The 71,100-nt window shown below is 51.9% G+C and overlaps 3 protein-coding genes across 5 annotated transcripts in view; 2 read left to right on the top strand and 1 right to left on the bottom strand.

The window, feature by feature from the left end:
- Positions 1 to 25,131: 25,131 nt before the first annotated feature.
- LOC119112625 (uncharacterized) lies at positions 25,132 to 42,951 on the bottom strand. The gene is made up of 3 exons (XM_037236849.1): positions 42,772 to 42,951; positions 41,279 to 41,413; positions 25,132 to 25,817 (listed from the first exon to the last, which is right to left on the bottom strand). Exons 1-3 carry the CDS (start codon positions 42,800 to 42,802, stop codon positions 25,660 to 25,662), a joined length of 324 nt encoding a protein of 107 aa, XP_037092744.1. The 5' UTR covers positions 42,803 to 42,951; the 3' UTR covers positions 25,132 to 25,659.
- Positions 42,952 to 48,145: 5,194 nt separating this feature from the next.
- LOC119113139 (ADP-ribosylation factor-like protein 6) lies at positions 48,146 to 56,063 on the top strand. Of its 3 annotated transcripts, none has more exons than XM_037237489.1 (3): positions 48,146 to 48,285; positions 53,535 to 53,721; positions 54,716 to 56,063. In XM_037237489.1, exons 2-3 carry the CDS (start codon positions 53,544 to 53,546, stop codon positions 55,099 to 55,101), a joined length of 564 nt encoding a protein of 187 aa, XP_037093384.1. In that variant the 5' UTR covers positions 48,146 to 48,285; positions 53,535 to 53,543; the 3' UTR covers positions 55,102 to 56,063. The 3 variants fall into 3 exon arrangements, with proteins under 3 accessions (XP_037093384.1, XP_037093383.1, XP_037093382.1); XM_037237488.1 differs by having other exon boundaries at positions 53,532 to 53,721; XM_037237487.1 differs by having other exon boundaries at positions 53,528 to 53,721.
- A 541-nt stretch (positions 56,064 to 56,604) lies between these two features.
- Positions 56,605 to 71,100, top strand: part of LOC119111674 (TBC1 domain family member 12) — a 15,240-nt gene continuing 744 nt past the window's right edge. Inside the window, exons 1-10 of the mRNA XM_037235481.1 lie at positions 56,605 to 56,685; positions 58,420 to 58,943; positions 59,034 to 59,086; positions 59,696 to 59,822; positions 61,653 to 61,863; positions 64,659 to 64,774; positions 65,083 to 65,216; positions 67,143 to 67,275; positions 69,923 to 70,123; positions 70,780 to 70,993. Of these exons, the coding sequence (XP_037091376.1) occupies positions 58,422 to 58,943; positions 59,034 to 59,086; positions 59,696 to 59,822; positions 61,653 to 61,863; positions 64,659 to 64,774; positions 65,083 to 65,216; positions 67,143 to 67,275; positions 69,923 to 70,123; positions 70,780 to 70,993 (1,711 nt within the window). The 5' untranslated portion in view covers positions 56,605 to 56,685; positions 58,420 to 58,421. The remainder of the gene's footprint in view (positions 56,686 to 58,419; positions 58,944 to 59,033; positions 59,087 to 59,695; positions 59,823 to 61,652; positions 61,864 to 64,658; positions 64,775 to 65,082; positions 65,217 to 67,142; positions 67,276 to 69,922; positions 70,124 to 70,779; positions 70,994 to 71,100) is intronic.

Raw genomic sequence — 71,100 nt, 5'->3', positions numbered from 1 at the left:
ACTGCGTCTCATAGCCGGAGCCCTTTTCAAATAACTTTTACGTATCCCAACACATTACATGCGACACATGCACAACATGTGATACATTACGATAACGACAATGCTTTACACTAAACATTGGTCTCAAAACTAGATTGCTTTCGTGATTGGTGCTTTTGCCGGTGGAATGCTTATATCCTAAATAAACAACTATATAAATAAGTTACATCAGTACACACATACGACACGTGATTACAATTCACACGATGCAACAGACGGTTATGCTTCCCCCTTTTCCACATCCAGTTGTTGATGCCAGGAAGCGCAGAGGTGGCTGTATTTCTGAGTGCGAGGCAATGTAATTGTGCATGACGAGCCAGCCATTGGAAATCTCATTTTGAGCCTTATGCGCAGAGAAAAAGGTTGGCACGTTGGAATTATATGTGCTGTGCCACACTTTGCAAATAAGCAACAACAAGGCACGTTGTAAACTAGGTAATACGTTACCACCTTCCAATTGGGAAAGCAACTCAACTTGGCCAAAGCCGACCGGCCCAGACTGGTCAGATGTTCCCGATGCTCCAGCTCAGCAGCGTCGGCGAGGATTACCGGCCCTGCCCGTACAGGAGGCCCGCTGATTCAAGTTGTCAGGATAACCTAACCTGGCGTCATATGGCGTTCAAAGACGGTAGCCGATAGCCGCCGGTAGCCGAAAGTCGAGGAGAGGGTAGATTACGAGCATCGGAAAGTGGTTGACTTCGCCCGTGTGCACCGTCTCAGCAGGCAGCGCTAGAGGAGTGGGAGGGGGGGGGGGGGGGCTGTTCTGAGGGTCGGCGTCATGTTAGCATCCTGTCAGATAGCCATCAGCAACAGCGCATCCACGCTAAGGTAATTGAGAACCAGTAATAATCGGAAATGAATACCTTGCCAGTTGACCGGAAAGCAGCGACACTATTTTTGGCGGGCTAAAGCCGGAGTATTTTTGAGATTTCCTGTAAATGATCTTACCTTATGACGCGTGTCGGATGCATCAAATGGATAAGTATCCCTTTGTTAGACTGCAATGACGTAGCCATCCCGCTGATTCGCTGTTTTTCATAACGCGAACTGTTAAAGTGGGGTTGGAACGACCCATGCCTCTCCATTTAGAACTAATACTGATAGAGCAGTATAAATCTAGCTGAAGACATTAGTGGCTCGGCCTCAGCGATATGTTACGATTGGTATTAAGTTGTATGCTGCTGGGTCGATGATTTACCCGAATATGCCGGGCCAAAGGTTAAATATTTACCAACTTCCAATTTCTCAGCCCGGAATGCTAGTAAATACGAGACCATGTCCTGACACAGAAAAAGCACACAGGCGTGCTCGTTGTGTAATGATGAGTACAGCAGTGTGTGGTTAAGGTGTTTGGACCACTGATTTATGATATGAACGGCTGCTTTAATGTAACAACTGTCGGCTTGCCGCGGACGTTTTGCCGCGTTGCTGGTTGCCGCTCGCCGCCCGCGCAGGCCGTAGATCGCCGTGCAGCGCAATCGAAACCGCTGTTGCACCGAAACCAGAATTGTTAGAGAAACTTTTGTTGTGGGTGGAAACACGTGCAATGGACAGCCATTGACCTCTAAGAGATTTGGGGGCGATTACACGACATACTGGAGAGGTGTTCTTTAAAGTTCTTCGTTGCAGAGGTAGGGATGGGGAGGGGGGAGGGCCCGATCGGACGGCCCTGTCATGGCGAGGATTGATGATGTGAGGTTATTGACAGCCTTTTTGATGAGATAATTCCGTTATGCCTCTATAGCAGTCCTTATAACCGATGTCTTGCCTGTGGTACCCGCGTTAATTGAATTAACTTGATACGTTGAACGCAACCGTGATTTGTTGAACGGTCGCCGACCTCCTCCGCCCCGTCAGGCTTAAGGTGGACCGGTGGTGGTTAGACCAACGGCGGGGAGGACCAACGGCGGGAGGACCGGTGGTGGAGGACCAGCAGAGGGTCAACCGACAGCGAGAGGACTAGCGGACGGTGGGCTAGCGGCGGGAAGATCTGTTTTGCGGCGCTGACTCGGATCAGAAAACAACGGGGGAGGGGGGAAGAATGGGGGTAGTCTAAAACTGCTTTTAATGGCTGACATTTGCAATAAGCGTCAATAAGGACATGTCCGTAGGAGGAGGCAATTTGGGGGGGGGGGGGGAAATGCTTCCTCGAGAGGCGTCTTAAGCTCTTAGAGAATGCAGGTAGAAAATTGCTGCATTTGTTGAATGGCGTGCTTAACGAAAGGCTACATGCGCTCGATATGAGCGAGGCAGACTTTCAGCTCTTCTTTGTTATAGAGTATCACCGAATCAAAGCTGACACAGTTGACTTTAGACAGATAAAGCGACAGCTGGCTTGTGCCACCAACCACAGCTTTACAAGCTCCTCATCTTCCTCGCGATTGTCAAAAGAAGCATTTCGAACGAACTGGCCACGGCCGGAATCCGAAAACCTATATAGTTTTGTGGTAGAATCAGAGATTAGATTTAAGGTAAGATCGGCAATCAAAAAGCAGTGGTTTCAATGTCTATTGCTACGATGGTGCACGATCATATTACCGCACAATTGTAATGTGCAGTACTGTTGCGCTTTTGAGCGCTGCCTTTCGATTAGGAAATGACAAACGGTATCTTTATATCTCTTACCTAAAAACACACGGTCCGGTCCCTGAAGTTGTTGGGGAGGAATTTTAAGACATTGTAACGACGCGTCAATACGCGGTTGCCCACGTTTCCATTGGAATATGGAGAATGTGTCTGCGCGAGTGCTTTAGTGCGTTACATTGTTTGTATCAGGCAACACAGCAAAAAAGGTTTGGCTGAGGCAAAATGGCCAAGGCAACACAGAGTTCCTAACAGAGTTCTAAGTTTACAGTTAGCAAAACACAGTTCTTACCAAATTATTATCGTCCATATCTCAATATCTAGGTAAGCGTTAGAACCTTTAAATGACTCTTTTCCTTGGTCTCGGATGTTCATTAACATGGAGCGGCCATAATGATCAGGAGGATTATTCATTGGGCTAGTGGGGAATCCTAAAATAATGTTAATTCGTTGTAGTTGGCATTCAGTTCGGGCAAAACGTTCAATCGTTTACTGGTGACATCCCATTTATAATCGCATCAAAGAGAGATATTTAAGTATGAGTTATATTTGTCTTCGGGTTAAGAGTAGGTGCCATCTGGTTTTCGAACACCCGATTTGAGAATTTCTTCATGTAATGACTGCTCCTCTTGATCACTCATGCTCCTAATTGTTGAGACATCATCAACTGACTACCACGACATATCTTCGTCTAAACCAAGGAGTTGATCTCACCATTTAATCTCCCCTGCCTGCACCACATCTGTGATCGATTATTACAAATCCGCCCCAGGAAAAAGCAACCCCACAGCTCATAGTTTGTACTCCAGCGCGCCATCAAGACTGAACAGACTCAAACAGTTGCCAAAACGATTGCTCTTGTCTCCTCCATACAACGGCATTGGTTTGAGGTCGCTGCGACGCTGGACCCTCATAATCCAGGCCCGCTTTCGATCAATACTGTGCAGTACAAGACAGGTTATGCGGTGCAGTACAAAACATAATGCAGTGCGGTACATTACAAGCAAAGGTCAGCACTTATTAGATACAAAGTGCTGATGTTAAGACCATCACCGGATTTATTAGAGCAATGCAACCTGAAAATCTCTGCCCTGCTCTAACAGAACTCGCTAGGCTGCGGTTTCGCTAATGATACTCCTAATCATTCCATCATTTCCATAATCAAGCATGCTGGTAACTGGATTCCAACGTCAAACCCATCTAACCACCATCACCATTAGTATTCCTGGTCAAAGGAAAACATCAGGGTGTCTGGATTTAATGACGTCGAGGCTTACCTCTCACTGCTCCTTACTGACCGTCTATGCCCCCACGGTGGACCTGCAGACAATATGAGCCGGCGGGGAGGTGCGGGGGGGGGGGGACAACGACAAAGGGAAAAATTGGGTAGGGTCTTTTACCATATCCGGACCTCAACGATCACCTTGTCAGAAAGACGTATTGCCTTCAAACCCGTCCGTTTCGTCTATAGGTGGACGATAGGTGGACGAATTCGGGTTCCAGTATCACCAAAATGACATTTTGCATGCTGCTTTTGTTTTCAACATTTTTCAGATTGTCGTTGTGACCATTCACGACTATAAGTCTGGCAGTACTGCCCGCTGAAACGCTGCGAAGATCGCAAACATCCAATCTGCCTCACGGAAAAGTAACACCTTTCACTTACAAAGCCATGCGGAGCAAATTATATATGAGGGTAATATTGAGACGCTTACATTTGTTCTCCCAGCGATGATGATGTGCATGTGACTAACTGTGCCTAACTGAGCTTCCGTAGCAGTGCAACTAAAGTCAAGAACCATCCATATGACCGCGTTACTGTGCAAACATCGGCTGCGAGCAGCTTCAGCCCATCCCGCATACAAGCATACACCGTTCATGATCCCACCGAGCGTCTTTATCGCATGCGCGCAGCCCGTTTGACAGCTACAGATATCTAACGGCCGAGGACGGCCCAGCAAGCTGTATGCTATTGTCTGCGGAGATTCTAAAGTCTACGATGTTACCGAAGAATTTCAGGACTGACTGTGCGTGCTTGCGGCATTTTCACAGCCGGTGTACTAATCGGTCAATCTGTGCGGCAACGTGCTGCCATAGATCGGAAAATCACTCAAGGATCCCAAACACCTATAGACAGTGTTCCAGACATTGAAGGAATACCGAGCTGACTGCAAATTCAGTTCTAAAACCAGGCGGCAAAATAGGTACAGCTTACACGGCCTGCACAGGGCGCCACCGAGGCTGTTTTGAATGTGTCGCAAGGCGGCGTCAGGACCCGCTAATACCGCCACCACGAGATGAAATCTACGTTACAAATGGTGTCGCTCTCATAGGCCTACACAGCACTTGGATATCCCTGGCACCACAAGACTGCATGTATTTATTGATTTATCAGTGAACCTTGATACCAAAAGCAGATGTAGCTGGTGTCCGAGAACAGACCGTCATTTTTATATCACGAGGCTTTAGCATCCCTCCTGCTAGATTATCCCCGTGCTTACAGCACGTGCACGAGCATTGTTCCCCAGTCGGCGCCGTCTCCAGCGGACCTGACCTCCGACTACACTAGCTCTCCTCTCCACGTGCCCACGCGGGGTCTTCAGCCTCCCTGGTCCCGTGCTTGCCCGGAGAGCAGCACCAGCCAGACCGGTAGGAGATCCTAGGGACGGGGATCTGCAGACAGGCTGCATGGGTGACCCGTGCTGGTTGGAAAAGTGAGCCAGGGCAGGCATAAGGTACGCGACAGCGGCGAACACGGCTGGCTCGTGTAGCGGATGTTGGGCTTCCGCGGTCACATCAGGCACTCTTCGCTCATACCCCAAAAAGAAGAAAGTAAAGATGCGATGATGTATTGCACAGATACTGAGACGATATCATTGACACACGTGAAATCACATCCATCTCTTCCACCACAAAACTCAGAATGACTCCCAATGTACACGTACTATCACGTCTCTAGAGCTAAAACACTTGGCTAATAACCAGATATACACAGGGTAGAGGCGGTGTCGAAGGTTCCTTCCGGGGATCGTACAGACCAGTCACTGCACTCTGAACGAACCATCCGCCAGCTGCGCAGCGCCAAGACCAAGTCCAAAACGGGCGCGACCTTCTGTGCCTGCATCAATACCGCCGCTGCTGGTAGAGATGGCTCCTGCAAGCCAGGTGAGCGCCTACAGGAAGACGGGGACTGCACGGTACAACGGTAAGAGACGCCTTTTCAGCGACACAGCCACAGGTACGACCGCAACAGGGTGGCAGAAATACAATCAGAGGGGCTCCGCGCGGCCGGGACACTGCCGTGGATGGCGGCGGGGCGTCAGCTCGCAGGGCCCGATCGATGCCGGACATAAACACACGCTTACATGAGGGACCGAAAGCTCGCGATTATGCCCCCGGAATACAGCTGGGAGATAAACTCACCACGGGCGCATAACGGCGATGACATGGACAGCTTGTGGTGGTGAGCTGGCCACACCGCCGAGCAGTCACGCCGCGAACTAAAGCTAGCGAGTGGCATACGTGTGACGTCATATCTCTACATCGCTAAGTGACGATTGCCTCAGACGAATTCAGGAAAGAATCACCGGAAAGACCGAAACAACAGGTCGGCCCAGCGCACTACCTCAGATCTCCGGCACTCTGCCGGCGCTCGCTACTCGTCGTCGGACGACGACACCGCTGACGATGACGACGACGACGACGACTCGGAGTCGTGCCGACTGTCGCGCTTTAACTCCTCCCAGACGTTGGTGCGGAAGCCCTCGTGGCCGGCCCATTCGACGAGCCAGACGCGCGGCCGCAGCGCCGGACGCGCCGTCAGGTAGTGCACAGCAGCCGACACATGGTCGGCGACGGCGTCGTGAAGCCGAGCGGCGTGTCCGGTCGGTCGACCAGCAGCATGTCTAACTGGCGCGTGACGTGGCTGCAGCGCCGGCACGCGCGCCGCACCGCCACCATGTCCACCACGTCCATGGCGAATGCCTCGGGCCCCGCCGTCAATCAGCTGACCGCGCCGCTTGAGTGCCACAAAGCCAACGGCCTGAGAGCGGCTCCAGAGGAGTAGCGCCGAGTCCTCGAGCGGCGTGGGCATGATGGGCGGCTCGCCGGCTGCATCCGACTGCTCGCGCTCGCCCGTACACGTATTGACTTAGCAGATAGAGCGCGGTGCGGTCGGACGGCGTGCGCACCGGACGCCAGCCGTCGCGACTGTCAGGCGCACGCAGCAGCGGCTCCAGCGTGGACCAGCGCTGGCCTACCTTGACGGCGGCGCAGGCGTCGCACAGAGCGCAGAAGAGGCCGGGCAGTCCGCGCTGCAAGCCGCTGCTGCCGTCCGAGTCGTCCACGATGAAGCGGATGGGTACGGTGAGTCGCGGTAGCTCGTACCAGGCCCGCGTGCGCCGCTGGTGCTCCTCGCGTACACGAGACGGACAGCCGGGCCGGACACGGCACTGCAACAGAGAAAGGCACATGGTTAGACTTTCCGCCACAGCGTCACGCACATGAGGTGTTCTGCCATGATGCCATGGTCAGGTTTGCAGCATGACACGTACAGTGATAGCTCCGCGCTTGCGGCGCACAGCCGACTCACCTTCGTAGTTGCCGCTGCCAGACCGGACGAGCTGGTGTCGGTTGACGGGCCGCCTCCAGCCGCTGACACACGGTCAGACCGTCCGCCTCCACAACCACCGGCTGTGGAGGGGTGTCGCATGAGGTCAGGCGAGGTTATGAGACCTCTAAGTGTAGCACGACAAAGGGGAAATTTCCCCCTCCGGTTTCGTGGGACGACGGGGTGGGTAGGAGAGGGGACGGGGGTAAGACCGGCACCGCGAAAATACTGAGCAACTGATCTTGCCAATCCTAATAAGTTAAGCACATGGCCAACGTACATGGTGTGGTTAGCGGGCATCCCGAATGCAACCGACTGCCAATAATGATCGGCGTCTGCAGACAAACAGCATAACAGAGGCAACAGTCGCTCACCACCGAGGCTAAACGGGCGTCATGACACCCGCCCTCCACCCAGCGTCCGCAGCCGCCAGGGTGCCGCGGGAGAGGGCGCTCACCTGCTTGGCGAAGGCCTCGAAAGCTGGTACGGCGCGGCACACCGGTGCTAGACGGCGGGAAGCTCGCCTCCGACGCCAGGCGGTGCGCGGCTTCTTAAGCGTGTCGATGCCGGCGGTCGGCCTGCCAGGGTGGGACCTCGGTCAGCACGGTGGCGACTAATGTTCAGTACTTTTTCGGAAAAAATATGTGCTCTGGCAGGATCCCGGGGGCAGAAGCAGTCCTGTTCTTACCGTCTCATTCGCATACTTTTACGCCGCATGTCCTATGCAATGTGTGGAGATGAAGGAGTATTAACATATACCAAGGTGTAGCATGAAATTTGGCGCGAAAACACAAGATTAGCTTTTGACCACGGATGTTGGTGACCGTCATTTTCACTCGTCATTTTCGACGAAACACGACAGTCAAACTTCCTGTGTTGTTTGTGATGGTTTGAACATTAGATAGTTTGTAAAAAATGTCCTCAGATGTGTAACAATGATGCATAAACACGCTGACTCCCACCCTTACCGCGTTATATACCACATAATAGCCCAAGTCACATAACGAATCCAAAGGTGGTGCACTCCACCACGTGTACTCACCATTTTCCCGTGAGCCGCTGAGCGTAAGGCACGTCCTCTTCGCCGATGGCCGCCTCGGCCGCACGAGCAGTGCCGAACTCTTCCTTCGCCACTCAGTACCACTTCGGTGAGATAGTGACAGCATCGTTTTCACAAGTAGAGTAATGTCGCACCGCCTGCGACAGGAAGATGACCTCGTCGTCTACCTCGTAGACTCCAAAGCCGGTCTTCAGCAAACCGTGCTTGGTCTCTGGCGACCTGGGGAAAAGACGGAGTTTCTTAAGAAAAAAGACGGAGTTTCTTCGGAGACTCGGAGACTTCGGAGACTTTCTTCGGAGACAAATAACTCAATTGACAGCTGTGAAGAAACAACCCCAGAATGTGAACTGGAGACAATCAGAGAGCCTATCATAAAGCTATCTAAAAAGAGCAAGACAAACGAAAGTCAGCTTTAAACCAACCGATGATCAAAGCATTGCAAATTCATTACTGATCTGATTTATTCCGACATCTACCCGAGTAAAGCATAGCAAGTTTTTGTAAAAGACCTTTCCACTGATAGTGTACAAATTCAGTAAAAAATCAAAGTATCGCTATCGCTATATTCATTTGACACATCACCGCGATGCGGCCTATACGGTTTGGGTGAAAACGAGAAAGGCTCAGTGCAAAGATAACCGCATAGGCGTCCAGCTGAAAAAAGTGAATTTTTTCTTTGCAAATCGGATTGTTAGCCCATCTTTCATCATAGGAACTGTAAGTAGCAGCAATGTTTTATCCACAGTGCAGTCAATTCCGAACTTCAGTGAAAATCAAAGGTTGAAAGCTCAGCTTAAAAACGCAGCAAACACAATGCACGATTCCGATTGTTTCGGTAAACTTACATTCCAAACAGCTAGCAGACTCGTAGACACAGCTTCAAGACCGGAGAGCACGCACTGTTCACCACAGAGGCCACCAAGCACACACGGCAGCACGATCACCAGGTTGTCCTGGGCACGGCCGGTAAGCACAGCGTACGCAGCGAGAGTACCGTCTCACTGGAGGTCCACTTCGCGTCTGGGATGTTCTCACCCAGGCCCCTTTTTATAAGCCGGACCGAGGTCTACCAGTGGCTATAATAAGGTCTCTGTCCCCCTGGCGTTGCCCCTGCCGGTTTGGGTCGGCACCGGGCGGGGAGGGAAGGTCTTCGGCCTCGGCCATCGCAAACGAACGGCGCATACTCACAGACAGCCATGTCCAGCGTCGTATGGCCGACTTTGGGCATGCTGACACAACACAAACCTCAAGATATCCAGAAGACATGGAAGCCAAATGCTTGTCTTCATATCCGTACTATATGGCAAACGTTTCAAACAGATTGCACAAACCGCAGAACAGATCACGCCACGATATCATAGGACACCAGAAATTTCAGGACATAGATTTTGGTGTTAGGTCAAATAACAGTTTCTTTCCGGCCCAATGCTTTCGCCCTGTTTTCCAGCACAATAATATCAAAATTCAAGGGCATTAATGTCCCTGTGCGTGTGTGCAGCAAATAGGGTGTATACTGTGCATACATTCAAGAGTGATGCAGGCATTAACTTTCTTCCTTATGTGAAATGACGCAAGAAGGCGCGGCGATGATCCATGTCTCTTCTGTCCCATCTCCCCATGAAAAGAAAAGGAAAGCCATGACAAGGCACATCTTTCAGTAACACGCGTTCAACAGATATAGCTTAGATATTGGCAACAACTAGCGGAAAACGGATGGTAAATATGGAAGGAAAATGCGTTGACATATCTCACGTTGTATTCTGCTTATTGATTATGTCACATAAGAGCAAAGCATGCTGCTCGTGCAAAACATGATAGCAGCACTTGACAAACGAATTATTCTAAATTGATGTGCAAGTAATATTAGGACTGTCATGTGGGATGGAAAGCGCTATTCATTTTTTTGCGAATTCATCATCAATTGGTTCCATGACGAGCACTGAATTGTGACTTTTCTAATCAATCTGACCTGTACAAAATCGTGTGTCAACATATGTTATACAAGTACAACTATAGGGTTGATTTGTCTAAGGCCAGCAAGCACGTGTCACGGTAATGGTATGACGATATTTTCAAACGCTTGTTTTGACGGATGCGTATTTACTTCTCAAATGCAATGACGGGATAATACCGGTTTTCATATATCTTTGCATAAAGTACCAGCTGGCATGAATAGAATACCGGATTCGAGCGGTACATTCATGATGAAGCGATGAGTTGGCAGCTGACACCCAGTACTAAAAAGTATCTAGATATTTCACGCTAAAAGGTATTTTTGTGAAATTGTGTGCTCGATTCCTAACAAAAATATGTAGTGGGCGACGCAAAAGCCTTAACAATTCGGCAAGCACTTTTGAGCAAATGTGAGAGCATGACTGAGGTATGCTTGTATTTTCACTGCTTAAAATGCAGGATACCCTGGCCTCAAACGCCACACCAATACCACAGACGGGAAACACCACGTTGCAGCTGATACATAGTCGACGAGATGCGAACAGGAAGCTCTGACACCCCTCAGCCCGGTATAGCCGTTTTCAGGGGGCGCAAAGCTGACAAGGTGCGAAAAAGCAGCACCGTCCCCTTCCCACCGCACCCTTTCCCGGGTGCGAAGTCAGTCGCTTCCGAGGCCCATTATCCTCCGAGCGCTATTCCTGTGAGGAGTGCTGGAGAAGGTCTAACGAGGGGGAAGACGGATGTCTGGTCAGAACGGCAATTCAGGGGTGCTTGCTTCAACTGTTTCGTATTAACCTGTTCTAGTGGTATGAAACAAATCGCATGTATTTCAAAACTCGAAAACTGTAAGCTGAACAGTTACAATTTTACGTGATGCGCTATGTGTTAGAGAACCATGTCTCTAGCAACTGACGGGATGTGTCCGACAGAGGAAACAATGTGGGTCATGATTGCGCTCATGCTTCTTGTTACGACGTACTGAGTTCTTCGTCCCATAACTCGCGATGAAGTTACAACACAACTCGTAACAAGAACGTTAACCCGCTTAGCGGAATGTTGCAAACAGCCTCTGAAAAAGAGAATGGGATGTCCATAAGATATGTTTGATGCCTGATCGGCGCTGTGTTAATGTGCTCATTTTGTGAACAGCTATTAGGTGCCCTTAATGGAACATGTTATTGCGAAGGCTTATTTGCTTTTCATTGCAATAAAAAGGACTATGCGGTCTCAATCTACTTCTTCTTGAATCTCATTTATTGGTTTTTTAACATTCAGGGACACTCCAACAGCAGACGTGCGTCACGTGTATAATCGTCAATAGAAGACGTTTGTCAGTAAACATAAAGTCAGCTCAAACACACGTTTGGTTCATGACACAATCTCTTAAATAGGTGTGCCAAAGCAAACCCCTTATCAGGTGTACACTGTTTAGCGTCTATCTGCGCTCTCGGTTAAATTGAAATAATGCACATGTATGCTTGTACCTTCACCCTATAAATCAGGCATATTGGCAATAATCCTTGCGTTCACAGTTTACATAACGTGTATTGTATGTTTGGGCATGCGTGAAAAGACGGGGCGTTATTGATCGATTATCTCGTGGCTTAAGTAGTTTCTGAGGCCGTGTTTTGGATGCTGCTCGTTAATGTTATTGGTATGTATATATGTATATGTATATATATATATATATATGTACATATATATATATATATATATATATATATATATATATATATATATATATATATGTGTGTGTGTGTGTGTGTGTGTGGGTGTATGTATATATGCATATAATGGAGGCCTTTGTGTACATGTCGTGAAGAACTCCGAACGATGCCGGTAAGCCAATTTTCAGGCACAAGGGTCGGTCACTGAGCCCGCTTGTCCGACACCGTAAAGCAATTATGAAGCCATCTGGCTTGCCCGTGGGCCGAGAGCTAATCATCAAAAAGACAGAACATCTCCAATCGTAGACATATCTCAGGCCATGCGCGAATGGTACTTTTCGTACATCTGGGAGCTTTTTGCCCTTGAGGATACCATATTATAATGTGGGCATGGTGCAGGTACGTTGAAATTTTCCAGTGCTCCCCAATTGTTTTGGAAACCCTAAATGCAAAATACTGTTCACGATGCTTTCCACGTCATTCTGACAGCGCACGGTGATTCCAACGACAGCGGTGACGCCACGCTGCAAGGTGTGAAATTCCACCCCGGCCCTCTCTCCTCCGTATCTGTTTAGCGGCGTATGGTCAGTCGTTTCCTAGACTGATTATACCCCCCGCCCCCTCTCCTTCCCGCTGACAAAGTCGAACCGAGGGGAAAGAAAGCCGACAAACACTGGCCGGGGGCTTACTCCTGAAAGCTCTGCTCAACTTTCTTTAGGATTGCCGGAACGGTTTGGGTGGAAAACGGGAATAAAAACCATATGACTTGCAATTAGGTGAACGATGAAGGACGGCTATGTAAACTAGTGCTAAGAAATTCTGCGGTAACTAAATCACAAGCTTGGTATGTTGAATATACCCATCTTACCAGCACATCTAGAGTAATGCCCTCAATCTCAGCAGTAAACAAGAGTGAAGTTTATACCGGTTTGCTAGCTGCATGCACTTAAGATATATAAAAAATAAAATATAAAGGTGCAAACTGGCCCACGACCCACTTCATCTCTTATCATTGTGATAAGTGGAATATTTTTTGCGCGTATACACGGCGAATTACCAACATCTGTGCACCGCTAGTCCAAAAGTTAGGTCTAAGAAAACTTAGTCCTGAACAAGTGGTGTTGACAAAGACATTCAAAATCATGACGCTGTCAGCTTTTAAAGCCTCAAGGGCCTAAAGGAAAAAAATGCTATCAGAAGATAAACAGATTTTTAAGGTTTGTGACTTCTACATGAGCCTAAAGAAGTTTGGAAAGAAAGGACAACATACGGTGGCGGCCCGCCGCCACCGGCCGCCTGACGCGTCGCCGCCGTCTCCGGCAGGGGACGTGATCCTGGCCAAGGTGGTGTCGCTGGGAGACGCGCTCTCCTACGTGCTGTCGACGGCTGAGAACGAGCTGGGCGTGGCGCTGGCGTACAGCGAGGCTGGCCATCCGATGGTGCCCGTCAGCTGGACAGAGATGGCGTGCCCGGCCACGCAGACGCGCGAGCTGCGCAAGGTGGCCAAGATCCCGCCCGGGGACTTGGCGTTCCGCGTGGCGAGCTCGGCGGCCGCCGGCGCGACAGTCGGCTGAGGGGGCCGTCCGCTGCCGTCCGCCGCCGCCTCTCATACTTCACCCGTTCGCTCGCATACGCCCGAATACAGCCTCACACTTGAAGGTGCAGGTGTCCTGGTGGAGTGGAAACACTGTATTGATGTCGTGGTAGATTGGTGATGGTGTTACACAACAAATTTCCGGTCTTAATGCGAACAGCTCCTGCATCGGAGCCCGGGCGAAGGCCGGACAGAGCGCGAAGGCCAGACTCGGCACGACGGCCATGCGACGATGGCTGACAACTGTCCTATGAGCAGGCTCTTTCTCCACATCCCCCGAATTTTTTGCCGCGTACATTACCTATAATTCTAGTCTGTTTTACAACGACGATAAATCAAAGGATATCAATGCGTTCAGAAAGCACACCTAAAACAGCTTGCATGTAATCATCTGGAAAATCTTACCACACACCTTGTACAACATTATGGTATTTTCGCCTAAAAACTGCATGGCGGTGAAGCCAAATGCTAAAGACATGCATGGCTATGAACAACATTGGTGGCCTTGGGGCGCTATTACTATTATAAGCAACTATTACAATTAGCTTACTATACGATGGATGATGGTCACAGCCTCACCAGCGGCAATGCAATAGTTTTGTGAAAATCAGTGTCACCATAACACATTTATACTTTTCTCACTTTGACATTCTGTGTGCTTAAAAAGACAGGCACAGCGGTTGTCGCCGTTTCACAACGGCTGTGACTGCGTCTCATAGCAGGAGCCTTTTTTCAAATAACTTTTACGTATCGCAACATATTACATGCAACACACGCACAACATGTGATACATTACGATAACGACAATGCTTTACATTTAACATTGGTCTCAAAACTAGACTGCTTCCGTGATTGGTGCTTTTGCCGGCGAAATGCTTATATCCTAAATAAACAACTACATAAATGAATAAATTACATCAGTACACTCATACGACACGTGATTACAACTCACACGGTGCAACCGTCGGTTGTGCTTCCCCTTTTCCATATCCAGTTGTTGATGCCAGGAAGCGTAGAGGTGGCTGTATTCCAAGTGCGAGACAATGTAATTGTGCATACCGAACAAGCCATTGGAAGTCTCATTTTGAGCGTTATACACAGTAAAAGAGGTTGGCACGTTGGAATCATATGTGCTCTGCCATACTTTGCAAACAAGCAACAACAAGGCACGTTGTAAACCAGGTAATACGTTACCACCTTCCAGTTGGGAAAACAACTCAACTTGGTCAAAGCCGACCGGCCCAGACTGGTCAGATGTTCCCGATGCTCCAGCTCAGCAGCGTCGGCGAGGATTACCGGCCCTGCCCGTACACGGAGGCCCGCTGATTCAAGTTGTCAGGATAACCTAACCTGGCGTCATATGGCGTTCAAAGACGGTAGCCGATAGCCGCCGGTAGCCGAAAGTCGAGGAGAGGGTAGATTACGAGCATCGGAAGGGGTTGGCTTCGCACGTGTGCACCGTCCCAGCAGGAAGCGCTAGAGGGGTGGGAGAGAGGGGGGGGGGGGAGCTGTTCTGAGGGTCGGCGTCATGTTAGTAGCTTGTCAGATAGACGTCAGCAACAGCGCATACACGCTAAGGTAATTGAGAACCAGTAATAATCGAAAATGAATATCATACCAGTTGGCTAGAAAGCAGCGACACTATTTTTGGTGGGCTAAAGCCGGATTATTTTTTAGATTTCCTATAAATGATCTTACCTTATGACACGTGTTAGACGCATCAAATGGATAAGTATCCCTTTGTTAGGCTGCAATGACAGCCATCCCCTGATTCGCATTTTTTCATAACGCGAACTGTTAAAGTGGGGGTGGAAAGACCCATGCCCCTCCATTTAGAACTAATACTGATAGAGCTATATACGAATAGGTGAAGACATTAGTGGCTTGGTCTCAGCGATATGTTGCGATTGATTTTAAGTTGTTTCTGCAGTTAATAGATAAAAAGTGCTGATGTTAAAACGATCGCCGGGACTAATGAGGACGATGCAACTTGAAAACCTCTGCCCTGTTCGAACAGAACTCGCTAGGTTGCGGTCTTGCTAATGATACTCCTAATCATTCCATCATCTCCATAACCAAGCTTGCATAACCAAGCCTTTGTCGACAATCCGACGGTTGAGATTTATCGCTTATCAAAAAGAAGTAACGCGTACCAGCGACGCAAAACCTAACCAAATTGTTCAGATATGTGTACAATATTGTATAGTTTCATGCGTTTGACGATGTAGTTATGATGTATGTATAGCTCGGTTAATACACCAATGCCGGTGCACTAGGCGCGTTCCTCGTGATCGTTGTCTGCCCCCAGCCGCCCGCACAGGCCGTAGATCGTCGAGCAGTGTTTCTGAAAATAGCTGCTGATCCGAAACCAAAAATCCTAACGGCAGTTTGTTTCGGTTTCATAATGCGCACAACGCATTCCCATTAGGCTACTGGTAAGTTGGGCACGACCGCACGACATGCCAGAGAGGTAGCATCAACAAATGTCTGGATGGGAGGAGGTCACATCAAATCCCTCTCCAGGCAGCGGGTAACACCTCAGCTATTGGGTATCGCAGCCACTCGACATCCTGAAGATGATGTAATATGTTCTTTTGTTGCAACTAGTCACCCTTCATGCGGCCTCTGCGAATACCTGTTGTTTCCTGTCTGTTTCACATTAAATTGTATGCTTATACGCTACACACACCCAGTGGCTCATGCCGCACAAATCATCTGGTCTTCGAGATTGTTTGGAACCGATGTAAACATGCGCATGTACTGGCACATGACGAATCAAAGGCATACAAAGGCATGCGGCATTCAAAGCTACTGTGTGTTCTAGCTATCTGCCCATTCGTTGATCATGACTGCAGAACGAAATAAACTACAGATCTGATAAATCTATATGGATTATTATTATGCATCGCTCTGTCAGTCTCACTAGTATGCCGCTGTTCATGATGTTATGTACGTGTCAGGCAAGTCAATTTCAAAGATGACTGACGCCAAGGCCAGTTTCGCTGCGCAGATCCAGATTTTGGTCGCACTCTCGGATTTTGGTCGCATGCACCATTGGCAAACAGGATGTAACGTGGACTTGCAAAGAACTGCTATTCATCCCTGGTAACCTGAGGTGTGATGTGGTAAATAAAAAATTTTAGGCAGATGATGTAGCCAGAGATGAGCCTGTTCACAGGAACAGAACCAACAAGCATGTGACTGTGAGCGTTTGTTCATGCAACCATTATTAAATACCGGCTCCCATTTACGCTATCATATCCTGTACGTCTGCCGTTCGCTGAAATTCTAGCAAAAGAAGTCATGACAAAAATATGCTCCTGGCCTATACCAGCATCACCAAATTTCTAGATCTCTCCACCAAAATGGGTATCTTCGTAGAATAAGTTGCTTAAATTCCCCCAAGCATATTTCTTGTGCGATGAAACATCACCCTTAACATCATGGAAAGCGCTTCTAAGCAAAGTTTAAAATGTGGTCGTGACGTAATTGTGATTCACGGCTCAGAATGCAGAATACCCTACACTCCAACACCTTACTTACATCAGAGGCCGTAAACACCACCTTGAAGCTGATGCCTAGTCGACGAGGTGCGAACAGGAAGTTCTGAAACTCTGAAACAGCTTGTTTTTAACTATCTGGAAAATCATTACGCACACCGCGTTAGATATCATTATTTTCGCCCACAGACTGTTTGGCGGTGTGACCGGTCTCTACAGAGAGGTATGCCAGTGAATAGCGCTGCCGATCTTGGGCCGCTGAAGCAAAGCTTACTGTGCGATAGGCGATGCTCACGGCCGCGTTAGAGATAACATATTATGTTTTGTAAAAATCCATCTCACATGACGCCAGGACGCCTCACCACGCTTTTCTCATCTAGGGCATTCAAGTATTTCAATAGGCAGATACAGCGTTCGTTTTCGAACCACACGGACTGCGACAGCGCGTCATGCTAGAAGCCAATGTTTTTCAAGTCACTCGTTTTTGTATTACAACATATTACGTACCATATACATACATGTGCCGTATGCAACGACGACACACAGCTCACATACATGTGGTTATGTTTCACATCCTATTACTGACGATTGTGCAGTTCCCATTTCCACATGACTAAAAATTTCCGGCTGATTTTAAACTTAAGGACATCAAATAATCACCAGAGAAAGAGCTGGCGTCCGTCAAAAAGTCCTGACCTATCAAGGTCACCCTTCAAGGTCAAACGTGGGTTCAAAGGGCGGGAAGCTCCGCATCATCTAAAAATTACCGGCTGAAATTAAACTTAAGGACATCAAAATAATCACCAGAGAAAGAGCTAGCGTGCGTCAAAAAGTCCTGACCTCTGAAGGTTACCCTTCAAGGTCAAACGCAGGCTCAAAGGACAGACTGAAGACTTTTTGGCGGACGCTAGCTCTTTCTGTGGTGAATGTTTTGATCTTCGTAAGTACACGGCCGCTAATTTATGGGTGACATGGAGTTCCGCGTCCTTTAAGTCCGCGTTTGACCTTGAAGGGTGGTGGTGGTGTTTTTGGTTTTTAAGGGCGCGTCGGCATCGGGGCCATATTGCGCCCACTCGATGACGGTTATCTACCTCTGCGACGACGCAATATGTGTGTTATCAACTAATAACAGGCAGCATCACTGGCGCACTTACACTGAGGGGTGAGGGAAAATAATGTAAAAGTCAATGCGTGCTAAAATGCGAGTATATCTCCGAGTTCACCACATGGGTCTCGACCGAGTAGCCGATGAAGGGGTGCTGGAGGAAAAAATCGTCGCCTTCCCGTCTCAAGGCGCCGGCATGAGACGAGAACATGTTCTACAGACAACCGGTCCCCACGTCTATCACACCGTGGCACATCCCCGCGCGTCAAGTAAAACGAGTGTGTTGCATATGTATGACCCAACCGAAGCCTACGAAGGGCGACTTCCTGGAAGTGGCTTCGGCGATGGGAGGATTCCCAAGCACCCAGTTGGGGCTTGATTTCCCTGAAAGCGTGAAGATGTTGGTCGAACATGTGCTGCACGTATTGCGGACGTATTTGGAAATGACTGACTTCAGATCTCGAGCGGGGACATAAATTGGTATTGGTTTTCTCTCACACGCCGCAGCGAAAGATGCGGCATCTGCTTTCTCATTTCCCATTATCCCTATGTGGCTGAGGATCCACATAAATGTGATACGGCAGGAAGTGTTGCCCAGCCATTCCAGTTCCTCCCAAATTGAGCGCGTCAAAATGAGTGGTCACGCGACATCGCCGTCGGGTCTAATGATAAAATTGCACTAAGTGAGTCGGTCAAAATGACTACATCCCTTTCAGGACAAGCAACGTACTGAAGCGCTGCTAAAATAGTAACCAGTTCTGAGAAAAAAACTGATATGTGATGCGGGAGGCACAGACCTACGGTATGGTCACCGCAAACAAGTGCGCAACCCGTTCCTGTTGAGCCCTTAGACCCATCAGTACATATTTGTAATGAGTTCATGTATTGTGAGATCCGTTCCAACGAATAGCTGAGGAACTCACGCGGTGAAGCACTATTTCTATGATCCTGACAAAATTCCAAATCATTCTTCAGACACCTCCAGGGAGCTGGATCCCGAAGAGTATGCGGGGCAATGTCATCCAGCGTAATATCCGCCTCGTCCAGCCAGTCCCGGACGCACAGACACATCGGCCGCGCTGACGTGGGCCGCCGCCTCCAGAAAGAACGGATTAACGTCTGAGAAAAGATGAACTCAAAGGCTGGGTGATCCGGAAATTGTGAAACCTTTGTAGCGTAATTCAAAGTGAGTCGTTGTCTCCTAAGACGCAACGGCGGTTCATTCTCTTCCACCAGCATGTTTCTTGTTCGGGTCGTACGAAACGCCCCAGTGGCTATACGAGCACATGTATGGTGCATTGTGTCCAAAACCTGCTTCGAGGATGTAGGAGCGCTATCGTAGAAAGGGTAATCGATAGAAAGGGATTCTAAAAAGGGCATAATCGATGACTGATCGAATTAAGGCGCTATACAAGTTCAACAGGGTGCTTTTCATTCACTCCAAAGGTCATACGACACATTACTTTCATGAGGTTCATGCGGTTTAGACACTTCATCTTAACCATCTTAAAGTGCTGTTTAAGCGTGAGCCAACGGTCAAACATGAGGCCCAGGAAACAAATGTCGTTGCAACCTGGGATAGCGGCATTATAGAGTCCCAACTCCGGGTCTCTACAGTCTCTAATCCGTGAGCAGAAGTGCATACACTTAGTCTTGGTGGTCGAAAATCTGAAGCCATTCTTTAGGCTCCACTCAGTTCGTCGAATCAGGCATAACTGAAGCTGCCTCTCCGCAGACGTCGTTGTGGACGCTGCACACTAGATGGCAAAGTCGTCCACAAACAGTGACCGACTAATGGTAGGTGGCAGACAATCGGCGATATCATAGATCATCAGCGCAAACAGGGTTACGCTAAGGACACTCCCTTGAGGAGCACCGTCCTCTTGTTCGTAGCGATCAGATAGCATGCCGCCCACTCGGACGCGGAAAAAGCGACGACGTAAAATGTTTTCAATGAAGAGTGCCATGTAACCTCGGACTCCACACTTGTGTACTTTCCTTAGAATGCCATAGCGCCAGGCGGTATCGTAAGCCCGCACAATGTCAAAGAAGACTGCCATCGTGTGACGTCTTTGTTTAAAAGAATGTCGTATGGCTGTGCCTAGGATCGTTAAGTGGTCAACAGTGCATCGGTTCTTCCGAAACCCGCATTGCACTTTGGAAAGACAGCCTTGAGTTTCAAGATACCACATGAGACGATCATTCACCATCCTCTCTAGCACTTTGCATAGGGCCGAAGTCAGCGAAATTGGGCGGTAGTGCAGTGGGTCGGAACCATCCTTTCTGGGCTTCTGTATCGGGACTATAATGGCCTCCCTCCACGACTCCGGGAAGTCATCATGCAACCATGTGTGGTTGAAAAGTTCAGGTAAGGCATGGAGGGACTCCTTCTTTGGGTGATTTAACATATCATTGTGGACTTTATCCAATCCAGGCGACACACCCTTAGTTCTCTTAAGAGCAGTGCAGAGCTCCATGACAGTGAATGGTTGGTTGCACTCATAAATCCCCGAGTCAGAAATTCCAAAATTGATTGCCGTCTTCTCACTTTGCTCCTTGTAACGAATAAAGCGTGGGTCGTCTGTCCCATGTCGGCACCTTTCTGCAAATGCGAGAGCTATTTCGTTGGAAACTTCCTGTGTGTTCGATATCGTGATTCCCGCCACTTTCAACACCGGAACCGTAGTGGAGACGCTCCTACCGGAAATGCGACTAACTCGCTGCCACACTACACTCAGTGGGACGCGACGATTTAAACCATTTACATATTCCCTCCATGATGCGCGCTTTGCCTCGCGTATTGTGCGTTTCACCAATGCTCTGGCCTTTTTAAAATCGATGAGGTTGTTGGTCGTTGCAGAACGCTTAAAAACCTTGAGCGCCCGCTTTCGCTTAAGAATTGCCGCCATGCAGTCCTCTGACCACCAGGGGACAGGGATCCTGCGCGGCTCAGGTAATGTCAAGGGAATGCAAGACCTTGCAGTGTCGACAATTGTGGATGTCGCTTGTTGCGTAAGAGACGTTGCATTGTCGTCCTCGGTCGGCTGCACTCCAATATGGCACTCGTCAGTAAACCTTTGCCAGTTAGCACGCCGAAGGTTCCAGCAGGAAGGCCTCCTGCCTGGGTGTCCAGCATTCATCCCAAGCCATATTGGGAAATGGAAGCTCCCACATGCAGTGCTCTCAACGAACCAAGACAACCGACGGAAAAGGGAAGAGGAGCAGATAGAAAGATCTATCGTTGAAGTAGTGCTGGATGGCAGAGATATATGGGCACGCCGGCCGGTGTTAACAACACAAAGATTGCTTGTATTCAGCAAACGCTCAAGATGTCGGCCTTGGCGGCTTGTGTGACTGCAGCCCCGCGAAGGGCCATGGGAGTTGAAGTTACCTAGCAACAAGAACGGCGATGGAGGCTGAACGAAGATAGGCTGTAATATCGAATCCGGTACTTCCTCTGCAGGAGGGAGGTAGATAGAACAGACGGTCAGCCTCAGCGACCCAAGGTCGACGACGACAGCAACAGCTTGAAGGTCAGTGTTAAGACTTACAGGAGAATACGGTATACTGTGATGAACTAAAACCGACACCCCACCATGGGCGATCGTGTCAGTTCTCACCTCCTTCCGAAAGATGCTGTAACATGTGATGTTAAGGTGAGTGTCATCAGATACCTTTGTTTCTTGTAAGCATGCCACGGCCGGGTTACGATTAGATAAAAGTGTCTGTAGGTCCGACATGTTGGCCCTCAAGCCACGCATGTTCCATTGTAAAAACGTCAGTGGCATGCTAAGTGCGCTTGCATGTGGGGTGTACGGTTAAGATCCATCGGTATAGTTTACATCTGCTTTAAACACTCACGTAGGTTTTCGCACTAAACAAATCTCCCTGGCGACGCTCTACTTCAGTGGAGCTAAACCGGACTCTTGGCCGAGCTTTGGGACTTCCGCCCTCCGTAGGCGACGTCGGCCAGGGAGGGGCACGCTTTGTTGCACGACCTGCCGCCGGGGACTGCAGGGTAGGCCGACCCGAAACCCCGTCTCCAAGTGGAGGAATGGGAGGCGGATCCATTGACCCTTCCGGTGAGTGGGGCGGAGTCGACAGCGGGAGCCGGCCGCCCGTCCGCGGTGCAGACGCCGACCTGGCGGCGCGCTCTGCAGGTCCAATGCCCAGAGAACCCGGACGAAGAACAGTTTCAGAGGGGCGTCTCCGGGAGGGAGCGACGACTGGGGGATGCCGAGCCTTATCCGGCTCCCGTGAGTCGGGAGGACCGGCGCTCCCGGCAGGGCCACTAGCTGGGGAGCCAGAGGGGGTCAGCTCTCGTAGCGCCATGTGCCAGCGACGACAGATCCCGTCGTACCTGGTATGGATGGAGGGGGAGAGGAGCCCGGGAGGGCGTGTCTTCAGCACGGGCTGGGCTGGGGTGCGATGATGGGGGGCGAAGTCCACGGCCTCGCTGGACCGTGGTCCATCCCCCGTTCCCGGGTCGCAACCCAGCCCCGGGCTCTCTGGCAGCTCCACCAAGGAGTTACAACCACAAAGTTTGAGCTTCTCTAGCAGCGGCCAATGCCGCAGGTCGATTCTCTTCGGAGGATCCGACTCCCGGTACGACGGGGCGGCAGAGCCAGTTGATACAAGTGTACTTAGAATCAGCTGCACAAACTCGCCTACAGTCATGCCTTCGAAATCATCAAGTCCACTCAGTTTCAGTACCTCGTTGGCTGCGGGTGTTACTTGGGCTAAGTTTTTTGCCGGATTAGTTAGGGCGTCTTTGTACGTCCTTGTGGTGGTCGCATCGTTGTGTCGGCGCTGGGCCTCCCGAAACGAGACTCCTTCCTTCACTTTGATGTTCAGTACAGCTTTCTCTGACAAGGACTGACAGCTGTGATATGACGCCACATGACCCTGGCCACAGTTGACGCATTTCACGGTTTCTGATTTACACTCAGAGTGTTGGTGACCTATTTCTGCGCACCTTCCGCATCTAACTTCTTTCCAGCACTTGTCCGTGAAGTGGCCATACGTCTGACATCGGTAGCACCGGACTGGATCGGGTACATAGACCCTAATAGGGGCCGATTGATATCCCACGCGGACCCTATCTGGCACTCTGGCAGAGCAAAACGTCAGAAAAATCGAATCAGTATCGGTCAGCTCTCCCCTCTCTCTCCTCTTGATACGTCTCACCGCCGTTACCCCTTCCTCACACAAGCTCTCAGCAACATCCTCATCACTCACACCGCGAAGGTCCCGGCAAGTAATCACACGCTTGCAGTAGTTCTTAGAGGGGTGAGGGTGCATCGATACGGGCACCCTAATCTCTCCCTACCCTCGCACTTCATAGATGAGTGTAGTCGTTTTGAGCATGCGCTGGATCTCGCGTTCATCTGTTAAATGCACTTCTATGCCTCCATCCGCATACGAAAAGACATCCTTGGATGTCCCGATCTTTGAAAATGATTGTTGGCACTGAAATGTGTTCAGTCGGAGCGTACTGTTCTTCCTTGGTCATCTACTTTGGCGGATCTTACGACCAGAAACTGGGTTAGTGGCACAGGACGACGGTCGGGGTCTGGGGGGTTGGTTGATGATACAGTGTCCATAAGTATGTGTTTACATTCCGCGAGCTGATTCCCCGCCCACCATGGAGCCCAACACGGGGACGGTCTACTTCTAAGAGAGGGGCCGCCAGGGTTACCTGCACACTATCGCAGACCAGTGTGCTAAGAGTTGCTGCGAGAGCCGCCGGGCACGGGTCCGCGGGCGCCAGTGCCTCGGTTCGCAGGTGCTAACCAGGTACCCTGGTAACAAACCGAGGTACGGCCCCTTGATGGTGTCAGGAGGCAGACACTGCACCCGGCAGCTCCCCCCCCCCCTCAACACCCATCACATGACCTGCTTGCCTCCAAGCCAGTGTCACGAAAACACGACGCCTGACCAGCCGATTTCCTCGTGTAAAGACTTCACAAGGCATCCGCAGGATCACAAATTCGGGCCAAAGCCACGTGTTGGTAAACTGCCCCGACTGACCCGCAGGGCAACCCCCTCAGTGACCAGGATCCCTTCATCGCTACCTGCGGATCCAACGGGGTACGGCGAGACCCAGATTAGACTGAAAAGCTGGGGCCGAGGGGTTGCTAATCCCTACTCTGAACGAGTCAGAGTCCTTGCGGGAGGCACGTTTCGTCTGGCCCCTCCCCTTTGGCCGGAAGGGGCGCTTTACAAGCCTCCCCAACCGCCCGCAGGATCACTGGGGCACGCAATCCCCCCACCACGGAAAGGTGGTGCCTCACGGGGACCTTGAAGGGTGACCTTGAGAGGTCAGGACTTTTTGACGGACGATAGCTCTTTCTGTGGTAAATGTTCTGATCACTGTAGATTAAAAATCGGCCGTGAATTTTTGGTTGATATTAAGTTCCCCGTAATTTGTACCCGCGTTTGACCCTGAAGGGTGACCTACAGAGGTCAGGACTTTTTGACGGACGCTAGCTCTTTTTCTGGTGATTATTTTGATGTCTGTAAGTTTAAAATCGGGCGGTAATTTTTTGGTCACATGTAGTTAGTTCCCCGTCCTTTGGACCAACGTTTGACCTTGAATGGTGACCTTCAGCGGCCAGGACTTTTAGACGGACCCTTTTTTACTGCGTTCTAAGGCTCTGTTTTTCTAGTTCCGTTGCAAGCACGCGTTGCTTTTGCATGCCTAACACTGAAAAATCCACTGTTGGCGACGCAAGCTCCCTAAGAGCAATCTCCATGGGAGAAGTCTGACGACGCATCGCAAGTTTAAGCCGCTCACATAGAACTGACCGCACTCGGATACGAAAAGGAGAAGCTTGTCGTGAGCGTTGAAGCTGAAACGGGCTTCGCATGCTCAGCGAAAACACCGCTTTGTAAGTCGGATGGTCTGGGAACTGTGCCAGCTTGCAGGAACTGCACAGGGCAGTCCTGTGAATGGCGCAATTCATTCTTCTTTTGCCTATAACGTTAAGGCGTACTGATTCGTTGCTCGACGTAATTTATATTTGTATATTTTCCCGGGACGAAACCAAAGCCGATGCGATCATTCAAACATCGAAGTCACAGAACAGCGAGCGGATTCAATACGAGGTGCATCCAAACACAAAGTTAGTTGATTTTATCGCTAACCGACATTACAGCGTGACATAACCTACGTTATCACAGCGCCGTCCAACACATCTCCGAGAAGGCGTCAATCACACAGTACCAAAATTACAAAACAACATTGCACGCCTCCATTCTTCCCGCAATATTTCCAATCTGGCCAAACACTACCAATAATGGAAAGATGCGCTTGAGATATGTTTGTGAAGCCGAGCGATTGCCAGCTTACCAAATGACCTCGCATGTTTTACTTTCAGAGGCGCGCTCATCTAAAGCATAGAAGCGAATGCTACTATCCAAGGGCTCATTAACTTGCATTCGCCTCCCCAGCTACGATTGAACGGAACTTGGTTGCGTTCCACAGGTCCACATGACACACGCGAAGCACGCCATCGGATACAGACGGTCCACTGAGCGGATGCCTCGTTCACCGCCGCTTGCTGCTCCGACGTTTCTTCTTTCGGACGCAGGAGTTGGTACGGGGCCGCTTGCGCTTTCGAGCCCCGCGAGCGGCCGCCGCCGCCGGCACGATCTGAGGGCCTCCAGACGCTGAAGAGCAGGCCGACTGGTCTAAGACGCCTTCGTCTGAAAACATACCCAGCTTTAGACGGGTGATCACGGCGCCACTGTGCGGCGTGGGTACCTCACAGGTAAGTTCCAAGCCAATAAAGAGAAAAGTCCATCAGCACCATCATCATCATCATTACCCGTACACGATTACTTCAGACAATGTTACAAAGGGCACACCAGTAAGGCGTTCATCCACGCAATGGTCGCAGTGGGATATCAGCGCAGACAGTGGCGGCTAAACTGGTGCCGAGCCCCGGCGACCGGGCGGGTCGGCGCCGCCCTGGGTCGAGCTGAAGCCAAACCCCGGCAGCTGGCGGAAAACCTCCCAAGTCACGTGTCTCATGATGTTCTTGACCTTGCTCGGCAGTGAGCCGTTAACTTACGGAGCCTGTCGCCCCACACGCCTCACCACCTGCAGCCGCTGGGTGTCACTGCGCTTGGCTCTGTCACGCTACAGTACAGATCGGAGACAGCGCACTCGTCGGCCGGTTACCCTGCGTGGCGTAGCTGCGCTGTGCGAAGCCACTTATCTTAATGGTAAAGGTGTTGATGGTATTTGTTTAAGGGCACTTGGACAACGAGGTTATTTTGCGCCCCTCAATACAGGTTCCAGCGTTGCACCTTCATATAAGGAGGCCCAGCATATACAATTGCTTAGTACGTGTATGTTTAGGGGGTGAGGACATTTGCGATGCTGCAACATGCGCATGGACCTATCAGCCCAAGGAGGAGTAAAAAATTGACGTCTTTCCGTTTTGAAGCGTCGACAAGAGACCACGCCTCATTCAACAGACCACCGTTTCCACATATCATCTATCAAACTGTTGTTTCGTAAAAAAGAACGCGTGCATTCACCTGCATGGCCCCAACGAAACCTTTAGAGCGGAACTTCTCGGCAGCGGCTTCGGTGGTGGGAGGAGGCTTAAAGAATACCGATCTGATATCTCGAGCAGGTACATAAATGGCATTTGGCCTGCGCACACATGCAGCCGCCCTCGCTGAAGCATCTGCCTCCCCATTTCCAACTTTTCCCATGTGATGGTAATTCAGGGTGACAGGCTACGTATTGAAGGGTTGCAAGAATCACAAAATTTGTGGACAGAAGACAGACATCTGGTGGCGGAGGCGAAGACGAAGGGTACATGTAGTCTTCACAAACAAATATGCAGGCAGTTTCTGCCGGGCCGAGCTTAAGGCGCCGCTGCCTGTTGGTGCGGCGGACATTCTTAAGATATTTTGTAAACTCTAAGAGAGCTGCCAATGGGGTTGCAGAAATCACAACCCCGCTCGGTAACAGTTACATGCTGGAAGAAGTACACACGCGCGCACGGCACGTTCGCCCGCAGCGGAGTCCGCGAGCTCGTTACCGAGGATGCCGGCTTGACTGGGAGTCCAATATTGTGCCTGATCGATACCGCGACCCAACCACCATCCACCAACATGCGGTAACAGCAGCTGAGTTTGCGTGAGGTAGTTGAGTTTGATCACATCCGAATGTGACAGGATGATGACCCGGAAGGGTCAAGGCGTTCGCCCGCAAGCGCACACAGAAGATTGCTCTTGTGGAGACGGCCGGCGTCGTCTTATCAAATTACGCGAAAATGCATCAGATTACACACGCCGCGGTGCAGATGGACGATGACAAATAAGGGGCACCACTTCTACGGAGAACGATTTGAGGAAGGAATCCTGATGATAACCTGGCGGGGATTTTAACACCTGCTTTCTTGACGGAGCAGGCAGGCAGCGTCAGCCGTTGTATGAGGGGGATCGTGCACGGGCATCAGTTTGTTTTCCTTGCAGTGACAGTGCGTGAGAGTCACACGGCAACACAGCAAGCCATACAGCGGCACAGCAAGCAAGTACACATCGAGATCACAGATGTGGACGCCCTCATCGCAGAGCCGATCCAGGGTGCTGGGCAGCAGGGCAGCAAACGCCTAGAGTGCCTCAGCATAAATAAATCGGTCATGCACCTCAGCACGAGAAACCCGCAAGCAAACTGGTCAGGGAAGCATACAGTTGTTGATTATATGTTGTGGTGAGCTCCGACCGCGGTACCGATGGGAGCATCTGACATGGCCGAGAACGGACCGCCAGCGTACTGCGTAAGCCGTCCGCTGGCGAAACACAAATGCAACGACAATGTCGGGTTTTGCTGCGCCGACTACGGCTTCGCCCACGAGTGCTCCTGCGCTGGCCACTGGAACCTAACGGACCGGTCATCACGTGTCACAAAGGGGTCAATTGAGAAGCAAAAGATCAGATGACGCTTTTAATGACGCTATGGGCGTCCTGGCAGAAACCTCATACCATCATGGTGAAAAGGGTGCAATCTCGCAACGACGAAGACCAGGATCGGCAATGTCTGGAAGAAATGGCAAGCATATGCAAATGGACGCAGTCGTGGGTGGAACTCTGTTCAATGGCCCTGGGTGGAACTAGCGCACCTCGCAGGGGCACCGGCTTCGGTCGGTGTAGGGGACTAGCGCCCCCTCGGATCCCAGCTCCGGTAACGGGTGGACTGCGCAAGCTGTTCCCCTCAGGGCGTAGCGACCCTGCCGGTACGTGAGCTCCCGCTCTTTGTCCCGCCCGCTCCCTCCCCATTATCCGCTTTCTTGCATCCTGCCCACTCGTCACTCCTAATCCTCGTTTATCGGGGTCGCCGTGCCCCCTCGCCCGCGTCCCCGGGTTGATCGGATCCTGGTGGTTGAGGGGCGCGTCGTGCGGGTCAGTCACGGAGCGTCCCAACACCCCACCTTGGCCAGAATATCCGGGGGCGTGGGGGGCCCGTGGGGCCCCACACGGGTCTAGCGGCTTGTAGCTCGCGTTGCGGTTGTGTGCTCCTTGCGGGTCTCCGCTTGGGGCGCCTGGCCGCGCGCAGCGGCTTAAGGGGTCAAGGGGCGGCGGCGCTGAACCGCGGTCAGGACGGGGAGGGGTCTCCCCGGTTACACCTGGCCGTGTGGGAGGCGTCGTCCGCCCCGTATAGCATCGGGGTAGCCCTGGCGGTGACCACCTCCCGAGGGAGTGTTGGGCCGTCCCCCAGCTGGGCTCCGTGGTGGGTGGGGAGCCCCGGTGCCGAATGCTTGACAAAAATTGCATGGCTTCTCGAAACACAACAAACACCCGGCCCCCGAAAGGAGGTCGGGCAACGCTGAGGCCCGGGTGCGAGGAGGATTCGGTCCCCCCTTGCCCTCGGATTCTGATTTTCCCCAGCAGAGATGTAAATCTTTCCACCCTGTCGCCGTGCCAACGACGCAACGGCTGTGACAAGTTTGGAGACATCACGAAGTGTGACAAGCTGAGGGATGGCAACATCGAGGTAGAGTTCGCCAGTAGTCTGGAGGCTAACCGTGCAATGGAAGCAAAGGAGTTCATTTATAGCATTCGTGATGAGAATGGGAAACACCAGAAAACCGCGGCTTTGACAGTAACGCCACACAACACAAAAAAAAAACTCATCTAGAGGCGTCGTAAATTGTTTTGACCTTCGTGATGTAAGTGAGAGCGAAATCGTCGAGGAGCTTTCGAAGTTCGGCGCAACCGCCGCGCGTAGAACCCTGGCCAGGAGAGGAGGAGAACTTAATGCTACGAACAACATCATTCTCACTTTCAATCGTCCAGATTTACCATCAGATATCCGTGTGGGCTATGCCCGCGTGAAAGTCCATCCTTTTGTTCGCAACCCAATGCGTTGTTTCCAATGTCAACGGTTCGGCCATACGAAACCCCATTGTCGCAACAAGCCAATGTGCAGCAAGTGTTCGTCCACGACCCACCTGAGTGACAACTGTACCGCTAACCAACCCTGTTGCGTCAACTGTGGTAAGGACCACACACCACACACTGTGTTTGACCGCACATGTCCCGCGTTCGTGAGAGAAAAGGAGATACTTTTGAGAAAATCGAAAAAGAAGTTGCGACGAGCAAAGGCGAAGCAGCATTGGAAAGTAGTGCGCGTGAACTGGTCCCACATGTTTCATTTTCCTGAGGGACGACAGTTCCAGCATACTTCTATGGCGCTGCGACGGAAAAAAACATACATTGGAAACACGCTGGTATGAAGGCATGGCCACAGACAAACCGCGTTGCATAGTGGACCTTCAGATCACACTTAGTTGCTCACACTTCGTGCTCAGATGGTACGGACGGTGGCGGCAGGAAACTTAACGCAACCTGCACCTTATGGTGTCTGCGTGGCGTTTCTCGTTTCCGCGGGTAAAATGTGGCATTGTGAATATTTGGAGCTTGACGAGGAATCATCAGAATCCTTTGAACGCGATGATCGCGGTGCGATGCCAGAAGCCAGAAGTGTTGCCACGCGCCTGCGCAACAGTTCCAGTGTGCCGGCAAGATCACACTTGCCAGCGCGACTCCCGCCTGGACACGACGAAGCGTCTCACACGGGGTTACGTTATATTTTCCTCGTTGTCTTCGACGTCGGGTTAGTTTAATTTCTTGTGGACGGTGTCCTTGTAAAAGGTAGAGAGTTCTTGTTCTTGTGAAAGGTTGAGTGATCTATGGTTCATATCGCCCGATGTTTTTTTCCGTTTCGTGTCTCCGTCTCATCAAATCCGTGAGGTACTCACACAGCCTTCAGCGACACTACCAGGCCTGAAGTCTACGCTTTATCAGCCTTAAGCCGCACTTGATCGCCTTCAGCACTCACTTGTAAGAAACACGCGGACACAGCACCAAGCACAAAAAACATCCAACATGCCGCCAGAGTCTCCCTCCCCACCCCCATCGCGCCGCGATCTGGGACCCACCCCTCGCCGTGGAGCCCGCAACCCCCCCCCCCCCGTCGCTTGAGCCGCCGGACGGGCCATCGTTTGTTTTAATAAAAAAATAGACACCAAAAATTTTGACACACTAAACTCATTCGCAATCCGCCGCGAGCTGGAACACTACGTTGGCGAGATGGTGGGGCCAAACCCCTTTGCTCGGGGGCTATGCTGATAATGGTTTACGGCGCCCATCAGGCTTCCGTCCTTTTAAAACTTAATCGCTTCCTTGTGAGGCAAGTCGAAGTTTTGATGGCCGACCGTCTGAACACTGTTCAGGCGGTCGTGTACGCCCCGGCTGGAAACACTCCTCTGCCTTTCGCAGGAGGGTGCGTGGGACGCAGCCGGGCGGAAACAGGCCGCCGGGCGGGAGGATACCGCGCCGGCGGACAGTAAACGCCCCTGCAGTGCACCGGACACCCGAGCGCGTATTGGGCCTGATCAGATATCGGGGGTGTCAAGCGCGAAGTCGCCAGAAATCGCTGACGATGTCTATGGGAACGGCGAGTGCAAACGTCCCACGATTTTGAGACAAACGTGGCACAGCCTCGAACTGGACTGAAAAATGTTAACTTCTGATGAAACTGAAAACCGAAGACCTGTAGCTATTCCAGGCATTCGCCCTCCTCAGCCATTCTCACTGGCAGGCATTACGGTAGAAAATTGGAAGATTTTCGAGCAGAGATAGTCCTCGTATACTATTCTCTCAGGTTTTGACGGCATAAGCAAAGAGGTGCAGACAGCACTCCTGCTGGACCTGTTGGCAGATGATGCCCTCAAAACCTACAATGGGCTCCAGCTTGACTCAACGGCAGAGGACAGAACAGTGAAAGAAATCATGGACAAGATGGAGACCCTCCTTGTTGGAGAGCCTGAGTGGGTCAACATGATGAAGGTGGAAAGAAAGGCCAACGGCAAAGACGTGAAGTGTCTCATGATGGTTGATGGACAAGAAGTAAGGTTCCAGATTGACACAGGATCCCGCACCAACCTGCTGCCCAAGTACGCCACATCCACCCTACCCACCGACAAGATGCTCCGCGTATGGTTGTTGTTGTTAATTGGAGTTTAGGGGCGCGCCGACTGCGGTGGTCACTTGGCACCCATAACGAGGCTCCGCGTATGGGAACACGGCGACTTCAAACCGGAAGGTATGTGCAGGAGGGTTGTGAAAAACCCCAGGAACGGGCGACTGTACTCCGTCGAGTTCCTAGTGTATGAAGGAAACCTGACCCCACCGCTTGGCCTGAAAGCGAGCCAGCAGATGAACTTAATCAATGTTCAAACGGACAACTTGGTTCAGGTCAATAGCCTGCAAGTGGGGGATGACTTCAGCGATGTCCTAGAGGGAGACATCGGAAAGCTAGAAGGACCAAATCACCTGGAAGTGAGACCTGAAGTGCAGCCGGCGCCGGCCGACGCCGGATCAGCATGTTACCGCTGTGTCACCGCCCGCGGCGCGCTCTCCGCCGGCCGCCGGGCAGCGGCGCCCCGAGACCACGTCTGCCCCGGGACCACGTCTGTCCCGGACAGCGGCGCGGCCAACTTCAGCGTTACCGGTGCCGGGGCAGGGCCGACGGTGTCAGTGGCGGTGGCGCACGGCGCCGCACAAGAGGCTACGTCGAAGCAGCGAGAAGCCGGCTCGTCCTCAGACAGAGAAATGGAACCGCCCATAACATAGCCGGAGAGCCTCGCTGGGGCCGGCGGTGCCGCCCCGACACGGCAGAGAACCAGCGGCGACGCCCCGGCATAGCAGAGCACCGGTGGCGCTAACTTGACAGAACAGGAGACAGGTGGCGCCCCCTCAGTACGGCAGCGAACCGATGGCGCCCCTCGGCACAGCAACGGAAACATCAGTTTGAAGTACTGAAGGCTAAGTTTCCACGCGTCTTCGACGTCCAATCACCTCTGCGGAAGATGGTGGGAGAGCCGATGCGTATCGAGCCAACAGATGACGCCGTCCCCCATGCGCTATCGACAGCGAGGAACATTCCGTTCTGCTGGAGACAGGATGTCAGAGAGCAGCTGGACGACCTCCTCAGCAAGGACATCATAGGGCCCGTCGAGCACCCCACGCCGTGGTGTCACCCCATCGTCCCGGTGGCGAAGAGGTCGCGAGATGGTGCAATGTCAGGCTGCCGCCTCATGGTCGATTTTACGAAGCTGAATCGATTCGTGAAGAGGCCGGCCCACCCAGTCCGCTCGCCGCAGGACGCGGTGGCGGCAATCACGCCTGGCGCAACCGCCTTCACCAAGCTGGACAGCAAGGCCGGCTACCACCAGGTCCCAATCAGAGAAGAGAATCAAGATCTGGCGTGTTTCATCACACCGTGGGCAGGTTCAGGTACAAAAGGGCCCCGACGGGCATCGTCAGCTCAGGCGATGTGTACAACCAGCGCGGCGATGCCGCCCTGGGAGACATCCCGAACACCCGCTGACGCGACGTCGAATATCGTTTCAAGACGTGCCTGAAGCCGCTCAGCTGACTGGCCGCCGCTGGACACCTTCGTCTTTCGAGCCGACACCATCTCCTTCCACAGCTTGTTGATCAGATAACTCACACGGTTCATGTCCTTAGTGGGAATGGATGCCCGCTCCAAAACGACAATCGTTTCATTCGCCACTTGTTTTACTATTTCCTTGACTGATATTTGTTTCTCACCCTTGTTTAGTTACGTCATTTTTTGCGCTTTGATCTTCAGCAATCGTCCGATAACATCGCGACATCTGGGAAGCTTGCCGACGGGCAGGTCACACGGCACTACTACTCGCGGTGGCATTTATGCACGCCACGAGTGCAACCTTCGTGACGCCGCTCCGACGTCAGTGACGGTCGTAGCGCATACAATAAGCGAGCATTTTCGAGGGTCTTACGAAGATGAAACCTAACGTGGATTGGGAGAAAGACAGAGCAAGATCTGAGGATTGAAAAACGTCAGTCAGTTCGAGCTGGAACGAGCTGATTGGCCCCGTCATCGGCCGCACGCTAGGCGCTAGACACAAAGCTGTGGAGGTATTTAACTTGTACATTCCACAAATCTTTCGGATGACAATACTTGACACGTTGTAATGCACCCCATGGCAACGACGATTGGTGCATCAGCCTGAAGCGCTCCATAAACATCACGGCCCGGGACCACTGCGCGCTTCACTTGCGGTACCGACCGGTGCACCTAAACCTTATCCACGTCTCTTCCGATAGCTGTTGGTAGCTTTTCACCCCAGACTATGTCGTGGCCGTAGCGGACTGTGCCGGCACCGGACGTGTTGTTAAAAGAGCTGCCTACCACTGCAACAGTCCAAATGCATGACGGTCCTGTGCGGTAATGTCAGTCACTGCTCCAGTTATGCATGCTTTGTGCATGTTACCGTGGTGGCCAGTGTGCCGTGTTCAGGAGGAGCAGCTGACGCCTGTACCCGCCGCTTTACCACCGTGTATGAACCCACGGGACGTCCTTTTCCCGAAGACTCCCGTACTCCCCACGTGCGTCATGTGGTGACACTCGCTGCCGCAGTTGCTTGAACGGACGCACCTGTGCCATGCTGGCCACCTCCGCGCGAGAAACACATGATTCCTGCCGTCAATGCTACCGGTTGCTGTACTCGATGGCCTTGTTCCGACGAGCAGCGCGCCCGACCGGTGCGCTGATATGTCGGTGTCGACACGTCGCGCGAGCTGACTGCGTGGTGTGAACATGATAGACCTTGCCCGCTACGTCGTTTTTTTGTAGTGTCAATGATAGGAGCCATCACGATGCTAAAATACAACTGAATGTAAGCGATCTTCTGCTGGAGGCTCCAGCGAATTAGCACCATCTGGAGATGGCTTTATCTTTTGCTGACTTCCATACAAGTAAATCAGTGACTATGTACATTTATCGCACGTCCGCTTGTAAGTGAAGTTGATCATGCGTTAATGTTCAATGGGCAGCATTACGATGAAATAAAATAAACTTGTGAAGACATCAATGTAAAGCAATCAAGTACATGCCAAAATGAGCGGATGTGTTGTTGGCCTCTTCACTTCTCACTTCATATTCAATTGCATACGTAGTTCCGCTTCATACGATCCGTGTGCTCCTGATAGTACATCTCAACTGGAGCAAAGGCCGATGCAGATTCACCGGCACGTGCCACATTTTGGTAAGAAAAGTTTTATATTTTGCGACCCTAGAAAGTCGGCTATATGTAAACAAAATGGAGTGCCATGTTCACTTGGCCCTCTCTCGCCCCAAGTTAGTACATCGCACGCAAGGCACCTATTGTCAGGGGCGCAATTTCGCAACACCATTTGGGGATGGGACAGATACAGATCAAAACTGTCCTGAGATGCACGAAATCTTATTGTTCCTCTACGGTTTTGCCCGGAGGAGTCACGATTTCAATCGCGGGAGGGACTTACGATCTCGGTGGGGGCATTTTCCATTGGCATAAAAGCCTTCGATGGTTCCGGCAGTGTGAGGGGGGGGGGGGCGCACCGACATGGTGGCCGACGAGTGGTTTGAAATGCGGGAGGCGGCGGCAAATCTAAGGGCGTTGAACCCAGGGCTTGTGCTCATATCAATTGGGGGAAACGCACTGGTTAAAAAGAGGACGCCGCCTCCCGCCGCCGTCGCCAGCAGACCGGTGGGTCCGCCTCCTGCCGCCGCGCTGTCAAATGTCGCTGAGAAAACAGCGCATTTGGCCGCGCAGCTGCAGGACTTTGTTGTCTTCCTCCCCGGACTGCTGTGGAACGTGGTCCCCATTGTTCTGGGGCCCTTCGTACCGCAGTCCGGGGATGAATCGGCCATTGCCGCTTTCCGCGGCCTTCCGCGAGGCCGCGAAGAGCAGCGGTGCTCTATTCACCGACTCGGAACGTGCGCTCAGGCGCGGCCTTAAAATGTCACACGAAGCGGACGCTGCGGGGTTTGTAATCCCCGTGGGGGTGCGTAGCCGGCAACGTGGCCGGCAAGTCACCTCCCGTGGATGGCGCTGCCCCGAGGCTCCCTGCGGAGGTGTACGGAGACGACGGGCTGCGCCTGACCCAGTGGCTTACATGCCCTCGGCAGGGAGCTGACCCGTGTCGTGGAGGCCAGCGTCAAGTGGGCTGTGGAGGAGGAGCTGGTGTAGGATTTGAGAGCGCTTGAGTGTGTGTATATCCGGGTTAGGTGTGATAGTAGTGTGTGAGCAGCTGAGTGGGTGTTCCGACTGATGTTTTAGATGTTTTGTGATTGTTTGATTGATATCTGTGTTGAGTGACTGAGTACGCGGGATGTTTGACCCAAATAAAAGATACAGAATGACGTTTTTTATAAAATGCGCTTGGTTTTCGTATTTGGAAGTGCCGCTTTCCCGTGGTAAGAGGCGGAGGAAGATTGGTGAAGTTCGACAGCAGTGTATCGGTGTTACACAGCCTACAGCGATAATAAACCCCGTTCTCTGAAAGATGGCGTCGACAGCGAGTCGCATACCTCCAAATAGGGTAACCCAACATTGTTTAAAAAAGCGCCAGTTCGTACGCATGTTAACAACTAGCTTAGTGGTGTGCGTGTGTCTGTGTGTTCCTTCGTGACATTCCACGACACTTTTTCACGCCGCTCCGGCGTCGATGACGGCCGTAGCGTATGCGATAAGGAAGCATTTTCGCGGGTTCCGTAACGATGAAATCTAACGTGGATAGGCAGAAAGACAGAGCAAGATCTGAGGATTGAAAAACGTCAGTCAGTTCGAGCTGGAACGAGCTGATTAGATTAGAACGAGTCGTCTTACGTCCACCTCAACAGGGAGCTGACAAGTGTGGTGCAGTCGAGCATTAAGTGGGCTGTGGAGCGGCGGGAGTTTTGGGCTATGGGAGAGTGGTTGAGTGTTGAGTGGCTGTGCGCGGATGAAGCAGCTGGCTAGGCGCTTCGTCTGGTGGCCGGGCCTGGACATGGAGCTGGAAGCCTCGGCCAGAGACTGTGCGGCGTGCGCGGCTAAGCGAGCTGAGCCGCCTCACTCAATCCGTCACCCCTGGGAGCCAGCTGGCGGACCCTGGCAACGGGTGCATGTGGACTTCGCCGGACCGATCTACGGCAGCAGCTACCTGGTGCTGGTGGACAGTTACACCAAGTGGCTGGAGGTGGTGGCAACGAAGTCGACTACAGCTGGGTGGACGGTGGCTACTCTACGGGACATGCCCGCATGACTGGGCCTGCCGCTGCAGGTGGTAAGCGACAACAGCCCTCAGTTCGTCAGCGAGGAGTTCAGCACCTTCGTGGAAGCCAACAGCATCCGGCACACCAGAGTCGCGCCGTACCGGTTTGGCGGAGCGGGCGGTCGGCACGTTCAAGAACGACCTGAAGGCGGCGATGGAGGCGGGCAGCGCTGCTGAGCGAGCGCTGGCGACGTTCCTGCTGGCGTATCGCTCGTCGCCTCACGCCGTGACCGGGCGCACTCCAGCGGAGATGATGTACGGCAGAAACCTGCGGACCCGGCTCAATCTGCTCATCCCGAGTGCTGATGCCACTCTGCACGCGGCGCGGGAGCGGCAACAGCAGTCTGCAGGAGGACGAGTCCGCGAGTTCCGGATGGGCGGCTCGGTGTGGACGCGCGGCTACAGTGGAAGACAGCAGTGGATCCGGACCTGTCTCGTACGACGTCGACGTGGGACAAGCAGTCTGGTCACGTCACGTCGATCAACTCCGGGCGGCGGGTGCCGATGACGACGCCGACGGGAAAGCGGATGCCGCCGCGCCGGAGCAGCAAGTGTGCCTCCGCGGACGCGACTCCGGGCGCGCGCTGGCCGCTCCGGGCGACGCTCCGTCGAAGCGAGTCGATGTATGCTCATCGGATCATATCCGCATGCTCCTGCTGGTACATCTCAACTGGAGCAAAGCCCGATACGGATTCAACGGCTCGTGCCACATCTTGGTAAGAACGGCTTTATATTTTGCAGCCCTGGAACGTCGGCTGCATGTAAATAAAATGGGGTGCTATGTTAACTTAGCCCTCCTTCACACTAAGTGAGCACATTGCACGCAATGGTGGCACCTGTTGTCAGGGGTGAATGTTCGCAAAACCATTTGAGGATGGGACAGATGAAAAACAACAAAACTATCCAGAGATGTATGAAATCCTATTTGTCCTTCAAGCTGTCACCACGAAGTTCGGGAGGTGGAGGGACCCTCTCCTCCCTCCCACACAAGCCTCATACCCCCTTGAGCTTAAGCATGAAGAGCAGGAAATTAGGTCCACTCCTGCCTGATGCGCGACCTAGGATAACTACGACACTATGGTAAGGAAGGCCTTTAGTTGACTTGCGAGTTTAGTATGTCAGTATTTCACGCAAAACTGTCTGTATCTTATGTAAAAAAGCATTGGCTTGAATTTAAAAAAACAGTTCAGCATGCTCAATCCTTCCCTTATGCAAGGAATCTCAACAGCTTCATAACTTGAGAAGAGAAACACAGATCACTCGTGCGTGGAGCATGGTGATAGTCAAAAACCGTAGCGTGTAAAAACATTAATGTCATCTTCATTCGGATGCAAGACTGGGAACGTTACCGATCGAGGAATACTTTAATAGCGCCAATGTGAAAAGCCTTGGGAAATTAGCCAGCTGGAGTTCGATAGCCAACCGTGTCTAGGCGAATCGTGTAAATCTCGCCGAAGCGCGGCGTGCGGAAAAGGCGGCGCCCGATCCATTCAAGGCGTCCCATTGGCAACTTTTTGGACTATGTTCGGTATTTATAGCTGAGGCATTTGCATTATTACAGGCTCTGGTTTATACGCATACCAATCGCATCGTCAGATGTGTTATATGCACAGACTCTTTGTCCGTTGTAACAGCCTTGGGAAGCCCGAATACTACTTTACTAATTTACTACTACTTACTACTACTTTAAATACTACTTTAACACGCATCAAAGAAGAGGTAAGAGGCTGGGTTTCTTGTAAGCGAGCAATCAGACGTGAAGAGATAATGCTGTGCCGGCTGAGACTTGGGCATACTCGTTATACCCACTCATATTTGATGGACAGAAACCTCCAGTCTGAATGTGAACGTTGTCAATGTCCACTAACAGTACATCACATCCTTCTTGAATGTCCTGTATATTCTAATGAAAGACGATAGTTGGACACATTATGTCAACGGTCAGGAGCACACTTCTGTGTGAGGTCTCTGATAGGAAATGAATTCCCAAACATCATTGATGAAGTGCTGAGATATTTGCAACACTGGGATCTGCTGAAACGATTGTGAAGTGCTGCCTTCGCGTACTGGACATGTGCAAGTTTTGATTTGCTGTCAGCAACTGTTGCCATGCTGCTTATGCTGTTTTATTTGTTTGAGATGAGTCGATTCATTTTCTGTATAAATTAAGTTACGGGTATATCTTCGTACGATGCCTGAATGAATGCATGAGAAGTGTGAGAAGCAAGGAAGTGGTACAGGAACTATGTGTAGCATATGTGTGGATATGTGTGATATGTGGGCGCGTGCGTAAGCAGAAGAGAGTACATGAATGAGGTATGAATGAGCGTGGAGAAGACAGCGGAATGTGCGTGAATACGCTAGAGTAAACGACATGGCACATATGTCAATTTCTTATCTAGTAAATGCCTTGTTAAACCGTAATTTTTGTGACTACTGACCGAATAATGACTCTGACCTGAAATGTCTATGATGTGGCGAAGCTGTGGTTAAAAGAAAGTGATAAAAAGAGCCTGGCAAAAAAACGGACTCTTTGATCTCTTGTTTAAGTTCACTAATCATTTTATAGATCTGAACATCTAACACCGAGCTTTCTAGAAACACACCGATTATTGCACCTCCATGCTACACCAGTGTCCTACACGAAAATTCTTGACCAATGCAAAACATTCCTTCCATCCTCGGTCGAGCTTTGTTGCCAACTGCGCTACCAAACTTCTAGGACAACACAACGATGACGGACACCTGGGCCCAAGAGGCTATGCGCCCTAAGCCAACAAGAACAAGAACACGCGCTGCATTGGCATTGACAGGTGCACTGTTGAAGCCATACATTCAGTGAAGGGTGCAGCTCGCTCAGCGTGGAGAATATTGGTAGGTAAGTCACGCGCACACTCCGCATGTATAGTTGAGGTTGTGGCACTTTCCGCTGGGATAGCCATGGGGCCAGCGTGGGCCCTGACACACGGGAAAAGCTCCGTTCCAAACAAATACAAAATTACATGCCGGCACATCAATTTTGTGCCGGACAAAAACGGGGAAATGTTGATCCACTAAAGGCAGTGCATAATGTACTCCGCCCAAGGTTCATTGTGTAGCCACTCATTCCAAAATGGACGGGCAGGGCCGTACTCCGACTGTTACAATTGCTGTACTCCGCCATCAGTAAAAAAACTAAATTTCTCACTCTGCCCGCTGGGATGGCATGACCGTCGGCAAGTTTGCAAGCACTGTGACGACAGCTTGTGAGGCTCGGCACGCAATGCCACTGTTAGATGTTGCCGATGCACAGCGCGTGTCGACAGTTTTCCGCGAAGTATGAAAACCGAAACACATCACGATCCGTGTTGCCGTCGATCGCGCAGTTCACAGCGGCTCTGTTGTGCCGGCCACGCGCTTAGTTCAGCCCGGTGCTCCCAGCAGCACCCAGTGCCTCGAAAACGCGAATTCAAAATGCTACAAACACATTGACCAACGTCGGGTAGCGTGCACTGAACCTGCTGGTTCAAACAGCACCTCGATGAGACATTGCGCGGGAATCGACGACATGTAATCCCACTTCAAGCATCGCACGCCTCACTCAGTCACTTGGTCACCGGCGCGGCCGTCGACAACCGTGACAAGACGCATCCCCGCAGACTCAGAGGAGTCGGCAACCGCCATACGCCATCAGACTCTCAGTGCAAGTCATGGTCCGGAGGCGGCCATCTCCAAGAAAAATGAAATGGAAAAACCCGGAAGCAGCCAAAAGCGAAAAATGCAAGCGAAACCCGCGCTTCGACCGTAGTCTCCGAAAATCGCTTTCCAGCAATTCCAACCTCGAACCCGAGCCAGAGCGGAAGTCATTTGAAGCCACAGCAACCCGATTCGTTCATTCCTCTGCCGCCGCACTGCCGATCGGGTCATCAATTCCAGATCACGGCATCCGTGTAGCCGCACATGTGGCGTTCGTGGGTGTACGGCCAGCTTCCCAGATCGGCCGCAGCGATAGCAGACACCGCATTACTGAGCGGCTGGCCTCCCGGGGACGCTTCTCTCAGCAGGCATGAACGACAGCTCGAATACTGCGTTAACCCGCACCTGGTACAGCACGGCGTACCGGTGAGCCTCTGCCTAACATACTGAGAAGCGCCGTATCAACCACCTATTTGTAAAGTGGTGCTGCGCGACTTGGTCTCCAGGCCTTTTAAGCCCTCGCCGTGTGTGCATCCCGGTTGTACGTCGGCACGGGAGTGAAAAGGCACCACCTACACCTAAATGAGGGCCAATTCAATGGTGCACTGAAACATCCAGCCTCCAGAACATTAGACGCACCAGAGCGTGGAGACGCAGGCGGCTGACTTGTGAGTACACGATGGCCTTGCGTGTACACGTACATGAGCGCACACCGTTTCAGCGCGTGTTTGTCCCGCTGCCAGAGTTCTGAACGAGCCACACCTACAGCCGTGCTCCAGCCGTGTTCCCACAGCATGTCTGACCACGTGATGCAGCGCGAGCGTCAGCTGACGTTGGGGACTGACCTGCCGTGTCGGGCCGCGGGCGGTGCGCAGGCGGCAGGGCGACCTCCGCCTCCACCGCGTCGGCCGCCGCTCCGACGATCAGCCCCACCTCCTCGTCTAGACGCAGGGCCTTCCACGGACCGTCGTCGGTACATTCTGGAACGAGACCCACCGTCAGGGGGCGGTGGGTGGGCCCAGCCGACGCCGATCCATCTCGGTGACGTAGGCCACGGCGCGGTGCTGTCGTGGTGAGTCCAGAAGCCCGCGATGACTGCTAGAAACTGCTGAGCCTGACCCACTGACCACGTCACAAAAGATCCCCCCCCCACGACACCGTGCGCGGCGGATGCGTTACATGCAACCCTTAGCAAACAGCTGCCGGATGCCATGGCCGCCCGCCCGGCAGCGCGCCGCCGTGCTTCATGGCGGTGACCCGGCCGTGCCGCCCACCCACCAGACCGCACGCCGCTCGGCCCGGCAGCAGCCGGCCAAGGTCACAGGTCAAGGTCAAGGTCAGGGCAAAGGCCGACCGGGCCGCGGGACAGGACTGACGGCGGAGACCGCGACAAGCACGTCAGCAGCTCAGCATAGCAACACACAGCTCAACATAGCAGCACACAGCTCAACATAGCAGCACACAGCTCAACACAGCAACACACAGCTCAACACAGCAACACACAGCTCAACATAGCAGCACACAGCTCAACACAGCAACACACAGCTCAACATAGCAGCACACAGCTCAACACAGCAACACACAGCTCAACACAGCAACACACAGCTCAACACAGCAACACACAGCTCAACACAGCAACACACAGCTCAACACAGCAACACACAGCTCACTGCCGCGACTAATTCTACTGTTTCTCGCGCGAGATGCCATGTGGGGGGGGGGGGGGTCGTGTATGCTTTACATCGTCCTGGCTTTGCAGTGCGAAGTGAGCCAAACCCTCCGAGTGAAAGCTGACGGAATCACTCATAAGGGTCGACAAACAAGCACACTGTCAGGCGATAGCCATAGACAGGGAGAACCAAGTTGTCATATTTGGGGTCAGTTTCTTGATTGCAAAACTGGTCGTACACAACGGAGCAAAACTGGCACCAATGCAATCACGTAAATGTCTTTTGCTTGAGGTTGCGGACAGACCCGTCTGTATGAAAAAGCTACGTTGCTTGATTTCTACCAGCCTTTAAGATTTCATATTCGTTTGCATTGTATTCTACAAATCAAATGTCCACTCGGACATTGCAAACGCACTTTGGATATTTTATATATTATGAACACATTAGGTGCTGGGCACATGTTATTTTGGCTGTTATATAACACAATGAGTGTTACTACTAGTGACTAAAGCAATGACAAAATTGTCACCCAAGCTTACTGACCATGTCACTACAAACTCAAGCCCTCATTTGGATAACACTTTTGCATTTTTCTAAATGTTAGCAAACTGCACATTTAAAAACCTTCCAGCTTGAGCAAGAGAGCTGCAGTGTTGAAATGTACTCACCATCATCAGTGCGGTCAAAGCCCAGATTCATGGCCAGCGGTCCGTGGAGGCTGTGGCGCACCTCTCGGGGCGGCAGCGGCCGGCCCAGCGCCTCGTTCAGGCTCACCACCACCAGGTGCACATACTGCAGCTCGTAGTGCAGGTGCGTGGCCGCCAGGCGGCGGGCGCCGGCCCGGGGCCGCAGCAGGGGCGCCAGCCGCTGCCGACAGGCGGCGGCCCGCTCCGGCGCCAGCCCCAGCTCCAGGGCCGGCGCCAGCCCCAGGCAGCCCAGCAGCACGGCGCGCACGTGGCGGCGGCGGCTGCGATCGGCCGTGGCGCGGCGCCAGACCACCAGCGAGGCGGCCAGTAGCCGCAGCGGCGGCGGCACGGCCTCCAGCGCCGCCGGCCGCAGCTCCAGCGTTGCCAACGCCAGCTCAAGCCGATGCGGGTCGCCGCCGGGCGGCGGCGGAGGCGGTGGCCCGCCGGACAGGGGTGGAGGCGGCGGCCCGGCGGCGGTCACCTCGTGCGCGGCCACATCGCGGCCGTGGCGGACGTAGAGCGTGAGCGACCGGGCCGGCGCGCCCAGCACGGCCGTCAGACGCGCCAGCAGGGGTGCGGCGGTCAGCGCGGCGGCCGGCCGGTCCACCTCCTCCACAGCAGGCTCCAGCAGCACCGGTGCGCCGCTCAGCGCGTTCACCAGGCAGGGCGGCGGGGCGGCGCCGGCCGGCGGTGGCACGCGACTCTCGGCAGACCACAAGACAGGGTCGTCCGCCCGCTGCAGGGCTTTGTACAGCCCGGGCAGCGGGTCGCGCAGGAACTCGAACGACGCGTCGGCGATGGAGGCGCCTACGAGGTTCACCTGGACTTCTACGGACTCCCGATCTATTGCGGGAAGAACGCTCAGTACCTGCAAGATCAGCGAGCATTAAAGGGGATGCTCCCTATTTGAAGATATTGAAGCAAGTATAATATATGATTAGATAAGCTTACTTGCAACTACTGGTGTACTTTCACGTGGAAACGGCCGCTCTCGACAGCACTATTCTCTGTTCAGTGAACATGCTCCCCACGCCACTGTTTGACTACGTCATCCAGCCCTGCACAACATTGAGAGCCAATTGAGAGCCGTCATATCTGGAAATCGTGCTGACGAACGCTAGATATGAACAACTCGACAATTGCATTTTCTTGGCCTTGCTAGCCACATGGCTAATCACATGGCGGGATTTGAGTGACGTTGTAGCGTCATGGATGTCTGAGTGCCCTCGAAATAGTCTGCACATCTTCGCGGGCGCGTAGCTAAGAAACTAGACAAGTTTATGACTTAAGAAGGGCAAGGCTGTGAACAGCACCAAATCATCTTCAAGATGGCCATTTCAATTCAAACTCCCATACACACATAGAACATTCCCTTCCATCAAACGCAAGTAAGACAGGCTCCAGACACTGACCCCTGCAGTAAATTTTGGCATTAAGAATCATAGCTTATCATGAGCTTATGTGAGTAATTTTAAGAGCACACAAATTTATATGCCACTTGCACTTGCATTTAGAGCGAAACCAAACTTGAAATAGCCTCTATAAAATGCCAGTGACGCCACAAACCAACGCGAAATGCCACATCTAAATTCATGAAGGAAACTCATCCGACCACTGGAAAACAGCTCGAAGATTTCCTACGAAAAAAAAACAGCTTAACTTTCACGGTACACGGCTTAGCCTGGCCCCGGCCACGCGCCCTACCTTGGCCAGAGCCTCCTGCGGACAGGTGTTCTGGGCGAGCCAGCGAAGCAGCGCCTTGATCCGCTGCCCGGGCCGTTCTCGACCGCCTGCGGGCAGCCCGCGCGCCCGGTACAGGCGCCTGAAGAACGGGTCGAACGTGGCCGCCGGCAGCACGTCGTTGCCGGGCAGGCTGGCCAGCAGGGGCAGCATGCGGGACGACAGGCCGTAGTGCTTCAGGAACCTGGTCATAGGTCACAGGCAGAGGCCGGGATCTGACGCGCCGGTTGCTTTCCCTCACCGGGCGATAGCCCCGTTCCGACGTCAACGATAATTGGGTAGCTGTTGGACAGCATGCCGAGGGCACTCAAGTATCCTCGGGATATACAAGCGGTTTAAAAGTCCGTCCAAACGGCAGCAGCACAGCAGCTGTGCCACAGATCCGCAGCGACTAGCGAGGCACGACGAGCCCGTCTCCTGGGGCCAACCATGCCCCCCGGGACCCAGCGGCGGCGCGCGACCTACCGCTCCGGCCGGAAGACGACGCAGCTGAGGAAGCGGTCCAGCCGGCCGCCGGCGCGCCGGGCCGTGCACGGCCGCTTCCAGGGCGTCAGCCGCACGCACGGAACCGCCAGCGCGTACAGATCCGAGTCGTCGGTGAGCACGGCGCAGCCGAGCCGGCGCGCGAGCGCGGCGGCGGGGCCATCGGCCTCGCGGGGGCACTGCACCAGTGCCACGCCCAGGCCACGCACCGCCTGCCAAGTGGGGCGGGCCGGGCACCGACTGTCAGACGATGGCTGTCACTGTGCCTCAGGGTTGCGACTCAGGGATGTGCTCACATCCCCTTCAGAGGACAGGGACATGGCAGGACATGGACATGGCTGGACATTTTGTGTAATGTGGTCACACAGCAGGATGTAAATGGTGCCCCAGCCAGCAGAACACATTCATGATCATGGGAGCATTGACAAAACCTATGTGGTGGCCATGCTGGGTGATAAATGAAATTTTGCTACATGCTGGCCTTTTACGCTGATTTTATTATGCAGCTTCAAGTGTGTGTCTATGCACAAAATCCATACAAAGTGTACAACACATTTGGACATGTGCTTGGGAGCAGAGGGGGGGGGGGGGGGGGCATGCCAGAGCCACAGAGGTACATCAGTAAAGCATCCTATTTACTATCCAGTGTCTCAATACCTGCCAGCAGAGGGTCAAACAGTAACACCAGCAGCCACCTGATGTAGCTAACATCTAAGAATCAACTGAACATGTTGCAAATTTCATGCTGCTGATGGTACAAAGCTTTATCCAACTAGCAGCTGTATGCACAAATTGAGCCCAATGTGAGCTACTGGGCTAAGCACAGTACTAGTCAAAACAATGAAATGTATGCACAAGTAGGTGACAATCATCACAATACTACTCCTAGCTGCAGGGCTGGTTGGCAAGAACAGAGATGTCATCAGCATGTTACTCCTACCTCAATAAATACTGTCCTGGCCAATGGAGGGAACACATGTTCTTGATGATGCTTGGATGCTGAAGCACGCACAGATATGCAGACCTTTTCTTTAAGGCGACTGACTTGCTTTGGAAGTTTTGCATCATTTCTACCCCTTCCACCATCCAGAAGGACCACTGGGATGATATTGCAACTGCGACATAGAATAAATAACAAACACTTGTATCCCACATGTCTTCCATACAAGCTTAAGCTCATCTCTGATATCGTTGACCTGTGTGCAACAGTACAGCATTTCAATGATCAGGACTGTGACCAGAAGTGACAAAACAGTTTTAATCCTATGACATGTACCACTCCACAGACAAATTATTCTGCTGAATAACAAATTCTTGATCTCATATGCCCCTAATATGCCTCTCATTGGCATGAGTGAAGATGTACTTATCATGCCCCTGCTGAATCTCCTGTAGCATAACCAGTTTTTGTATGAACTATCTTGATATTTAAAGCACCACAAAAACAAACCAATTTTGTGGTTCTCTCTTGCACCTTCCCAATGACATACTGGCCCACCTTAAGAGCTGAACAACACAGAGTTAAAATATTTACTGAGACATCAAAACCTTCTTTCCATTAATGGTATTATTTTTGGTCAACAGCCATTTATCTATCAGCCATGGGTAATGATAGACATCAATATGCTACTGCATGGATCTAATCAGCACTGATACCCCACACAGCAAATGAATATGAAAGACCACATTTGAGTATGAGGTTCAAAAACTTGTTTTAGGAAGGTGCTTCACTCCAAAACCATATACCTTTTCAAGTCTGAGAAGAAAAGCTCCACTTGATTGGCATACTGAAGATAGTCTGTACCTGAACCCACACAGGTGCCCCTATTTGTAAAAAGGTGGTGAGCAACATTATTTCCATCAATAACCAAAAAGCAGCTTGCTACATGCTCTTGTTGAAAGAATACTTTAGCCCTTTGTTCAATAAATGAGGACAGACCCAGGATGCCCATGAGCAGTTTAGCTCACTGAAAAAGTATCACACCAGTAACATGTCTTCTCAGCCGAAGATAACTTCAACCTGCTGAAAGAAAATTATTGCAGACAGTGCAATTCCATCCTATGGTAAGTTGACTGATTAAAGGTGTATAGCTGTCAATCACTATAATATCATGCAAAGGTAATGCACAATATCATAGTGAACATAAGACTGCCTACCAGCAACCTTTGACTGTCACCATGTATGACTTGCTTGGTTAGATGACCAAACCCATCTACAGGTATCATAAGCTTTCTGATGAACCAGTCTTGCACTGAATAAAGCAAATCACACCATGTTTCTAACCTTACATCTCACATATTGGTACCAAACAATCTCAGAGCATAGGCAAAATCGTAGTGTTGTAAAGCGTCGCTAAACGCGGTACGCAGCGTGTACTTCATGACACTAATTCCCCTTGAGAGAAACCAGCACGTCTTCACGAGAAGACCAGATACGAGCACTGCATGCAGCACGCGATTTTCTTCGCGCCTTGCCATTAACGCATTCCGCGCGCCGCGACCGGTCCAAACAATACACATCTCACCGAAGTGGTTGGACGATCCACGTGGTTGGGCGGCGCCAAGGCCCTACAATAACAGCAGCGCCAATAACCCAATTTAGCAGAAGACGGTCAGATAGGTGTCTAGTATATAAATATAGGTGTAACACTGGAGGCTGCACCTGACGATGCTTGACGCAAGCGTTTTTATTGTGAATGCATTACCGGTTTAAGCTGGCATTGTGCTATCCAGGAAAACGCAAAGAAGATAAACGTTGAAGCACATTGAAACAAAACCTCTCTTGCATTAAGAACATTCGCAGCGATAAAGTTCTTAACCCTGGAGCGGAATGACCCAATGACTCTGCTCCTCCATCGCAGGCGCTGCAGCCACCAATCTCTTTTCCTTTCTAAGGAAAAATAGAAATAAAGTAACATATGTAAATATAATATATTTAAATAACATGAAAAAACACAATACAAAAGGTTCTCCAGCATCAACAAGATTCAAATGTCTTCAGCCCAGCATCCGGTGGGCCAGGCGAGCTAGCAGGAAAGCAAAGCATGCTCTATGGAAATAATGCTGCCAACTAACCTTGGTAGGGAGATGTGGTATTTTGAAGGAGCTTGTAATGTGGGCTCGATGTTGGGCATCCGGAGGCGAGCGTCTGCGGTCCAGTTCCGCCATTTCCTGACATTCCGAGGAAGGAGTTTGTTTCGCAGAGCAGTGGTATTAGCAAATTTGCCGCCACAGGTGGAAGAGCCGCAAACAGAGATCAGTGCGTGTGGTGAGGTGAGTCTAACGAAACTCATAAGTTTCGTAGTCGCAGCCACTTTTGTCGATCGCGAATGTGGCTGCTTTGGAATATCGATTTGACCCTCATGGCGTGCATTATGCACTATGACTTTACCGTTATACTCAGTTCTGGATTCAAGGAAGATGTCAGGGAACCTACGTTGAAGACGCGTGCATCGCTACTTGTAGTGCATCGCAAGGTTACATGGACTAGTAGAATGCTTGACTGGGATATTATCTTTATTAATTTTTTCTCACGTATTCAAGTCACATATACGTACATGTGGGCCTTTGGTGAGAATTCATCTTTTCTTTCTCGAATATGTCTGGTGTGCACCAAAAAATTCAGTGTATGTCTGTATGTCCATTATAAATCAGAGGGTGTAAAGTTGGTGCATTGATAGCAACCAACTCAGTGCAGAGTGATGATGGTCCAGGGAGTGGGTGTAGGTGTACTTTCCTACCTAACGTTAGAAAAAATCATTGCACACCATTTGTCATGTTATATTGTAAATCATCTCAAAACAGGTAGAATCATGCTCCTACCTTCGAATTTCAATAACTTCGATGGCGAGCTCCCGAGCGCCGCGCGCAACCGCCTGGACTCCCCAGCGCGCCGTTTCTGCGTTGCCGTTACGTAAATACAATATTTCTGCTTACCAAGAACTCTACAAAATGTACGGGACCAAGGTAAACCATTCGTGGTGTTTAAGGCGGAACATATCGTAAATAATTTCAAAACAGATAGAATCATGCTCCTGCCCTCAAATTTTAATAAATACGATAGCGAGCTCCCGAGCGCCGCACGCCCCGCACCGCACTGCCTCGACTTCCAAGCGCCGTTGTTGCGAAAGCACAATATTTCTGCTTATCAAGAACCATAAAACATGTATGGGACCAAGGTAACAATAATAAAGCAACCAAAATCGTTTCTCATCGAGTTTAGGTACATTTATGAAACATGCAGGCCAGAATAGTCCAGAACATATCCTAACCTAACCTAACCTAACCTAGCCTAGCCTAGCCTAGCCTAGCCTAGCCTAGCCTAGCCTAGCCTAGCCTAGCCTAGCCTAACCTAACCTAACCTAACCTAACCTAACCTAACCTAACCTAACCTAACCTAACCTAACCTAACCTAACCTAACCTAATCTAATCTAATCTAATCTAATCTAATCTAATCTAACCTAACCTAACCTAACCTAACCTAACCTAACCTAACCTAACTGAGAATAGACCAGAACCTAAGCTAAGCTAAGCTAAGCTAGCCTGACCTGACCTGACCTAACCTAACCTAACCTAACCTAACATAACCTAACCTAACCTAACCTAACCTAACCTAACCTAACCTAACCTAACCTAACCTAACCTCCCCACCCTATATCCCCTTCAACCCAGCATCTCATTGGCATCCATGTTCCATGCCATATATAGGTGCCATATAGTGAGCTTTTATTTAGCTGCCATGTTCTCATTTTGCTTTACATTCCCCACCTGCAACCCCCCCTGCAACCCATGGTCCCGTTGGCGTCGAGGATCAAATTTCATGGATTCTTGCTACCTTGTCCCGGTACATTTTTATGGTTCGCAGTAAATATGGTTTATAGTTATAGTATGGTTTATATAGTATAGTTTATAGTTACAGTTATGGTTTATAGTATGGTTCGCAGTTAATATGGTTTATATGGTAAATATGGTTATGGTAAATACGGTTTATGTTTAGTAAATATTTTTATGGTTCGCAGTTAGGTTATGGTTGTCCTGCCTTAAACATGACGAATGGTGTACTTTGGTCCCGTACATTTTGTACAGTTCTTGGTACGCATTGTATTTACGCAACGGCAACGCGGAAACGGCGCTGGGGAGTCCAGGCGGTGCGGTGCGCGCGGCGCTCGGGGGCCCGCCATCGAAGTTATTGAAATTCGAAGGTAGGAGCATGATTCTACCTGTTTTGAGATTATTTACGATATGTCATGCCTTAAACACGACAAATGGTGTACAATGATTTTTTCTAATGTTAGGTAGGAAAGTACACCCTAACCGTATACATGGTCATAGTATACATTGGTACCTTATGTTGAAAAATAGCATTGTGCATCAATCATTGTTTAAAGGCAGAACATATTGTAAATGATTGTAAAACAGGTTGTCTAGACTCTTCCTTGGAACCTAAATAACTATGATTGTGTCTCTCCATGAAACATAGTGTTAATGCAGTTTTCTGAATAAAGGCAAACCTTGCCAGTCCCTCCTGCCATCTAAGTAAGCCACCATCAGCTATGACCCTAAGTATCCAAAACATGAAATATTTTTTTTGGTGATCATATTGTTCCAATATTATATATGCTTGACCTTCTTTGACCAGCAAGTTTGCTTATTGTAGTTTTCATGGTAAAGTTAAGATGGAGAAATCACCAGAATTTGAGGCTTGGTAGCCAAGTGCTGCTATAAGGAGCAGGAGCAAGGTATTGCAGCATTCAGACAAGTGGATATATTGCCCAGGTGGTTGGTGGTCTCATTCAGGCACTCATTTACATGATGATTTATTAGTGTGGTCTAGGGCTACTACCTGGTACTCATGGAAATTCATATATCAGAGCAACACATCCTTAAAAGACCCATAGTAGCTTTCTCATGATGATAATTGGACCTCAAGTGCAAGCCAACAGCAGAGGTTATTTTGTGCCCAGAGCAGCCATTCAGTGTAACATGATTCATTGGGATGTAATTCCCTCCCTATCCTCCTTCCATTTTGATTCGTCATGGACAAATACAGATTATGTATGGTTCCATCACAAGCTGACAGTGATGCTTGTCTACAGACATCGCATTGCTTGTCTGGAAAGGGTGTAGTGGTATGTGGGAAGGAATGTGTTTGGGGCTGTATGCATGTAGAGCTACTGGCCAGCCCTGTTATAAGGCACTAGTTGTGACTGGCAAGCCAGGTTACATGACAACAATTTTTATCAGTGGTGCCAGATAGGATGGGAGACTGCTGCATCCAGCAGTGTGGCTTCACAGCTTCTGTCTGCCTTCTACATGGTGATGGGGCAGTAGGCAGACCAGTTACTGTTGGGGTAATGTTTAATGGCAGTACGGGAATGGACAGTGAATCTTGTGGGTGCTGGTGATAAGTCACCAAGTTATTTGAGCAGTGCAGAATCAGCTACTGGGTAAATACTGAGACTATGGGTTCTGATAGACAGGCTCCTGATCTGGAGGTGTGGGCCAACTCAGTGGTTCTATAGCCAGTGGTGCTTTTTTTGTTGCATGTCCAGGCTCTAGCTGGCTGGACTGCATGGTGAGCATGAGTAACTTCACTACCAGCCTGGCCTTTGCTGCATTGGTGATGTTGGATTCCTATTCATCTGGCAAATCCAACAAATCCTTTCCATTTGAAGGGGTGACCATTTCAGGAGTCCACTTGGTCCACGTATCTGTAGCATGAGATCACGTGGTTGGGGGCATGGCTGCATGCATCTTTGATGCAATTGTATTTGCTGGCTGTCATGTTAGCCCTGACATGATAACCAGAGCTATATTTGGGATGAAGTAGCTGCCTGGCTGACTGGGTAGCACTCCACTTCCTTCTCTACCACTTGATGTATGCATATTAGCAGGATGAGGCTCTGAGGGTTTTTAATGACTGTCCCTGCTTGAGCTTCATGATTGAGACACATGGCTTCTGGTTTCAAGGCTGCAAGGAGGATCAGATGATGACCCATCATAATTACTTTGTTAATGATGGCCAGCAGGGGGAAAATTGACACTTTTCAATATGCTGCACTGATTGTCCGCAGTCAAACATCCCCTTCCGCACTGCGGTGGGGAGCAGCCACATGCTGACGTCGGTCGCAGTTTCCACGCGCACTCTTGATGGTCACCTCGCGCGGCGTGTGTTCGTGCGGATGATGACGGGCATCGGCTGGTCTGCTCGCTGTCGTGAGGCTGGCATCACACCCGTGACGCCAGTGCTGGGGACTGGATGGCGGGCATGAAGTCTTTGACCTCCCCGCAGCCCAGGCGGCCCTCCGTGACGTACAGGCACCCCGTGATGTTCGTCTTGCTCCGCCCAATGGGGCGCGGTGAGAGCGCTCCATTGAGGAGAGAGACCAGCGGCATGTGCTCCACGGCGATGTGAATTGAGGAGTCCTTAGCGATATGTAATGGTTAGGACGGACCACAAGCTCCAGGGCGCCTGTATCTTTTTCGGTTCGGAAGTAGTTGCGCTCGGTTTGGCTGGCAGTCCGCCTGTGGTACGCTACAGTCCACCAAGTCCCACTGGCCCCATTCTGCTGCATAATGATGCATCTCAAAACGTCTGGCGTGCTGCCATCTACTCAGACTTCGGTGGAGTAGTCCGGGCTGAAGGAAGCCAGTACATTGGAGCTATGAGTTCTTTGATCCGTTCCAAGGCGTCGTGATGGCGTTGCATCCAGTAAAACTGGACCTGCATCCTTTGCCCATCGCGTACCAAGTGCTTCCAGTGTAGGCCTGATGCTTCTGGTGTGGTTCTTTGCCGTGTCGGCTTGTTGATTACGTTTACAACGCCACAACGCGTACGATCACAACACTCACTTCACGTGAGTGTTGAGGCTGGCTTTCTTCGAATCGGACTCGGGGTGCACACTGGATTTCGGGACCAGTCGGTGGGACAGACAAGGGGTGTGATGAATCCCATCCCCCCTCGGCTCGTGAAGCGCCGCGTCTGCATTGGCTCGGAGCGGTAGGGATGTGCGTCCGTGAGGCTGCGCGATCGTGGGAGAGAGGACTTCCGGGTCGATGTGTATTTTGCGACACTTTTGCTTGTGTTGTATCTGAAGCACCTCCAGGTGTGGGGCGACGATGGCCTGGTACAAGTCGTCTGGGCCGTGCTGTATTGCTTACGGAGCTTAGCATGTGCGATGTCTCAATGGGTGTCCACCATCCGCATCTGCTCAAACGGTAGCGCGGTGAGGCCATCGTCGTCGGGGTGTTGACTTTGTTGCGGTTGTTCTGTGCCTGAGCTCTTGGCTCGCCGCCATGTGCAGTGTTGTGAGTGGTGGTGGGCCTGAAATGATCACCAATGTCACCAAAGATCACCAATGACATCGCCACCAAATGCGCTCAGGCTTTCGTCCGTGGGTATCCACTTATGCAATTCTGTGTTGATCTGATCTAATCCGTAACGACATGCAATCCAGCATTGTGCCAAGGCATTGCCAGGTGATGTATGTTTCATCACGCGCGATGTGCCGGCAGGCAGCAGGTGCGCGTCATGGGGCTGTTCAATGTGCTGGCCACAGCGCTGGGCCTGCGGAAGCGGGAGGTGAACGTGATTGTGGTCGGGCTGGACAACAGCGGCAAGACCACCATCCTGAACCACTTCAAGCCAGACCTTGAGCGGCCCGCGGACATCGTGCCCACGGTGGGCTTCAACGTCGAGAAATTTAAAGGTGAGTTGCAGGTCGCAGACAGGCTGGTTCTAGGTGGAAATATGGGAGTATGTGTTCGCCATGGCCTAGTGACACAGGCCCGGGCGTCATTTTGTGCGGTGAAAAACTGTTGGACCGCGCAAAATGTTACATGTAGCTCTTAAATTGTGATGTTGCTTGAATGTCGAGCATATTTAACTTGTCTTACTTGCTCGCTCACTTACTCACATTTTTTCACTCAGTCCATGCTAATCCGCTAGCACCTGCCGAAAGCAACTGGGCAGAAGGCACCTGCCGTATCAAACGGATGACATTATGTTCTGTGGGTTAAGAACACCCTCAGGTTTTTAGTATCGGAATGTGAAATGGGGATCATCAATAGGAAGACAATGAGAACGGCATATAGCCGTATCACTGCGATTGTCATCAATCATCAGTCATCAAAGCCCAAATCATCATTATCATCATTGAAGCACTTTGCTGTTAGCATCTGCAACCTCAAAGGTGTATTCGCCGCGCACCAAGAAAATTGCAGTCTGCATGACGTAACAAAATATTTGCGGAACGTATTTGCTGCGTTTTCTTTTCACATGCCGTAATGTTCATGACAGTAATTGCGCGTGCAAACATTTGCATTTTGTGTGTGCACGTGATAGAATCACGCACGTATATGGTATCTCGTGGATATAAAGTGTCACGTGTGTACAGAGTATCACGCACGCGATAGTATCACGTGGTATTATGCATGTGCCCACAAATTTTGCAGTTTGTTGCATGTTACATACATTTGTTTACACTTCGTTGCTCGTCGGCGTGTAGCCTGATCTGTGTGGTGGCACGCCCCCCCCCCCCCCCCCGCTCCACACCTTTGATCTAACTTCGATCAAGCAACGGGAAACAAGATTATACGTACCGTACCCGGATTACTGGATCACCGGAGCGCTGCGAATACACCGAAAGTTGTTGGGCACACAGAGGCGGCCCTTCCTCTGATCTGAGTCTTTGCCGCCCCCAGCACAGAACCTGTCTTTCACGGCGTTCGACATGTCAGGCCAAGGCCGATACCGCAATCTGTGGGAGCACTACTACCGCGACTGTGACGCCATCATCTACGTGGTGGACAGCAGCGACAAGCTGCGCATGGTGGTAGCCAAGGACGAGCTTGACGCACTGCTGCAGCACCCCGACATCGGCGACCGCCGCATCCCGCTACTCTTCTTCGCCAACAAGATGGACCTGAAGGAAGCCATGTCCTCCGTCAAGGTCACCATGATGCTCGGCTTGGAGAAGATGGAAAACAAGCAGTTCCACATCTGCGCCAGTAACGCCATCACGGGCGACGGCCTCAGCGAAGGCATCGAGTGGCTGACGCAGCAGCTGAAGAACTCCAAGGACAAGTGACGTGGAGGCAGCGTCGGGCACTTGTGCCGGCAGGGGACTGGGACCGAGCTCCCTGCGCGGCAGACTGCTGTGTGCGCTGCCGGCCAATGTTCTCGAGGCTCGGCTCGCTTGATCTCGTCTGACGTGACCGGTAGATGGTGCCGATGATAGCGTTTTGTTCACGCGCGCAATGTTCTCAAACGTGCCGCCTCTGGCGCACGCACCTCGCTGTCTGTCGTAGGCGCGGCGGCCAGTGGTAACCCATCCGTCCAAAGCCCAACATCTAGTCACACATGCCTTGCCCGTAGCGTTAAATTGTACTGCTCGTTTGCACTAGTCCGATGGTCAGTTGGTGGTGTACAGCGATCATCTCTTCTTGGGTGATGGTGCCTCATGTGCGTATCGCAGTGATCTGTTCTGGGGTGATGGTGCGTCATGTGCGTATCGCAGTGATCTCTTCGGGGGCGATGGTGTGTCATGTGCGTGTCGCAGTGATCTCTTCTGGGGCGATGGTGATGTTGTGGTGTGTGTATCGCCATGATCTCTTCTCGGGTGATGTTTTGCCGCATGATGCCTCAGTGTCCGAACAGTGCGGGCGTTTCAGCTTGGTTACTACCAAGCAATTAATATCGTAAAGCTGTGCCGCACTAAGGTAGTTCAAAGCATACGAGGCTCATAGGCCTTTGAGCGCTCTGTTCGTGAGTGCCTGTCATTCCGTCCATCCAAATAACTTGGTCGCGCAATCGTGCTGTTTGTAAGGACGCCATGCGTCATGTCATCCTCACATTACGTTTTGCTGTCCAATGTTCTTACAGTCGTTGGATGACTGACGCTACTTTTTGACGTAATTTTTGTGTGAATGATAGTCGCACTGAACGAAGAACATATTCGGTCCTTTGGCTTGGTCAGGTTAGTGTGTGTGTGTATGTGTGTGTGTGTGGCATGGCTGGCAAAGTTTGAGTCAATATATGTATGTCTGATTTCTTGGTCTTTTGCTGGGCACCGTGAGATATGTTTCCCATGCAATTACAATCATGGGCAATCCATTAATGGAGAACGTACGTTTAATACTTTTTTGGTCACTTTAAACACTCGCCACCCGTCACGTAGGTGGAGGAACGTTTCAGAAAGTGGGGGTGCCAAATCATCTTTGGAGTCGATTTTTTACATGCGTCTTCATATGATAGTGCTCAGCATTCTGGGAAAGTGGAGGTGCCGTAGTAGTGCTAACTGCTAACTGGTAAATGCTAATGTCACTCCTGGTGGATGTTGATGTCAATGGATGCTCGTGCGTGTGAATGTAATATGGACGGTTGGTGAAATTAGGAAAGATACCTTGTATACGAAACCTTCACCACACGGGGACCTCTGTCGAGCGCATACGTGCCTCGGCCTGCCGCGCCTGTATGCGCGCACTCGTGAGCAAAAGCCTCGGTTGTCAGTAAAACTTCAAATATGGAAGCGTTTAACAGCAGACGCAGTTATGACGCAGTGTCATTGGCCAAGGCCTCAGTACCAGATGCCAGACACTGGTGCGTGCGGGCGTGGTGGAAGGCTGGTGGTATCTGCCATGTCTTGGGGTGTTGTCGTTGGCGGATGATTGGGGTAAGCGCTCTGAACAGCCTTTGTTGCTATTTCTCACGAATGCTTGTTATTCTGAGCACTGACGAAACTAGGTACCTGGCTGCGTGTGGTTGGAAAAGGCTGTGCTCCAGTGTGTACGAGGAAACCGCTGACTGTGTGGTAAATGGGCCTACATTGGGAGGAAAACAGATGTTTCTTGATAACAAGACGCGGGAGTGGCAGAAGCGGAGTAAGGACAATGGTGCAGTTGCCTTAATCTCTGTGAAATTTAGGATTGACAGTAGGAGGTCTTTTGAACATGATGTATATCCATGTATCTACTTCACTGAAGGGACTGCAGCTGGTTTCTACTATGCTTACACTGTCCTGTGCAGAAGGTTAGGAATTTTAAAAGTGGGGCATTCACCTAAGGCTGAACATGGTAAGCAACTAATGGAATGCAGGGTTCAGTGGGTGTAAGATCTGGCCTACATATTTGGTGCATATAACCAATGCAGCTGATATGCCCTTAAACCTCACTAGCTAACTAACTAGGCTGAATAGTTGTGTGTGAATATTATATCTTTATGTTGATGCAATGGGTTGAAAATAACCATTCTGGTCTGGAGAGATTTACATGTCAGGTGACTTAGAGACATTTATCTTTAGGGTTTGATTTAACACAGATCCATAGTTTCAAGATGCCAATTTTATATATGGTGACAAATAATGGTGGGTGCCACTGATTCCACTACTTGAGGAAGATCCATATAATAGATGTACAGATACCTTTAACTTATTTTTGATAGTCTTTAAAGTATGAGGCAATTATTGTATCACAGTAATGAAACTGATTTTCTATAACATGAATAAAACTGTTAATATTTTCTCCCTGTCTCTACTCTGCATTCAACAATGAGAATAATCGACATGAAGTGTATGATCTTAATGTTTTAAATAACTTGTGTGTGACAATGGAAAGAATGACTTGGAAAGTCCCTTTAAACTTCATTAGACAGGTTTCAGGTAGAGTAGACATGGTAAGCACCATGCACAAAGTTTCAAGATGCTATCTCAAATGGCATAGAAATTTAAAAAGAAGTCATTTGCTGCTGCTACATGTCCTTTACTCACAGCAATAGGATTGGGTCACATGTGAAGTCATTGCTGATGCAGTTTTTCTGCATAGTTGTGCTACCTGGAGCAAAGCTGTTTGCAAACAGTGGCATTGCTTAAGCAATTCCTTCATCCACAATCAGATGGTCACTGAGAGGCATAAGGTAAAGGACTTGCAGCAGAAAGTTAACATGCTGTACATGCATGTGCACATATGTACATGTATAAAACATAAAGATCCACTAACAAGATGTGTTAAGTATTCAAGCAATCAATAAGATTCTTAGAATATTTGTGACAATGATCATTGGTACCCTTTTTCATAGATATTATTTTATGATAGTAGTCATCAGTGCTTGTAGTAATTGTGATTACAAAATAGTAATTGCCCTTAATAATGTAAAAAATTGGAATGCAATTGTTCAAAATACTGAATGTGATATGCTCTCATTGTGATGCGCACTTGAGGCTTGGCTTACCCACAAAAGTATGAGCATGCTGGACTGTTTCAGTTGTGGAATTTATCGCAAGCCTGGGTGGTGCTGGTTCTTTGTCCCATGTGTCTTCATACATAATTTGCTAGTCAGGGGAGCAGATCAAGAGAAAAATAATTTTGGTTTCTGTGCTGCATGCCTTGTGATTAATGGTTGCCACTTTCAGCTATGAGCAGTGGCAATGTGGACCTGGGGGAGTCCAAGTCGCCACGCTCCTACTACAAGACGTGGCCGGACCCGAAGGCGGCCGCGCCAGAATGCCGGTGCCAGGTGCGGGCGGGCGCCGAGTCGAGCGGCGCCGGCGACGCAGGCCACGTGTACCAGCACCGATGTCAGACGTGCGACGTGGCCGACTGCATGCACCCGTGCCGCACGCCAGGCCGGCATCGCTCCAAGCTGGGCCTGAGCGGGCCGCCGCCGCCGCCGGACGAGGCGGCCCTGCTGCTGACCTGCTGCTGCCACCAGTCGCGCTCGGCGCCCTCGGCCAGCGTGCTCTGTCTGGACACGCTCAGCATCGGCTACGACCGGCGCACGCGGCGGCTGATGCTGAGCCCGGAGCCGGCGGCGGCGCGGCAGCCGCCGGCCGCCGAGCAGAAGCCGGGCCTGGAGGAGGAGCGGGACAGCGGTGTGGGTGAGAGTCCGTCCAGCACGCTGCAGCAGGGCGCACTGGCGCCGCGGCCGCTGCGCCGCGCCGACGGCTCGCTCAGCAGCACCTCCAGTCTGAGCACCGACCACGGCCTGCTGCCGGAGTGGCCGGCCGACACCGGCGCCGGCGCCGAGCCGGGCCGCGCCGCCGCCGCCAAGAAGCGTGGCATCTCCGGTCTCTTCTCCCGGTGAGCGGTTGGCCTCGGCCACTGCGCTCTCGTGGAGACTGACGCAGCACTGGCTGTAACTGGCCCCGTGTTTGACCTAGGGTCACCAATTTTCTTAGTGCAACCCTTCCTGTTATGCCAGCTGCCGATAGGTAGTGTCGGCAGTCCTCTCGCCTTCGTGTAGGCGTGCGCGGCCAGCCGCTCAGAATTTCCCTAGAATAACTCGATCCTGTGTTATTTACATTTTTTTTCCTCGGTTCGTATTTTTTCTTCACTTTTCCCCACCTGGGCTTTGCCGTGCCAAGCCTTCAGCACCAGCCGGGTGCTAAATGACCGCTGCAGTTGACGCGTCCCTAAGCCCAAAGGTTAACAAACTCCCAGCCATTTTTAGCTAGCCGTCTGGCAGCGGTATTCCCTCTTACCGTTGTTTTTTTTGTGTTTGAACTTTCTCATTCTCTCCTCTAACGGCTCTTTTTTGATATTTTTACTATCGCGTGCAGACGTAAAGGTTTCTAGCATGGTCTCTGATTGGATGTTCTTTTACGTTCTTATTAATTCTGCGCCTGTCTTCAGAAACAGTTATCATGTATTTCCCTAACCAGTCTAATATTAGTTTGAATCATGTTCCAGAGGCCTGTTCTCCTGGCGGTCAAAAGACTCTCAGCCCGCTAGTGGCCCGCCGTCCCTCAGTGCTCCTGGATGGGGGATCTTCAGTAGGGCTTCCCAATGCGATGGAGGAGCTTCGCACGCACTATTGGTAAGCACGTTTTGTTAGAGTCCTTTTTAAGTGAATGTGGTGAGACAAGGACTTTATTTCCGAGCAAATCAGAAAGCTGCTGACAGCAAGCACCCTTGCACTAACGTAACTTTGATGCGGCCGCTGTACTCGGGCCCCGGAGGCTTATTTTATCAGCGTAGGGGTTACTTTCTCCAGCTTGGCTGGTCCACCGTGCCTTCTGGATGTAAATTTGGCGTGAGGCCAAATTTATATATGTGCATATATATATATATATATATATATATATATATATATATATATATATATATATATATATATATATATGCTAAATGTATACATATATATACATATTATATGATAATATATATTATATAAATATATATCTTATATATATATATATTATTATACTGTGTAATCTATTGTATCTATGTTATTATATCTCTTGTGTATTGTGTGTAATCTATTTATATATTATTATATATATATTATATTCTTATCTATATATTCTATATCTCTATATATTATATGCGCGCACCCACCACGCGCATGATTAATTAAATTAATAATATATATATATACTATATATGTATGTATGTAGTATATTTGTAGTACATGTATGCGCGTGTGTGTGTGTGTGTGTGTGTGGTGTGTGTGTGTGTGTGTGTGTGTGGTGTGTGTGTTTGTGTTGCGTGCGTGCGTGCGTGCGTGCGTGCGTGCGTTGCGGCGCGTGCGTGCGTGCGTGCGGCGTGCGTGCGTGCGTCGTGTGTGTGTGTGTGTGTGTGTGTGTGCAGCGTGCGTGCGGCGTGCGTGCGTGCGTGCGTGTATATATATATATATATATATATATATATATATATATATATATATATGTGTGTGTACATATAGAAATATATGTAATATATAAAAAACTATGAGCGACACAAGTGGAAACCGAGCGTAGGTCTTGGCAATCTGGCGCCGCGGGGACGCGAGACCACGGTTTGACGTGGTGCAGAACGGGCAATCGTATTAGTGCAAATGCGGGACGATGACGTCAGCTGGTCACGCACTCGGGCGTCAACGATATATCCGCCTATTTCGTAGCCGTTTTTGGAGATGGGAGACGTATTTCGGTAGCCAGAGCAGATGGACGCTGTTCTGGTTGAAACCACCTGCGTGATATGGGTAAATTAATCGTATAGAAATCCGTATGCGACCTCAACGCTCCCCGGCCATGTACTGTCAGTGAACAGAGGACGGGAAGCAGGCGAATTTGCCTCCTAAGCCTGGTCTCGAACGTGCTTCGTCTTGGTATATGCCGAGAGAGACTGGACCGATTAAGACGCACAGTCATGCAGCTCTCAGGTACCAAAGAGTAGTACCAAAGAGTAGGCACTTGATCAGTTTTCATCGATATTCTACTGAACGGTATGACCAGCGGGCCATTGTCAGGAAAAATTCGAGCAATATGATTTTTAATTGACGCTAACGCTGTATCAGTAAAGGCCTCTTCATGATAAACTCTCACCAAAGACGGGCTTCGCACTTCATTGAAAAGATCAACTTGTGTTAGTGCCATAAATGTGTTTCATGTATGTCTTATCAAGTATTTTTCATATTTGTTCGTGTAGCTTTTGTATCATGTGCGTGATGAAAGCAGTTTTTTGCCTTGATAGACTCGTAGTTCACAAGGATCGATAAGATTATCGATATCTCCATGCATTTTACGACTGTCCTCAGTCAGTAATGTCACGGCGTTGTGAGCATGGCCGCGTTGTCCTGCGTTGGTCACCGCGTGACCACATCGTGCTGAGCCTATGCTGTCTGCCGCCGGCGCCGCATGTGACCCTGAGCGCGCCGCGTCGCCAGCCGACGGCCAGCTGCACGAGCCTGACGAGCCTGGCGAGCAGCGCCGGCGACTCGCCGAGCCGGCCCGGCCGCCGCCACTCGGGTCTGCAGGCGGGCAGCCAGGGCCTCATCCTAGAGACGCGGCCGCGACACCTGCCGGCCAAGAGCAGCAGCGAGGAGACGCGACACCGGCTCGAGCACGAGCAGATGCTGGAGCAGGCGCGCCGCAGAGGTCGGTGGGCCTAACCGCTGGTTGACCCGGGCATGGCTGGGGGCGGCGCCCGCCAGCGGCCGCAGCGCGGGCACTGTTGGGGGCGGCGCCGGCCAGTGGCCGCAGCCCGGGCACGGCTGGGGGCGGCGCTGGCCAGCGGCCGCAGCGCGGGCACTGTTGGGGGCGGCGCCGGCCAGTGGCCGCAGCCCGGGCACGGCTGGGGGCGGCGCCGGCCAGTGGCCGCAGCGCGGGCACGGCTGGGGGCGGCGCCCGCCAGCGGCCGCAGCGCGGGCACGGCTGGGGGCGGCGCTGGCCAGCGGCCGCAGCGCGGGCAGGGCTGGGGGCGGCGCCCGCCAGCGGCCGCAGCTCAGGCACGGCCGTGGCACGCTTCCTTCCAGTGCGACCCGCATGCTTGATACTGTGGTGGTGTAAGACTTTAATCACACAGACGGTAATTGACGTGTTGCATGACATGGGAGTTACGGCTCCCAAGCGACGGTATGGGCTGATCTCATATGTGGCTGACTGGTCCAAGCTCCTAAGTAAAGTAGCTGACCGTACTAACAACATCAAGCGGTGATAATTTCGATGGTAATGCAATGATCATTTCTTGTAAGCCTCGTCGTCGCTGACTACTGCTTGTCGCTGTTACGAAACAGCGCTGTGCGGGAGGCTTCGGCGCCTTTCGACACAGCAAAAATAGATGTCGTAGGTGGGCAGTGTGATCAGCATATCTGTATACTCTGGCGGCATAACTACGACGCTGCTGCTCATCTGGCGGCATCTGGCCTGTTACTCGTTGTTTACTCGCAGTGGTTAGTCATCATGCGACCGTCGCGTCTGTGAAGATGGAGCCGTGTCACGCTTTGTCTGCAGTCCCAGGGGCGGCGTTATGTCGATTATCACGTGACCTAGGAGAGGCCACTGCTTGCCTTGAAAAGGTTGACACAACGTATGCACGCGTTAAATAACAGTTTTGACATTATAAGGACGACTCTCCTTTTGATTGCAGGTCTCATATTGTTTTGTCATGGCGTATGCCAATAATCAGCCGCCTCCTTCCAAGCTGCGATCAGACGTTGTTATGAAGCGAGCGTGTTAACCCTCGCGGGACAGGTCGTGGCCAGGTGATAAAGGTGCCTCTTACAGTTTTGAACAAAAAGTGCCTGAAAGCACTTGGATGCGTTACTTCATGGTAATTTGTGCTTTTCTAGTAGCTTTTAGATAAAAAATGTTGGTAAATAATATCAATCCAATACGAGCTAGCGCATGCTGCTCTGGAGCTGGCTATAGCGTGTTCGCTTTTGGTGGTAGCGCTTGGGGGTAGGAACCTCCGAGACCACTCCTTTGGCGGAGGGTTCTGGGGCTAGTTCTAGAGTGCTCGGTTTTGGTGGTAGCGCGTGGGGAGGGGACCTCTAAGACCAGTCCTTCGACAGGGGTTCTGGGGTTGGTTCTAGCGTGTTAGGTTTTGTTGGCAGCGCGTGTGGGAGGGGACCTCTAAGACCAGTTCTTCGACTGGGGTTCTGGGGTTGGTTCTAGCGTGTTAGGTTTTGTTGGCGGTGCGTGAGGGAGGGGACCTCGAAGACCAGTCCTTCGACAGGGGTTCTGGGGTTGGTTCTAGCGTGTTAGGTTTTGTTGGCGGTGTGTGAGTGAGGGCCCTCCGAGACCAGTCCTTCGACGGGTTCAGCCTCCGGGCATCGAACCGCTAGCATCAGTCAGACATCATGCCAAAGTTCATGCACTCTGCGAGAGGTCGGCGGCTGACGTGCAAATGGCAAAGTTTGGTGAGGGGAGGATGTCCCGGGTCTGCCATCTGGCCGCGCCACCTCGAAACAATGCAACGGCTGACTGGGTAACCCATGGGCCGGATGTCGATAACCACGCAAGGAAGCCCGTCGTCTCTCTTCATGTGTGGGCGTGCTGTGGGCTTGCTGGCGAACCATTCATTACATACCGAGCCATTGTCTGCTGTGATACCGTTATTTTGCGAATTTGTTTCTAGCGGTGTGCATGGTTGTCTGTGTGCCCAGAGGACTTGCCAAGCAGGGCTTGTTGCGGGCAGAATCCGACACCAAATTTCTGTCCTTTCATTTCGTCAGTCATTTTCGCCTTCAGTGTTTTGTCAGACTGGCCCGCGGAGGGTTTCACGTAGCACGCAGCGGGGTAGCGCGGCTGCCCCGTGCAATTCAACCAATGTTGCCTCAAAATGGTTATTAGTATTTGGTCATTGATACCGATGCAGGCCGGCCGCAGGTGAGTAAAAAAGCGGCTATGAAACCGCCTGTTCGGGACCTTCCCAAGCCACTTTTCTGGGATATGTCGCCTTTGTTGTCATTTCTGGGCCAGCCAATCTGGGCGGTCTAGAGGGATATGTCGCCAATGTACAAAAGCTGAAGATGACTGGAAGGGCGGTTTATTCAGGAGCTCGCTGTTGCCTTTTGGGCATTACGACGTACCCAGCCTCTGAGGCTGTGACGTCCTCTGCCACCCACCTTGGCGGAAATGGCGGGCCCGGCTGGAATCGAACCCTCTACCTCTGGTTTCCCAGATGCGTGTTTTAACCACTGCACTACTGGTACGGACGGTTCGAGCTGCCTCCTCGCAGATCCATCTGGGTCAAGTGCCTGCAATGCAAGTATCTGTATGGCCGTGAGGAAAGGTGAAAACGCTCTGTTAATTGTCAACGCTGTCCGTCTAGCTTCCTTGTAAACATGCTGTACGCCATTGCCCCGCCTGCTGAATGGGGAGGTTTTTAGAGACCACCACCGGGAAAGCGTTTCCATGAATGAATAATACGACAAATCCATTTGTTGCAGATCAAAAGAACTCGAAGTCACGGAAAAAAGCTTTGCAGGCTCGGCTCAAGACGGAGCAGAGCTTGGCACAAAGCTCAAAAGTCTGGAGCCAAGACATTCTGCCTAATTGGAACAAGGTATGTTTTATGCGTGAGCTGTACTGCCTGTGCGGCTGCTAGTGTTGGCAAGTAACTTATCCGAGAGCGACGGACTAGTTACTCCGCCTATGTGAATATCTTTTGTCACTTTTAGCCCGATATTGTATTTTTTCAACCTTGGAAGCCAACACAGCCAAGCTGAGCTCAGGATTCGTGTTCTGCTATACTTTTGCTATACGCTTATGTCGCGCACTGCCTTACGGAGGGTGTGAACACAACCCAGCCGTGAACCGTTCGCCCTGGCGCCCGTGGCTCCAGCGCTGTAGGTGCGTGCGTGTGCTGCGCAGGTGCGGCACACGCGTAAGGTGGCCGACCTCTGGTGGGGCGGGCTGCCGCCGAGCGTGCGCGGCCGCGTCTGGATGCTCGCGCTCGGCAACGACCTGAACGTCACGCCTCAGCTGTACCGCGTCTACCATCAGGAGTGAGTGGACGCGGCCCGGACGGCAGCGGACGGCTCCGCGGGTGGTCGTGATGGCGGTGTGGGGCTGTGGAACGCGTCGAATGCGTATGGCCGCGCCCATAGCTGGCGACCTGGTGCCAGGTGCATGTGTCAGTCGAGGGTATCCACCGACGCCACTCTCCAGGCCGCCGGATGATCTCCGGTGGAAAGTTCAGCCTTAAACGGTCCGATGTGATCAGACACCGGCAGGTGTAATTTGACGAGGGGTGTCGTGTGATGCTTGTCGCTAGGCTTTCTGGTGGATGGGGAGCGGTAGTGTGGTCTGGCAGTATCAGTTGCAGATCAGCGTGGGTGCGTGATCCAACATAAGCAGGTGCATGCAGGCGTACAAGCGCCGTTTCAGGTAGTTTTGCGCTATCGGGTGCATATCGGGGCCTATCTGCCACTCGAAACCGGCAGGGACTTGGGTGGACTGGTGTCATCTGACACCCATTGTTGGTGTTTCACCGCTCGAGGTCCGATGTGACGGGGCTCGTGACGTGCTGGGCATGTGACCCGATGACAGAGGTGGTATTTGCTTTGTCTGACGCTGGAGCCTTGTGTGTGACGCCGGCACTCGTAACTCTGGCCGAGGGCGCAACTGTTTCGGAGAGTCTCGTGTCGCCAAGAGTTCAGCTCCGCTGTCCCTCTGGATGTTAGCCGGCCCATGAGGATCAACTCTAGTTTCTAAGCTACACGCTCGCGAAGATGTGCATAATTCTTCTTGGAGACTATCTCAAGTTCACCCAGACATCTATGACGCCATAATAACGTCATTCAAATTCTGCCATTCCATTGGCCATGCGGCGGTCAAGGCCAAAAAAGCAGAATGGTTGAGTCGTTCATATCTGGCGTTCGTGAGCACGATTTCCAGACATAACGGCCGTCAATTGGCTCTCAATCAATAATATGCGAGGTACGTTCACGTAACAAAACGATAGCGTGTTGAAAAGCCTTTTTACTAAACTGGCTGTTGTCCGCATTGAACCGCATTGTCTAGAGCAGCCTTTTTCACTTAAAGGTATACCAGTAAGTGGGCTTATTTCACCATATCTGACGCTATCTCAAATGTGTTCAAATGTGGATAATTCCCTTTCACGGTTAGGAGACCTCAGCAAAAATAGGGTTGACTGATCAGGAGAAAGTTGTGTCGATTATCTTTAGGTCGGGACGACCCGCGAACTGTTTTTGGACCTCGGTAAAAATTGGTATTGGGCTCCCACAGGGAAGTTGACGCCGTTTTTTTGCCCTTTGGGTCTGGTAGTAAGGGCTTGGAAAAGAGCTCGTCGAGCTGCCGTTGGTGCGCTGCAGATGGCTTGCCGAACGAAGGCGTCATGAGGGATTAACTTGCACGAACTCGGAGGAGGCACATGTTCGGTGTAATTGGGGGTTTGACAGGCCCTTTGTCACCAGCGAAAAGTTCCCCTGCAACGCGCGTTTGGAACCCAGATATCCGCGCCCTCCAATCGAGCGCTGCCACGACGGCCAGCGCCCTGACCGGTGTGCTGTGGGCCGCGTGGCAAGTTCCGTGCCATTCACCAGTGCGCTGTTCTGTGGCCTGACTTCTGTGCTGTCATACGGGGCGCCGCTGATCATCGACTGGTCCCGCCGCCGGCGCCGTGACACCACTGCTGCGTCGCGCCGAATCCCGTCCGCTATTCATTGACCCGACGGCCCGCGCTCTGACCCCGCCCCCGGTGACCCCTTACGCCGGCCTGTCTGCTGGTGTCCGATCGACGGTCCGGCAGCCGGCGCCGTGACACCACTGCTGCCTCGCGCCGAATCGCGTCTGCTATTCATTGTCCCGACGGCTCGCGCTCTGACCCCGCCCCCGGTGACCCCTCACGCCGGCCCGTCCGCTGGTGTCCGATCGACGGCACGCTGACAGCTACGCTCTCCGTCGCACAGGGCGCTCTCCATTCTGGAGCTGGCGCAGGCCGGCTCCGGGCCGCGCACCAGCGCCGGCGACAAGGAGAGCTCCGTCGAGCTTATCCGCCTGGATGTGGCGCGTACCTTCCCCCAGCTGGGCCTCTTCCAGAAGGTACGGACCGGTCGGCAAGCCCAGCCCACAGCCCGAACACAGCGCCACTGCCCGCTGAGTATATCCCGAGCCAGTCCCACCCTCCGAGGCTCGGCGTTGCGCAGAGCGACCAGCCCACCAGACAGGCGCCTGGATGCCAAGGTTGGATCCGCATCCCATGGGGTTCCATGTTTATGGGACCCTGAGGTGTTGGTTCGGACTCCATGTCTGCAGTTCACTGTCGCAATCTCTTTGTGAAAGTGATGGTTCTAGAGGCTCATATCCGACCTTCGACTTCGGACTTCGAGAGGGCTACAGAGGATGGTTTCAGCAGAACCCCCCGTCGGGAGAGGCGGTTGGTAGATACCTCAGCCACTTCGGAGCTCAGGGTCGGGCGCTGGCCTGAGATGTCTGCCATCGGCGGGGTTTGTGAAATTTGCCGACGTACCGTGGTTCAGCGTAACCAAGTTATGTGACAGCGCTGGTATCTGTTGAAGCAGATCGTGTGGGGCATTGTCCCCAACCAATGACTAATTGCTGACTGGCTGCGGCAATGTGCCTGAGGGAGTCAAATGTTCAGTGTCGCAGCAAGTATTCCAAATAAATCGTTGTCTACAAAACTGAGACTAAACAGTTCGATTGTCTGAATGCTCGCAATGATTGGGTGAGGCGTAGGTCTTGGTATACAGTGCAATTCTTTACTAGGTAACGCGTTCCGGGCAATTAACACAGGGCAGCGGGTACCAAGTGCGGTAGCGGAATAATATATATTATTTTTTAGGACCAAGGATTGTTTTCCTGGATACCCACTCTAAGTCGGTGCCTTTAAGTTGACATTCTCAGTTGTATCATATTTGTATGGAGGACTTCTAGATGAAAAAAGTGGCGCTATCGCTGCCTTTTTAAAACCAAGAGAGTTCTTTTGCTGTAAGGGAGCACATTTTGTTTTCTGTTCGTGCTCTCCTTTTGTCCGCGCGGGAGCGGGGAGGGGAGTGGTTCCCTTGCGGCCATTCCAGTAAAAAACGAATAACTGCGGTCACCAAATTTATCATAGCTGAGAGCATATTCATGGGCCATATTTTGCAAAACCAGAAAATCGTACTAAAGATCTGGAGGAAAGTTTTTGGGAGACGTCCGGTGCGGACTGGTTCGTGGCAATAGATGCCAACTGGGAGCATGAAAGCGGCGCATAATAGGGACTCTAGTAAATATGTTACTTATATGAGCGCGATGGGGTGGGAGATGAGTTACCTGTCGTGATCCTGTTGGCCATCTGCTTGCACCTGGGCCACTATTATGTACCGTTTCAGGCCACGGTTGTGTGACTGGCTGGAAATGTACCGTTTCCTGATTCGGAGAGTCGCATTCCTGTTTGTTCCGAGCATTTATGTTTCTTTTTCTGAGCATTTATGTCACCCTGGCTTATAATGTTACCTGAACTCGAAGAAGACATGTTGGAAATCATTGCATTCGTTAGGCATGAATCACTGCTCTGCTTGTTTCGTGCCACTGGGTGACTCGGGGGACCGAGCGGCGAGGCGAGCAGACATGCCTGGCGAGGCGACGTCCCGACACCCGAGTGCAAACAGCCCCCGGCCGGCCCGCCCGGCAAGGCTCAGAGGGCTGCTGAACCAGCCTCCGCCCGGCCCGCCCGGCAAGGCTCAGAGGCCTGCTGAACCAGCCTCCGCCCGGCCCGCCCGGCAAGGCTCAGAGGCCTGCTGAACCAGCCCCCGCCCGGCCCGCCCGGCAAGGCTCAGAGGGCTGCTGAACCAGCCCCCGCCCGGCCCGCCCGGCAAGGCTCAGAGGGCTGCTGAACCAGCCCCCGCCCGGCCCGCCCGGCAAGGCTCAGAGGCCTGCTGAACCAGCCCCCGCCCGGCCCGCCCGGCAAGGCTCAGAGGCCTGCTGCCACCTTCCGGCCGGAATTCAGATGCGTGCACTTGCCGAAATCAGACGTCGTCGATGTAGACCTCAGCTAATTTTCTTCTTTCGCGAACCCGTCCAACTCTGCACTCGGTTCAAGAGTATCAATGAATAGCGTTATAATAATGTGTAGTCATATCAAACTTGCCCTGAATGAATCTAACGGAACTACTGATACGTTTGCATGTCTGCGAGCTCGCTGCACCCCACGATTGACCGCCTGCCGATGGTGGTGGTCGCACCGGAAGCAGGAGGCGCGGTTTGTAGGTCCAGCAGCCCTCCGTGATACGATGGGGATGATCCGCTTATTTATACCATGGGCGAGCCAGGTGCGCTTTCCAGTGTCACGCATGAAAAAGAAGCGCCACCCACTCACCCCAGATTCCTGTGATAGTCGCGAAAGATGGCATTCCTCCTCTACGACCCGATGTCATACGATAAAGCCAGATTCATTTAACGTTTGTCGTGAGTTTACAGCATTATTCGCCAAATTGTGTCGTCATTAGCACCCGACTCTACCACACCGTACGGTTAGTGCAATGGGCGCCACGTAAGCGGTGATGCAATCCTGAAGCAACAGTGATGTTTTGATGCATCATCAGGAATGCCCACCTGGCGACTACAGCCGTACGGATGGCGTGCGGCCACCGGGTCTGGTCTGGCACTGGGACGTCGGTCCCGCGGCCCCATCCCGCCGTCCGTGAGCGCCGGAGTGCCGCACCCTCTGACCAGACCCCATGTCGACCAGGGCGGACCCTACCACGAGCTGTTGCACGAGCTGCTGGGCGCCTACGCCTGCTACCGGCCCGATGTCGGCTACATCCAGGGCATGTCGTTCATCGCAGCCGTGCTGCTGCTCAACCTGGACCCGCCGGACGCCTTCGTCGCCTTCGCCAACCTGCTCAACCGGCCCTTCCTCTTTCACTTCTTCCAGCTGGACCACGGCATGGTGAGCGCCGCCCGCGCACGCTCGCAGGTCGGGCGCAGGGCGGGGCTAGCGGGTGCGGACGATCACAGAGCTGCGCCTCAGCGGCGCACGTGTGCGCGCCCGTCGGTCTGGTGACGTCGCCCGGCTCGCATGTGCAGCGCTTGGTCCTGGGCTCGTTCGCATGGTGTCCCGAAACGCAACCAGGACAGCGATGTGTGGTGGCAATGTGTTACTGAGTGCGACGTTGAAGTGTGCTTAGTCTCAGGGCGTGATGTTTTCCTAACATTCAACATCACAGGTGTTGCTTTTGATTTCTGCGGTGGCACCAGCGTAGGCTACCTTCAGACCTCCCGTTCCGCCGAAGTGATGCGAGACAACGCAGTGGCAGCGTCTCTGCAGCTGTACGTTAGGTACCGACAATGCCTGCCTCATAAACACTGCGGCAGTTTTCTGACACGTCATCCATAGAGGTGACATTGCGATAGCTGCTCATCATACGCGCGCCTTCTGAACCCGCGACGTATCGCCCCCAGCGTGGTCTCCCCGGCTGGGTGCATCGGTCACGGGGTCGGCCTGGCTGCACACTTGTAGCGACCTCCCCCCCCCCCCCCTTTCCCCACTCAGGCCTGGCGTGCCCCTGGGCCAGCGGGCGCCTGAACCTGCCATGTCGCCCTCAGATGAAGGCCTACTACGCCACTTACACGGCGCTGCTGCGAGAGAACCTGCCGGAGCTGTGGCGGCACATGGAGGCAGAGGAGGTGACGCCGCATCTCTACCTCGTTGACTGGCTGTACACGCTCTTCTCCAAGTCGCTGCCGCTGGACGTGGCCTGCCGCATCTGGGACGTGTTCATGCGGGACGGCGAGGCCTTCCTGGCGCGCGCCGCGCTCGGTGAGTGCCCCGTTGCACGGCGTGTGCACACGGGGCCGGCTTTGGCGGCGGCAGAGGTGCCGCGGTGCTGGTGAGGGCTTCAGATGATCTGGCGGTGACTGCCCGTC

Source organism: Pollicipes pollicipes, unplaced genomic scaffold (assembly GCF_011947565.3).
Source record: "Pollicipes pollicipes isolate AB1234 unplaced genomic scaffold, Ppol_2.1 Scaffold_7261;HRSCAF=8764_pilon_pilon_pilon, whole genome shotgun sequence".
NCBI classification, from domain to species: Eukaryota; Metazoa; Arthropoda; class Thecostraca; order Pollicipedomorpha; family Pollicipedidae; genus Pollicipes; species Pollicipes pollicipes.
Note: the sequence above shows the minus strand (reverse complement) of the source record. Positions and strands in the feature narration are given on the sequence as shown.

Bases quoted from the DNA above. Each gene is read 5' to 3' on its own strand.
- LOC119113139 (XM_037237489.1), top strand. From the start codon at position 53,544: ATGGGGCTGTTCAATGTGCTGGCCACAGCGCTGGGCCTGCGGAAGCGG. The intron at 53,722-54,715 runs GTGAGTTGCAGG...TGCCGCCCCCAG, and splicing joins CAACGTCGAGAAATTTAAAG to CACAGAACCTGTCTTTCACG.
- LOC119112625 (XM_037236849.1), bottom strand. From the start codon at position 42,802: ATGAATCTGGGCTTTGACCGCACTGATGATG. The intron at 41,414-42,771 runs GTGAGTACATTT...GTCTCGTTCCAG, and splicing joins CTTTGACCGCACTGATGATG to AATGTACCGACGACGGTCCG. The intron at 25,818-41,278 runs GTCAGTCCCCAA...GTATGTTTTCAG, and splicing joins CCCGCGGCCCGACACGGCAG to ACGAAGGCGTCTTAGACCAG.